The 72,089-nt window shown below is 37.1% G+C and overlaps 1 non-coding gene across 1 annotated transcript; it reads left to right on the top strand.

Annotated features, from left to right (window-relative positions):
- Window positions 1-34,802: 34,802 nt before the first annotated feature.
- Window positions 34,803-34,943, top strand: LOC115835030. Its single transcript, XR_004029984.1, has one exon. It is a non-coding gene; the product is annotated as a U4 spliceosomal RNA (small nuclear RNA).
- The last annotated feature ends 37,146 nt before the right edge of the window (window positions 34,944-72,089 follow it).

Raw genomic sequence — 72,089 nt, 5'->3', positions numbered from 1 at the left:
CCTGTTAAGATATTTTAAATCAAATCTGAGAGCCCTGGTAAGAAATTTGGATTTGCGTTCTTCATATTTCTGAATCCTTCCTTTGTTGGTTGGTTTGTTTATATTGTACAAATGTCAAGATTGGAAGAGTCGGAGACTTATTACTGAATATGAGACCTCTTCTGAATTCCGGTTTACAAATTAAGCAAATAAAACTAACATATATAAAATAGAACAAAATTCACTCCTGGAGACCAATGATCCTTTGTTTGTTGTTTTAAAACACAGCTCCTTGGGTCAAATTCATCTTATGCCTGCATTAGTATAAAGTTTATACTGTAGACTATTCTAAAGACACGAGCAGGATTTGAATCACAGATAATTCTAGCCTATTGACATGAGAAACATAAACAAAGAATTATTCAGGGCTTACCTTGAAGCCCAACTGAATCAGGTCCTCCAGATCTCAAGAAGATTGTCTACATACTTCTATTATTGTGATACAACATTCTAAAGAGTCTGAATACTAGAAAAGACAGCCTCCAATGACTTAATTCTGACTTACTGAGACTTAGCAAGGAGAGAAAGTATTACTTTTTCTTTAATGCATGTATAGTGACAAGAATTCCTAAAAATTCTTAGAACTTTTATCCTGGCAAGTTCTTCAGAGAAAACGAAGGATAGCAAGTAGGTGGCCTCTCAACATATATTCTTTTAAAAATATATATATATAAAAATTATGTTAAGAAATAATTCACAATACTATAAAATTTACCATTTTAAAGTATATCATGCAGTTATTTTTAATACATTCACAGAGTTATGCTACCTTCAACACTATATAATTTTTTGGAACTTTTTCACTGTCTCAGAAAAGAAAACTTGTACACATTGTCAGTCACTCCTCATTCTCTTTTCCCCCCAGCCCTGGCAACCATTAATCTACTTTCTGTCTCTGTGAACTTGCTATTCTGGACATTTTATATACATTGAATTATATATATAATATATATACTTTATATAATATATATATAACATACGGTCTTTTGCAATTAGTTTCTTTCATTTAAAATAAAATTTTCAAGGTTTGTCCATGTCATGGCGTGAATCGGTACTTAATTATTTTTATGGCTGTATGAGAATTTATTGTACAGACATGACATAGTTTTCATTATCTTTTTTTCATTATGTTTTTGTCACTTGAGTGACATTATCTTTTTGACATTTGAGTTGTTTTTATTCTTGGCTATCATGAATAATATGGATATGAAAATATTTGTACACGTTATTGCCTAACATATATTTTTATTTTCTTGGATATATTCCTAGGAGTGGAACTGCTGGGTCATATGAAAACTCTATGTTTAATTTTTTGAGAAACTGCCAAAATGTTTTTCCAAGTAGCTACACAATTTTACTTCCCCATTAATAATGCATGAATGTTTTTATTTCTCTATAGCTTATTAAACTCTTTACATCCGTGTTTCAAAAAATTAGCCATCATTTTCTAAAAAATATATTTCTCAATCTGTGCCTGATATTTCATCTTTCATCACCCTGCTTTCCAATATACCAACTCTTGCTTAATTCCAGTCTGTCCTGCATTTACCCTTCCTTCCTATTACCCTACAAATGTGCTAAGGAGGTAAAAATGAAAAGAAAACAGGAAATTCTAACCCCTTTCCCAAACTCTCTGGCCTGAAGGATAAAGAAGTGCTTATTCAATTTAGTTAATGGAATCACATCCATGTTATCTCATAATATATACCTTTCCAAATAATTATCAAAATCTTCATCTTTTCCATAGCCACTATTTTAGAAATTGAATTCTAAAAGTCTACCTTTGAAACGTCTCCATCTCTTTCTTTCTAACTTCATTCTTCTTTCTTAGTTGAAGCTGTAATCTTTTTCTCCCTTGATTATTGTAACATACTTGTAATTTTCTCTACCATCAGACTTTGATTTTCTCCAATTGTTTTTCTAAATTTCTTATAGAGTTAACTTCCTGAAGCACTTTCAATAGTTTGTAGTGATTAACAGGAAAATATCATAGCTCCTTACTTTAGCATGCAAGGTCTTATATAATCCAACACAAAGTGACTTTTCTACAACCCCAGCACCCTAGGAATCAACTTCATGAAACTTATGGATCACAAATGATGTCTCTTCTGTCACTCTTTCATTGTGTTTCCATAGGAATTAAGAGCATCATTTTCTGGATTTCCATGGCGCTGTGGTCATTTCTCCATCACAGCTGTAAAACAACTTATATTGCAATTCATTTCAGCTTACCATCTTGTGTTGGATTTTTTTTTCAGTTTGTATAATTGTCTTTCCCACTGGCCTGTTCATGAAGGGGAGAAACCATGTTTCATCAATGTTGTATTCCCCAACCCATAACTCCATGCCAACTCCATGCTAGCACATACTCTATTAGTTGGGGTTCAGCCATACAAAGTATCAGAGGAAGCCTAAAGTAACCAGCCTTCACAAAGTGTCAGAGGAAGCCTGTGGGTAACCAGCCTTCACAAGGTTGTTCTAGTGTCTAATGCTAGATTCTGAAGATTATGAGCAGCCTGGAACCCTATGAAGATAGCTAGAATCCACCAAAAGGCCTGAAAATTGTGTCTACTCTTGCTTCCTACGACCTTGGTGATGGTTATCCTGCAGAAACCAGGACTTTTAGCTATGTAGCTGAACACAAATATAACCGGCCTATGAGTCAGAGAAAATAAAGGAAGATCCAGAAACAATGGAGAGCAATTCTCTGTTAGTGTCTATTACTACAGAACTATATTTCCACAAACTAAGCAGCTTAATATACACATACTTAACCAAACACATAATTTCTGTGGTTCAGGAGTCTTGACAGTTTACCTAGTTTCTCTGCTTCAGGATTTCACATGCTGCATGCCAGGTATTTTCTAGTTCTGCAGTTTCATCTGGGGCTTGACTGTGGAAGGATGTACATCCTCACTCATGAGATTGTTGGGAGAATTTGCTTTCTTAATGTAGGACAGAGGGCTTCACTTTCTTGCTCACTGCCAACAGACAGTGGTTGGCAATGTTCTCTAACCCCAGACAGTACCTTTCATACCTTGTCAATGGGCCACCAACATAGTTGCTTGCTTTATCAAGCCAGCAAGGGAGAGAGGGAGAGAGACTCTAGCAAGATGGGCACTATAATTTTATGTAACATAATCTAGTAATCACATACATGTAATTACGTCCATCCTATCACTCTGCCATGTTCTATTTTTTAGAAGCAAATCACAGATCCTGTCCACTCTCATGGGGATTACACAAGCTCTTGAACCCCAGGAGGCAGGAATCACTTGAGAGTGTGTTTGCTACAGTGTACCTTCTGGCTCTTAGTGATTCATGTCTCCCCATATTCAAAATGCATTGACACCCTCGCAAAGTCCCCAAGAGTCTTATCTTATGACAGCATCTGCTTAAATTTCATAATTATATTATTTAAATCAGGTCCAGGTGAGGAGGATGTAGTGCCTCCCATGTAGAAAGGCTTAATCCTGGCTATTAGGTTGAACAGATTTTATGGATCACATGCAGAATTTTCTAAATATCTTTGATGAGCCTTAAAGGTGATTATGAGTATTTCATCTACTTAACTTTGAGCTCCTGGAGGTGAGACCCTTTGTACTACATGTTGGTATCTTCAGTAATTTACCCAATGACTTGCAGATAGTAGTGGTTCATAGAGAATGTTGATCGACAGACCGTACTTAAATAGCTATTTGCTGATCATAGTCAAAAGACACAGTTGACTTGGAAATTATAGCTATATTTCATCAGTCCATTTTTTTTCTTTAATATTCTGATATATTTTCCTTGCTTGGTTGATGTCTGCTATTTACTAAATCTCTTCTATGAAATTCAAATCCCAACCAAGGTTTAAATGATGAGAAAACATCATGCTCAGTTGATTTCTCAGAAGTGCTATTAAATTCTATATTTTGAAATGCATTTTTCTGTAAAGGCTTCTGTGCCTCTTGCTAAAAGAAAGTTTCAAATTAGTGTGATTTTATATGAGAAATATCCTTTTCAAGGTATGAGTTGTCTTGTCCTGATTAGTTTACAAGTGAGGCCAGTTAAGCCAGGGTCTACAGATTAAGTATATCATATAGGCATGAGCTGCATTCCTCACTTTGTTAATCATTTGTTAATCAAAATTATATTTATTGAATGCCAATTCTGTGCCAAGGTTTATATTGGGCACTAGGTATATGGCTGTAAATGATCAGACAAACCCCCTCCCTATGGAGCTTACATTGTAATAGAGCAGAGAGACAATACGCAAATAAATAAAAGAAGTCATTTCAAATTGTGATGAAGTCTATGAAGGACAAATGAAAATGGGCTAAAAGAGAGAGAGCAGGAATAAGAATAAGGAATCCTTTAGAGATGATGATGATGATGGATGATGGCCACCTGAGGAAGGAATGGCATTTATTCTGAATGGAGCCTCAAGGATGATAGTCATTTACTAAGCGTGAATGTGCTGGGCATAGGGTAGAAGCCCATCAAACAGAAAGAAAAGCATGGGCAAAGAACTTAGGAGAAGGAAAGGAGCTCAGCGTATTCATGGGACCAGAAGAAGACTAGTGTAGAGTGATAGAAGATGTGTGGAAAAGGTAGGCAGGTGCCAGATATGGGTGCCTTATAGGTCATTGGGAGGGTTCTATTTTTCTCTTAAGGTCAAAAGTAGTTAATTTAAGATATTTAGCAATGGACATGCCAAACTGAATTGACCATTTAAAATCAGCTTTGCTGCTCTATGGAGGAAGGTCAGAAGAGTATGAGCAGAAGAATGGAGCCCATTGAGGAAGCTGCTCTAAGAGCCCTAGCTAGAGCTGTGGTGACCAAATGAAAATAGAAGGATGAAAAGTTCTCATTTTCTATGGACAAAGCCTGCTGATAGGTTAGTGAGGGAAGGTATAAAAGAAAGGGAGGAATGAGATCTTGGTTCCATATTTCTGGCTTTAGCAAATGGCTGCTGGTGGTGACTTTGGCTCTTGTGAAAAAGACTAGTAGGCTAGGCAGTTGGTGGGGTGTCAAGTCCTGGGAAGAGAATCAAAAGTTCCAGTTTGAACATATCAAATCTGGAAAGCATATGAGAAATATACAGGGAGATGTCAAAAAAATTAAATATGCAAATCTAGACTGGAAATCATAGGAAAAACTTGAGCTACATCTAGTAATTTAGACTTCAGCAGAATATAGATAGTACTAAAACATCGTAGGAATGAATAAGATTTCTTTGGCTCTCCTTTGTTTAGAATGACATTTCCTGCGCATCTTCTTGCCATACAGTCCCCAGAGCATTGGAATTATCTAATAGCTGATGTGTGAAACACATAGTAAATGCTCTTTAAAGTGCTTTGCTATAGAGACAGCTGCTGACCTGAGAACTAACAGGTGCTGCCTAGACCCTGCACCTTAGGGTTTTTGTCCCCATCACCAAGCCTTAACAAATGCCCCTGCCACAGATGTGGAGAGCTCTCAGAACCCCATGATCCACTCACACTGCACCTAAGCTAACTGGGAACCTCCAGAGGCTACTCTACATCCTGAACTAAAGTCCGTCACTCCAAGCACATCTCCACTGGAGCCCATTCTTAACACCTGGTGTGGGCTTGGCTTGTGTCTACTTTTCTGAAATATGTGCCCATAAGGGTATTGGTTGGTATAAAAAATAGTTCCAGGGTTAAATATTTATTGGAATGATACATTAAATTATATCAAATGCATTTTAAAAGCATAGTACCTTAGCGTATCCTCTCAAATCCTACTTGGGATATAGAGATGCCACCTGACGGGTGGCAAAAAAACCTCAGTGGAAATCCTTGGCGCCAGCTATGTGAAGAGCTCTGCCCAACTTGTGTGACTAGAAAGAAGAAGTGCCCCGGTCCTCTGGAGGTGAAGACCCAGAAGCTGACCCCTTAGACACTTACAAAGATTGTCTGGCATGTCACAACTATGAAAGCTTGTGCATGGGAACTAGTGTAAGCATACGATTTCTCATAATATAGACACCGTGACAGCATATAGCACTTTCCTCTTGGGGGGAAAAAGAGCTCTTTTTGTTTATAGAAATGGGAGTTCATAGATATTGAGCCTCCCTTTTAAAAAATATTAAAGTATTATGTCAACCTTTAAAAAATAACATTTCCTGAGTTTTTGTATAAAATGACAACCTATAAAAAAGTGATAAAGTCTGAAGGGGACACTATGGTAAGTTTGGGTGAATTTGGGCTGCATGGGGCTTAGGAAAACTAAGTTCACTGTTGTAGTTAAAGTTCCCTGGAAAACAGATTTTGAGGCAAAGATTTGCATGTGGGAGGGTTATTGGGGCATGCTCTCCGGATTACTACCTGTTAGGAAGTTAGAAATGTAGAATGAGGCAGAGTTGAACCGGGATGTGGTGTCACAGAGGCCTTGGCAATTGGGGTGGCTCTTAAGAGTTTTTCCAAATTGTGGCATGAGGGCCAAGCCTTTGTAACTCCCACATCAACTAGTCATTGGCTATAAAGTGCTCTCCGGGAAGTGGATGTAAGCTTGGCCAAGGCATCTCCCTTTGGAAGAAGACAGTTTTTAAGGACAGACTCAGCTGTGAGCCATCAGCAGGCAACATGTCAGAAAGGAAGGGACTAGCCGCCTCAGCAGTGGACAGTGGGCGAGTGGGAAGGGGGGTATCTAAGAAGAGAAAGAGCACAGCCACTAAAATGAAAAACAATAAATACAAAGTATCAAGAAAGATATTAAATATTTAATTTGTGTATAAAACTTGCATGTAAAATGTTTTTACCTTTTTACCGAAAAGTTTGAGCTTCTGTGAATGTAACTTTTTATACGAGGTTGTAATTGTTCCATGTAATTGCTTTTCAGTGATGATGTCTTCAAATTATTCATAGTCACCTTTGATGAGGAACTTTGTTCAATTGGAGATAAAAATGTCAAATCATTTTTTACAACTATAGATAGAAACAATTTTAAGATTTGAAATTATAGTTAAATGTTGTGAACTATTTTTCTCATTGGCAAATCGTAGTGTTGATTTTTTTAAATAAAAATATGAATAAATTTTAGATACAATTGAAATTTTGCCATAAAAAGAATTTCAAAAGAATGGTGAAGCTCCAGTTTGCAGAATTAGTATTCACCTGGCACCTGATGTGGTCATCGCTGAAAGAGCAGGAGTGAGCTCTGTAGCTGCTGCTGAAGCAGGGCTCCATACCGTAGGAGACATCTTTAGTGATGCTCAATGCACAACGCAGGCACAAAGACCAGTGCCTGAGAGATGGCTGGACACACATTCTGAGCTCTACTCCATTGAAATCACCTTCCTACGAGCCAAAAATAGAGTTACTCGTTGCAAGAAATGACCAAACGAAAGGCCATGCCAAGCCATACACTGCATAGCACTTACAGGCAAAGGGAATTAATGGCATGGCTTAAAAGTAACTGAAAACTGGAAGCAGCAGCTTTTACTGTCCCTGTGTTAAATACTGGGACAAGGCATTAAGAAAACTTAGCAAAAAATAAATTAATTATCATTATTTGTAGTGGTTATGTTACATAAAGTCACTGTAAACACTGAATTGGTGAATATTGAATCATTGCTGCTAGAAGAAAGGCAGGGTTAGGTTCCTGAAAGCCTGTACACACACACACACACACACACACACACACACACATTGGTGATTCGTTAACAATGAGTTCATAGCCAACAGCACTATAACTCATGCTTAAAGGAAGTTTACATAACACATATTTTTCCTCCCTAAGGCACATCATAGCCTTCTTGGGCTTAGGAACACTAGAAAGCATTTTATCATTATGCCTTGAGCCCATTTTAAACAGGGAAATCACTAACAAAAAAAACACAAAAGTGCAAAATAACATGGCATTAAATAGACCACAGAGGACAGGTATTTACATTATAAGAACTGAAACAAGAGGCAGAGTGTTGCTTTGTTCAATCTTATTTGGGAACATGTGCATTAAGTAGATCAATTTTTTCCCACTCTGATACATCTAGAATGTGATCCCCAATGTCCATGAAAGTGCCACAAACATTGATTTGGGACTTACAAATAAATTTTAGTGAGTAGGCAGATCCACACATAATGAATCTGTGAATAATGAGGATTGACTGTACTTACTCCTGGAAAATAAGGTCATGAACCAACTAAAACAGCTTCTCTTGCAGGCTCACTTGAAGATCCTCACCTCACTGGGCCCACCAATCTGAAACTATTATGTCATAATCTCTGCCTACTTCTAGCCAATTCATCTTGCAAGATTACTCCCAAAATCACTCAGTCAAGGTCCTATAATGACCACTCCCTAATTTTTTCCATTTTGAGATACTACTAAATAGTGTTTTCTCTTAGACTGCAGTAAGTCTAATAAACTTAGCTGTACATGATAAACTGTTTCTTTCTATTGATATTTTGGTGAGTTTATAGTTAGTACCATTTTCAGGACAACTGTATTCTAGGAATGTGTGTTTGGAGAGAGAAAGGACACAGAGAAGACAACTGAGAAACAGCATTGTCAGTGAGTTAGGAGGCAAGTTAAGAGATCACCGTTACAGAAGCTGATAGAAACAAGCATATTAAAAGGGGACACACTTCCTATAACAATTTCCACATGAAAAAAATTATTTTATGGCTGGGCGCGGTGGCTCATGTCTGTGATCCCAGCACTTTGGAAGGCTGAGGTGAGTGGATCACAAGGTCAGAAGATCGAGACCATCCTGGCTAACATTGTGAAACCCCGTCTCCACTAAAAATACAAAAAATTAGCCAGGCATGGTGGCGGGCACCTGTAGTCCAAGCTACTCAGGAGGCTGAGGCAGGAGAATGCCATGAGTCACCTGGGAGAAAGAGCTTGCAGTGAGCCGAGATCGCACCAATGCACTCCAGGCTGGGCGACAGAGCGAGACTCGTCTCAAAAAAAAAAAAAAAAAGAAAAATTATTTTAGGGTTCTCTTGATAAGAAGTTATCACCCAGTGTTAGTCCGTTTTGCATTGCTATTATACATCAGTTAAGGTTGGGTAATTTATAAAGAAAAGAGGCTTATTTTAGCTTATGGTTCTGCAGGCTGTACATGAAGCATATTTCTGGCACCCGCTTTTGGTGGGGGGGCCCAGGAAGCTTACAATAATGGCAGAAGGTGAAGGGGACCCAGCGTGTCACATGGTGAGAGAAGGAGTAGGAGAGGGAAGTGGGAGGTCCCAGACTCTTTTCAACAGCTAGATCTTGCAGAAATGCATTGTCGCTAGGAGGGTACCAAGCCACTCATGAGGGATCTGTCCCCGTGACCCAAACACCTCCCACTAGGCCTGCCTCCAATGTGGAGGATCACATTTCAACTCTAGATTTGGAGGGGATGTACATCCAAACCATGTCACACCCCAAGTAATTTGTTGCTTTGTCCTTTCTGAAAATGTGAGCAAGATAATCAAATGTTTCTTACTGCTTTTGCTGCCAAAAATCTGAGTCAGACTGAATACCCAAGCGAAGCCTGATAATAACATTAACTTGAGTGGTGGACAGCTTGACTCTATGTCTTTTTTCCTTAGTCATACTTTTGTATATATTTCTATTTTATTTGCCTGTTTTTGTTTAGTGTAGTTTCAAGGAGCCCCAGGACCACCCACATGTTTGGTGACTCACAAGACTCCAAGGAAATTGCAGTCATCACTGTGTTTTATTACAACAAAAGGGTACACAGAAGGATCAGCAGAGGAAAAGACGCATCAGGCAGAATTCAGGCACAGGCTTCCAAAGTTCTCTCTCACAGAGTTGGGGAGAAGGGAGAAGGGTGGTTACACCATGTACTCTTCCTCTAGCAATGAAATACAGCAGCACATGTGCAGTGCTTTTTCCCAGTGTTCTTTAGAGTACAGAGGTTTTATTAGGAGCTGATCCCATAGGTCCTCTTTTCCTGTGTCACCAGTCATGATTACCAAATTTACACTCCCAGAAGGAAAGCAGGTGTTCACTATAAATCACATTGTTTGCACAAAGAGTTTAGACGAGGTGATATGGCAGGACTTGGTACCTCATGCATACAAGACAGACATCAGTTAGTAATGTAAAAAAAAATTCTAAAAGTTAAGTTATCAGATCCCAGACAGGTGCTAGCCACATAAGTAGGTCTTTTTAAAGAGCAAGACAAGCCTGTAAATACTATTTACTGCACGGTTTGTGTCTACATTCTTTATGTAAACCATGGAAAATTGTTTCTGAAAAAAGAACATTTAAAATATCATTAATTGGAACTCTTATCTATATGCTGCCTAATCATTGGTTGGAAAGTAATCTCCAGCCTGTTTCTGCTGTACTTACCCGAGGTAATAACCTCAATTGTTCTTTCTTATAAAGCCTGTATGTGGCTTAAACTTTTATATTTCTGATTCCTGCTGCATGAAGTCCCTTCTTAGAATACTCTGCAATTGAATACACACTGTAATTCTATCCAAATGTTCTTGTTTATTAAATTTCTTTTGTCAGGCAGGTCCATGAAGACAGGGAAGAATTCTGCTTAGTTATCTGCCATATAGCCAACACCCAAGGCATTGGTACATAGTAGGCACTCAATAAACATTTGATGAATGTTTATTAATAAATGAACAGATGTGAGATTCCTTCTGTGTCTTTGCAAATAGTATGCTGCTTAACAGAAAATACTTTCCAGCTTTGAAACATTTTTTTAAATGTTGAAAATCAGAGGTAAAAAGCTTCTTTTGTTTGTTTCCTCATTTGTTCAGCGATTTATAACCTTATGAGATTATCAGATTATTTTGTGGAATCACATACTTAGAAGAGAGATATTCCGTGGAAAAGTTTTTTCTGTTCTTTAGAGCAAATGCAGAAAAGCAAGTTTTATTTAACTCTATTATTATTTCATGTTGGAAAATTTATTTGATGAGTATTTTTAGTTACATTAGTTGTGACCAACTGATTAGTCAATACCCTTTTTTTTAAAAAAAAAAAAGAGGATCTTGCTGTCTTACCAGGCTGGAGTGCAGGGGCATGATCACAGCTCACTTCAGCCTCGACCTTCCAAGCTCAATTGATCCTCCCACCTCAGCCTCCTGAGTAACTGGGACTACAGGTGTATACCACTGCACCTGGATAATTTTTGTGGGTATTTTTTGTTGGAGAGATGAGGTTTTGCCATGTTGCCCAGGCTTGTCTCCAGCTCCTGGACTTAAGCAATCCTCCTAACTCACCACGCCCAGTCCATTACTCTGTATTTGAAGGAAGCCTCGAGTAGCCTAGAGGCAAGAAATGTAAAGAAAAATCCTGAATATATAGTTGACCATTACTTTAATATAGGTTAAAGTGTAACACAGATAAACCCTAAGGTAGCATTAATAAATGTGCATACAATGGCTAATCCTGAGAAATAACAATTCTGCTTTGTGCAGGGATCAGGCCAATCTGGAATCTAGTCTGTTGCCTTCTTAGGGATTTGTGATAGCCCCCAGATTAACCACACATACAGAGCTCAGAATGCCTTTGTACAGGAAATAATGTAATACCTTTCACTGTTAGTAACGATTCAGTCCCTAGATCAACCAACAAAAGCCAATTTAGCCAATGATGTACCTTAATTATAAGAACAAAATAGCATCAAAAGATGAAGCCAGCATTTATAGCAAGGTTTCCATGGGAGTATACATACAGTGCCACAAAGTCCCAGCCTAGGTAATCTGGACTGTCATATGTGTTTTGGATATAGAAATAGAAATTACCCTTCTCCATGTCCTTACATGTGAAATGACAAAATAAAAATTATTTTAATTTTAACGTGTTCAGAGGGTTCCCCAAGGCCCAGGCTCCAACACAGCCACTCTAGAAGGTAAAACTAGGAACCAACACTTGAAACATGAAAGTGAGTTATAATCAGACAATTTTTATCTACAGGAGTTGCTAAAAATGAGAGGGAAAACACCTTCCTAATGAAAGAATGAGATTCGTACATTAGATATATCCAAACCAAGTCTAAAATACCATTTGGAGAAAGGTTATAGGAAGGTTTTTGTACTAGATGGGATTGGGAATCTCTCAGAAGAGTTTTAAAATTATTTAAATCTGCCTGGCACAGTGGTTCACGTTTGTTATCTTAGCAGTTTTGGAGGGTGAGGCAGACAGATTGCTGGAGCCTAGGAGTTCAAGATCAGCCTGGGCAACATGGCAAAACCCCATTTCTACAAAAAATATATAACTTAGTTGGGTGTCGTGGCATGCACCTGTAGTACCAGCTGCTCGGGAGGCTGAGGTGTGAGGAGTGCTCCAGCCCAGGCTGTTGAAGCTGCTGTGAGCCAATTGCGCCAATACACTCCAGCCTGGAAAACAGAACGAGATCCTGTCCAAAAAGAATGAAAGAAAATAGAAAAATACATACATACATAAATAAAATTCTCTAAATCTAATTTTAATTGAAAAGTATGGCATATAGGTGTCACTTTTCCTCTCTCTTTTTCTTTCTGAACAGTCATTCACTGGAACAAGCTCTTAGCTCTTTTATTTTCATTTTTCTCCTTTGGTTTAAGACTCAGGACAATTAAAAATACCTGTGGTGGAAAATTGAAATAGTGTTGAGCAATGGAGGCAATGTGCTTAATTACTGTGAGATGGGGGATAGGGAGTAAATGATTCTTATGTCAATTTGAAGACATCAGCACTCACATTGCTCACATGATATGGACTGTGACCTGATCGCACATTTATTCAATTAAGCCAAGAAGTAAAGTTCCACTTTTTTTCCTTCTCACATCTGCCAAATCAGCAACACTTTTTGATTTATTGCAATAGTTATTACTATCACTAGCCCAAATACTGAGGACTGAGTAAAAGTGGGTGATGCAAAAATCTTACATAAAGAAATTATTATGAGACAATGGATCAAAACTAGACAGCAAAGGCTCTAACTCTACACTAGCACTAACACTAGGCAAGTCAATTGCATTCTTGAGACCTTTGTTACCATATCCACCAAATAAAGTTATAGGATTTGATATTGTTAAAGTTTTCCTCCCCCACCCCCCAGACTTTCTATTCATATCAATAGATTCTACATCTCTCATCATATTGTTGGAGCTTAATTTTTATGAATATTTATCTTACCCAAAAACTGTTAGATTTTCTACAGTTTTATTTCTTCATATTTTAGTATATGAGAACCAGGAATTCTGTCAAAAGTAGTTGTTGGTAACCTATCATTATCAATGGGGACCATGGACATTTTTAGAACTAATTTGATAATTTTAAGTCTCATGAATTTTAGAATACAAAAGTATTCCCATATCATGAAGCTCAGTAGAATCACAGAGAATATATGGTTTCCCCTGACCTCTGCTATAGTTTAAAAGTGGGGAAACTGAGGCCAAGGAAAACCAACCTAGGACTAGTTGTCATTGTTAATATTACTATACAAAGGATTGTAGAAAGAGAAAAGAAATTTTAAGCACTAAATAATACAATAATCATCTAGTTGGTCTAATTGTCAGTTTGAGGAGAAAGATGACAAGACTTCCTTTTGGAAATAACACATATATTTTATTTTAGAGTAGAATTTTGGACCAACTGAGAGTAACAGTGTAATCTTTGTGGATGAGGGCATGTGCGTCTTCAAATCTTTCCTGCTTAAGTAGGCTGTAAATGAAGAACTACCCATTAGCCATGAAGACAAAGACCATAAACAAGTCTTACATTCTACATCTGAAACCAGTATTCATGCCTACCTCTTCTCTCAAGAGACCTGACGTATGACTCTCTGAAGCACCTTCACACTCAAATACACAAGATCTCTGTGATAAACTTGGGAGGGCAGATAACTCTTTAATACACTGATTTCATTTTCTTTGGATAGATACTCAGTGATGAGATTGTTGAATCATATGCTAGTTCTTTTTCTAATTTTTTGAGGAGCTTTCATACTGTTTCTATAAAGACTGTATTAATTTACATTTCTACCAGTCGAATATAAGAGTTTTCCTTTCTTCACCTTCTCCTCAGCATTTGTTATTTTTTGTCATCTTAATGATAGCAATTCTAACTGGGGTAAAGTGATACCTCATAGTTTTGATTTGCATTTCTCTAATGATTAGTGATGTTGAATATTTTTTTAATCTACCTGTTGGCCATTTGTACATCTCCTTTTGAAAAATGTCCATTCAGACCTTTGTCCCATTTTTATTGTACTATATGGGGGTTTTTTGCTGTTGAATTGTTTGAGTTTCTCATGTATTCTGGATATTAATCCATAGGTGATGCATAGTTTCTGAATATTTTCTGTCATGTTTATTGCAGTACTATTCACAATATCCAAGGTATGTGATATGATTTGGGTCTGTGTCCCCACCCAAGCCTCATGTTCAGTTATAATCTGCAATGTTGGAAGTGGGGCCTAGTGGGAGGTGATTAGATCATGGGGGCGGATTTCTTATGAATGATTTAGCACCATCCTCCTGGTATGTCCTTAGAATAGTGAATGAGTTCTTGAGAGATCTGGTCGTTTAAAAGTGTGTGGCACCTCCCACCTCCCTCTCTTGCTTCTGCTTTTGCCATGTGATGTGTCTGCTCCCTGTTTGCATCAGCCATGATTGTGAGCTTCCTGAGGCCTCCCTGGAAGCTGAGCAGATGTTAGCACCACACTTCCTATAAAGCCCGTGGAACTGTGAGCCAGTTAAACCTCTTTGCTTTATAAATTACCCAGTCTCAAGTATTTCTTTATAGCAATGCAAGAATGGCCTAATACAATATGGAATGAACGTAAGCGTCCATCAATGAATAAATAGATTTGAAAAATGTGTTATGTATACACAGTGAAATACAATTCAGCCATAAAAAGAACAAAATTCTGTCATTTGTGACAACACGGACAAATCTAGTGAATATTATATTAAGTGAAATAGATCAGGTCCAGAAGGACAAATACTGCATGATCTCATGTACTTGTGGAACCTCAAAAGATTGATCTCATAGAAGTAGACTGTAGAATAGTGATTACCAGAGACTGGCGAGTAAGGGGAGGGGAGTACAGGGAAACGTTTGTTGATGAGTACAAAGCTACAGTTAAATAAGAGGAATAAGTTTCTGTGTTCTATAGCATTGCAGGGTGTCTATAGTCAACAATAATGTATTGTATACTTCAAAATAGATAGAAGAAAGATTTTGAATATTCTCACCATAAAGAAATAACCAAAAAGAAAGTGTTTTTGATGATAGACATACCGATTTCCTGATTTGGTCATTACACGATGTACTGAAACATTACACTGTACCCCATAAATACATACAATTATTATGTATCAATTAAAAACAAAATAAAACTTCAAAAATAAAAAAAATGGCCAAGTGTGGTGGCTCATATCTATAATCCCAGCATTATGGGAGGCTGAGGCAGCAGGATCACTTGAAGCCAGGAGCTCAAGACCAGCCTGGGCAACATAGCAAAATCTCATCTCTACAACATTAAATATATATATATATATATTAGCCAGGCTTGGTGGCATGCATCTATAGTTTTAGCTCCTCAGGAGGCTGAGGCGGGAGGATCACTAGACCCTAGGAGTTTGGGGTTGCAGTCAGCTATGATCCTGCCACTGCACTCCAGCCTGGGCAGCAGAGAGACACCCTGTCTCAAAAAAAAAAAAATTGTATTCTGGGTGACACGATTAATATTTAGCATAAGAGGAATTTCTCTGCTCTAAATGAAACTCTGTCTTTGGGAGTAAAGTTCTCAATAAATATTCTATTAACTTGTACTTGTGCCCAATTTGCGAGTGTTTAGTGCCAGTTTAAACAAACGATTAGAAAAAATCAAAGAGGGCCAGGTGCGGTGGCTCACGCCTGTAATCCCAGCACTTTGGGAGGCCAAGGTAAGCAGATTACGAGGACAGGAGATCGAGACCATCCTGGCTAACATGGTGAAACCCCATCTCTATTAAAAATACAAAAAAATTAGCCGGGCGTGGTGTCGGGTGCCTGTAGTCCCAGCTACTCTGGAGGCTGAAGCAGGAGAATGGCGTGAACCTGGGAGGCAGAGCTTGTAGTGAGCCGAGATCGCGCCACTGCACTCCAGCCTGGGCAACAGAGCAAGCCTCCATAAAAAAAAAAAAAAAAAGAAAGAAAAAATCAAAGAAAAACACCACCCAAAAAGGAATTTATGAGCTTATAGTGCCAATAGGACATCTAAAACAGATATGAAAGGCTAAATGACAGATATTAATTGCAAATATTCAGCAGCATTTTTAAAAGGCCCCTTGAGTTCAAGTATATTATGCCCCTAAGGAAAAGGCAATCATTGCCAATGAACAGGTCTGTGTATCACCAAAGCTTAATGCTTACTTGTAAAGTTAGATGTGGAAGAAGAATCTCTACTCCCCAGCACTTACCTCTAAAATGTGACTACTTTACATGCAGCGTGGAGCCTATTTTAATCAATTTCTCAGTACATTTTCCCTCTTTTTGTCTTATATCTATGTTCTGGATTCTGAGACAGACATAACTTTACTTAGCCAAATTACTGTGGGTTCTTAATCCCTATCTGGGTGTTTATGATTGTTTTGTTTTCGTATGGTTCAGTTTGGTTTGGCTTTTCTTCCTTTCCATTTATTTTGCACAGTCATTTGCATCCCACTTCCCCATTAGACAATCACAGGGAAGCTGGAGAGATCCCATCTGTGCTTTTTCAGGGGGCAAAATCAAGCAACTCAGGGACAGGTGGAGCAGGCAGCGGGAAGGTGCCCCCAGGCACGCAGCAGGTGGATGGAGCAGTGCAGGAAACCAGCAGGCAGCAGGCAGCATGAAGGGCAGAAAGGCCCAGCCTGCCTATGTCCAGGCAGCAAATCAAGCAGAGGTTAGCAGGTAAGAAGGGTGACAGGAGGGCAGAGCCAGGCATGTGACCAGGGGGAGGGAGAACCAGAAGGCAATTAGCTGGAGGGAGAGGGCAGATGGAGGGCACCCACCAACAATTACCAGGGGAAAGGGTAGCAGGAGGGTAATAATAGGAGGCAGTTGTGAGGGGCGAGAGGACATAAGGCAGGTGACATGCAACAGCAGCAAGAAGACTCGGCTGATTTACCTGGAAGAAAGCACTGAGCGAAGAACCTTACCACCTCTGGAGTAGCACTAAGCAGTCAGTGGGCCCAGAGGCAATCAAGAAGGGTGACCTCAAGAATGTGTAACCTCTGGGGTCCGGGTGTCTGTTACAAGTCCCCAACTCTGGAAGTCTTGCAGCAGGAAATATTTGCGCTTGGCATGTTGGGTTTTTTCCTGAGGGATTTCAGAAAAGTGCTGTAGGGTGACTGTAACAGAGAAAGTGTACACCAACTGTGCTAGTTTAGGTTGCTATAACCAAGCACCCTAGATTGAGTGGTTTATGAAGAACAGAAATTTATTTCTCACAGTTGTGGAGGCTAGAAATCTCAGATTAGGGTGCCAGCATGGTCAGGCTCTGGTGAGGGACTACATCTGGATTGTAGACTGACATTTGTATCCTCATGTGGTGGAAAGAAAGGTGAGAAATCTCTCTGCAGTCTCTTTTATGAGGGCATTAATCCCCTTCATGTGGAATTCACGCTAATAACCCAATTACCTACTAAAGGCCTCACCTCCTACTACAACCATTGGGGATTAGGATTGCAACATATGAATTGGGGTAACACAAGTGACTTACCTGGAAAAAAGCATTGAGAGAAAAACCTCACCACCCCTGGAGCAGCACCAAGCAGTCAGTGGGCCCAGAGGCAACCAAGAGGGGTGACCCAAAGAATGTGTGGCCTCTGGGGTCTGGGAGCCTGTTACAAGTCCACTACACCAATGGCGGTGTATGCCATTAATGACCAGGTCCAATTTTTTAAAATGGAGAAAAATGTAATTCAGATATTTCTCATGGGCCAAGCTCTGTCAGAAACTGTACCTGCGATATCTTATTGAATCCTACAGCAATGCTTGAAGGTTACTATTATTCTTTGTTTCTAAGTTGAGAATTGAGATTAAGAGACATGATGAGAGTGGCCCAAGATCACACAGCTGATAAGTGAAAGTTGTGATTTCAACAAGAGCTTCTCTGACCCTCAGACTCTAACAACAACTTTTATAGCTCAGGGGTCTTAAATTTGGAAAGCCTTTTTTTCTTTTTTACCGAGACAGGCACTCGTTCTGTCGCCCAGGCTGGAGTGCAGTGTCGCGAACTCCGCTCACTGCAACCTCCGCCTCCTGGGCTCAAGCGATCCTCCATAGTAGCGGGATCATAGACACACCAGTATGTCTGGCTAATTTTTGTATTTTTTGTAGAGACGGGGTTTCACCATGTTGCCCAGGCTGGTCTCGAACTCCTGGGCTCAAGTGATCCATCCGCCTTGCCCTCCCAAATTGCTGAGATTACAGGTGTGAGCCACTGCACCCTTCCAGAAAGCCTTCTTTTCACAGAAAGAAAGCCTTCTTTAGCAGACAACACATAAATATAAAGGCTTTGGTGTATGAAGTCTGCTAAACACAAGTTCTTTCAAGAGGACACATATTACAAAAGTGTTTCTTCAACTTAAATGAGGTGCAGGTCCCATAGAAGATGAAAGTCAAAACAAAACAAAAGCTCCCACATTTCCTAAAGCTCCAGTGACTTCTGATTGAGTGGAGGCACTGGACACTGCAGTAAGGGTCTTGGTCTTCAGCAGCCCGTATGAAAAGCATACTCTTTGAAACATATTGTTAGTGATCTCTGCATCTCCAGTCTCTCTATTGTGTGCACTCAGTGGGCCTTTGTATCAGAATATTTTCCCTTACAATTTATAAAATGCCTGGATCCACACTGGCATGAAATCTTAGGATGTTTATTTTTCATCACGAGAAGCTCAGAGGTGATGAGGCCACAGCACCCCTCCCACAGTTCCCTTGGTCTGCTGTCTTCCATAGTGATTTCCTCTTTGGCTCAGCAGCAGGAGGACCATAGAAGCTCCAGGTGTCACATTCAGTTCTGGTCTGTGCTGCAGAGAGATCAAGGACTGTCATATCCGGTGTCCCCTTTTTTCCGATTGAAGGAAGAGATTCAGAAGCCCCTTAACCCAAGCAGATTTCCTCATACAACCCGTTGATCAAAAATAATGACATACCTTTCCTAATAAGTCACCTGGAAGGGGAATGGGATTATCATGCGAATGATCCTATCAGTATCCATCTTTCCTCTAAACATTGTCATGAAATGGGTACATACCTGAAAATAATGAGGATAGGATAACTTTAGAAATGAGGCAAAAGATGGATGCTGGATTGACAGCTAAGAGTCTCTGTTCCTGTCCTCAATTAATAATTGTTGAAAACAAATAAATGACTGAATGTGCATGATCTCTGAGCAGGTTTGATTGGGAATAAGAGTAAAAGCACTGGATGTGGAATTGTTTTCTGGCTCATTACTCATCCCACAGTAGCAGTGTGACCTTGAACAAATCACTTCATTTCCTGAGCCTTGTTTTCCTCATTTGTAAGGTGGAGACCTGCCCCATTTAACTCACAGGGTTATTATGAGAATTAAATATATGTGTGTAAATGCTTTGTGTATAACAAAAGGCAATGTAAATGTGAGGCATTACTATTATTAATATTCAGAATTTAATCAACCTGGTTATTGTGTCAGTGAGCAAATATTTATTATTTTCTATGAGCCAAGTGCAATTTAAGTGTGAGCTATGGAGACCACAGAGAAATGTAACATGCAGAAAATACATAAACTTACTGAAGAATCAAAATGTCACAAGTCTAAGATTATATAATATATCATTAAAAGAACAACACAAAACAACTTAAATGGTGTCAAGAAAATTGGATGTATATTAAAAAAACAAATTAAGTCTCTACATCATATTTAAAACAATAATTCTCAATGGAATAATGACCTAAATAAAGAAATCTCTAAAAGTATTAAAGAAAATAGTGGAAAATTTTGAGTCTTAGGGTAGGAAGTTTTCCCACTCAAGTTTCAAAATCCTGAGCCATAAAAGAAAAACAGATTGATGTATTTTAATGCATAAAATTTAAATGTCTTACAGCAAAATATATCATAAGCAAAAATAAAAGACAAGTGACAATCTATGATAAAGTATTGTAAGATTTATAACATAAAGTATTAATATTCATAAAATACTGTTGAAATAATTTTAAAAGCAATCTAATCTAAAGCCGTAGAATTCTTTTATAAAAGAGCTTTAATTTCTAATAGAATTATAAAAATATTTGTTTGTCCTTTGACATAAAAAAATTAAAATTTTTAACGTGATGTCATTTTTGGCTACTAGATTGGCAACATTATTTAAAGATTGATAACCTGTAGTGCAGTGCATTGTATAAGGAGATGGACACATAATTCTATGTGAGTGAGGTGTAAACATTTTTAACTATTTAGAAAGGCAATTTGTCAGTGACTAAAAAAAACTTAAATTCTCACAGTCTTTGAATCAGCAACTCACATTTTAAGGTTTTACTTGGCATGAAAGATTCCCAGTGTGAACAAGAATGTGTATAGTTCCAATTCATTTAGTTGTGGAAACCTCAAAATAATATAAATACTTATTGAGAGAGTATTGGTCTAAATTGGGAGAAAAGATATATCATTTAATGCCATCATTAGAAAGATTGCCAGGCGTGGTGGCTCACACCTGTAATCCCAGCACTTTGGGAGGCCAAGGTGGGCGAATCACCTGAGGTCAGGAGTTCGAGACCAGCCTGACCAACATGGTGAAACCCTGTCTTTACTAAAATACAAAAATTATCCAGGTGTGGTGGTGGGCACATGTAATCTCAGCTACTGAGGGAGGCTGAGGCAAGAGAATTGCTTGAACTCCAGGAGGCGGAGTTTGCAGTGAGTCAAGAGCATGCCATTGCACTCCAGCCTGGGCAACAAGAGCGAAACTCTGTCTCAAAAAAAATAATTAATTAATTAATTAAGATAGATTTATATGTAATAATATGAAAAGACAGTCAAGATTTATGATGAAGTGACAGAAGCAAATTGAAGATCTGTAAGTAAGTGATCCATGATTTTATTTTTTCTTTCTTTCTTTTTTTTTTTTCTTTTTTTTTGAGACAGAGTTTTGCTCTAGTTGCCCAGGCAGGAGTGCAATGGTGCAATCTCGGCTCACTGCAACCTCTGCCTCCCGGGTTCAAGCGATTCTCCTGCCTCAACCTCCTGACTAGCCAGGATTACAGGTATGTGCCACCATGCCTGGCTAATTTTGTATTTTTAGTAGAAATGGAATTTCTCCATGTTGGTCAGGCTGGTCTGGAACTCCCAACCTCAGGTGATCCACCCACCTTGACTTCCCAGTGTGAGGATTTATTTACCTATATACACACTCACACACACACAGTTGAAGAAAGGATCTAGAGTCCAGACTCAGAAGTATGTTTGTAATATTCTAAGAAAAATTGAAGGTGTCCCTAAAGAGAAGAAATATAGATTCTACATTTTGGTTTAAGTATCTTTCAGATCTTACCTGCTTTTTGGATGTGGACATGAGCTGATTCTATGTCTTCTGAAGTTGAATATGTTACTCCAAAATTACTCGTTATCTTCACATTTTCTGGTGTTCAGTTTCCAGGCTTTGCTCTCATAGACCCCTTCTTTTAGACTACAACATTTCAGGAAGGCGAGAAACTGTAGGTCTGCACTCTTCCATATGGTAGCCACTAGCCAGATTTGGCTAGTGGGCTTCTAAAATGTGACTAGTGGAAACTGAGATATTCTCTAAGTAGAAAGTACATATCAAATTTCAAAGACCTTGTCTAAAGGAAATAATTTAAAATATCTCATTAATAATTATATACTGACTAAATGTGGAAATGATATTTTTTGATATATTGGGTTAAATAAAATATATAATAAATTAATTTTACCCATTTATTTTTCTATTTTGTTTTTAATGTGGCTACTAGTAAATTTAAAAGAACATGGCTGGGCACAATGGCTCACACCTGTAGTCCCAGCACTTTGGGAGGCCAAGGTGGGAGGATCACTTGAGCCCAGAAATTTGAGGCTGCAGTGAGCTATGACTGTACTACTGCAATTCAGCTTGGGAGACAGAGTCAGAAATTGCCTCTGAAAAAAAAATAAAAATAAAAAATATAATTACACATGTGGCTAGGAGTGGCTTATATTGCATTTCTTTTAGACAGTGCTGCTTTAGGCTCTGAAAAATTTCTTTTATTTTCAAGATCTGAGAATGTACCAGTGTCTGAAGACTGTGCTCCATACTCTTCTTCAGACTACAATTTTCCCCTCTACAGTATCTACCATTTAAAGACTAAGATCCATGCAATAAAGAGTATAATCTTAGGATCTATGAGTTCAGACATTGAGAATAACCGTAAGCCCATAATAAATCAGAGGTTTTGATGCTGAATGATTGAGTTATATCATTGCCATTAACAAATAACAAAGTAGAAGCAGAAGAGAAATTGAGAATGAAGACAAGCTGTTAGCTTTTAAATAAGATGAATTTGGAAAAGTGGATATGCCCAGCAAGCATTTGGATTAAGAAAATCAAAATGCAGACGAAAGTTTCAAATTGTGATTTAGGATGGGGAGTCATTCACATTTGGCATATGTTGGAAAACCATCTAATTGAATTGATTTTAAAATATTCTATCATTAAATCTTGCAAAATTTATTTTGACTAAATTGTATTCAAAATAATGTATTTAATGCTATGATGATGTTAATATATCCATGTCTACACACATTCTTATTGAATTGTAAAATAAACAATAAACAAATAAAATATGTTTAGCTCCATTATCAACCTAAAAAAAAAACACAATATGTATACATTTAGAAAAGGAGAGGAGACTTTTTTAATTTTTACAAAGGGTTACAGCCTGCAAGGTGGCCATACCACAGGCAAGGAAGCATGCCTCCAGCAAAAACCAGGAACAGGCACTTTGAAGGAGGAGGGTTTGAGCTAGGAATTTTATGCTGAACAGGTTTGCTAAACATACATATTCAACAGATGACAGGAGGGGCTATGAATATTCATGAAGGTTGTCCCGACAACCTTCATGTATGTAACATATGACTCACGTTCACCTTAGGGTGGAAACTTAACATTTAAATGAGTTACACTTAGGTCCTATATGTCAAAAAGTCTTTTCAGAACTTGAGAGCATGCAAGTGTGCAATTTCTATAAACCAGCCAAAAGCAGTCCATGTCCGGGATTGTGGTCTTCTTCTCAGGAGAAAGTTACTGAAATCAGTCTCTTGTCCAGTGAAAGCTACAGTTATGGCTGGCGTTCAATTAGTCAGTGCCTGTGAGCTGGATAAGTTGTAATTGTTTTAATATTGCTTATCTTCACACCAATGCTTGTGTAGCTGTTAGAGAAAAAAAAAAATCTTGTGGCAATTAGAACATAGTTTATTCTTTAAGTGTAGGTGTGCATGACTTAATCCTTGCCTGGCATGGCCTTAGGTCCTGTTTATAATTTGGTCTCTTATGCCACAATGAATCTATCCTGTCAGAGTTATAACCTCTATTTTTTTTTTTTTTTTTTTTTTTTTTTTTTTGAGATGGAGTCTCAATCTGTCTCCCAGGCTGGAGTGCAGTAGCGCGATCTCGGCTCACTGCAAGCTCCGTCTCCCGGGTTCACGCCATTCTCCTGCCTCAGCCTCCCCAGTAGCCGGGACTACAGGCGCCCGCCAACACGCCCGGCTAATTTGTTGTATTTTTAGTAGAGACGGGGTTTCACGGTGTTAGCCAGGATGGTCTCGATCTCCTGACCTTGTTATCCGCCCGCCGTGGCCTCCCAAAGTGCTGGGATTACAGGCATGAGCCACCGCGCCTAACCATGATCTCTATTTTAATATTAATGTTGATCAGTTGTTGTGTCTAAATCTAAAAGAGAGGGATATAATGAAGTATGTCTGAACTCCCTTCCAGTCATGGCTGGGAACTCAGTTTTCAGGTTTTTCTGGGGTTCCCTTTGCCAAGAGAGGGATCTGTTCAGTTGGTGGGAGGCTTAGGATTTTATTTTAAGTTTACACCAGATATGCCCATGATGTATGCTATTATTTTTAAAAAGTATGACTTTACATCCTCCTGTCCAGTCACAATGTTCTTTCTTCATTTTTCAATTACTTGATCAGACTTAATTTCACATGTACTTAATTGACAGATACTGTCATTATAGATACATACATAAGAAGGTTATGATTAGAAGAGATATCCAAAGCATTTATTTGGTTGAACATTATACATATCACGTTCTTAATAATTTATTGTTAAATTAATAAATTCTTTACTGCAGAATAGGAAAGTTACAGAGTTTCAGAAACAAGAAATATGTAATCTAATCATAGCCAAATTTGCTCCAATCTCACAGCACTGCATAATCAGTTCAGTATGCACAAAAATAATCCATTATTTCTTTCATCCCAGAGCAGAATAATTTATGTTGGGATGGGTGATGGATGCTAGTGAAAAAGAAGGTAATCCACATAGTTCTTGGGAATGACCAGAAAAATCCAAATGCAGAGAATCCAGAGGTAAAAATAATAGTAACATGAAGAATAGCAAAGACTTCAAGTTTCCAGTCTTGTATGTTGTTTCAGAAAAACTCTCACACCATGTTTTTCCTCTGCTCTTCTATTAGCACAACAATCAACACAGAAGACTTCTGTGACCCCAAAACATGTGGGGACTTCTCCCCACCAGCAAACAAACAATCAATTCTGCAACAGACATCAGCTGGGTGCCCTCCAATTCAATTCTGACACTAACTTCCTAAAGATAGTATCAGATCCCACAGGCTGAGGGCTCAGTCCCCAAGACTAACCCACTTAGACATCAGTCACCAGTCCAGGCCTTTGGAACTTCTGACCAACCAGCTTCAAGTGGTGGTTCCCACAACTTCTACTTTGGGTTTGATTAGTTTACTGGAGTGGCTCACAGAACTTTAGGAAACTGGAAACATTTAGGTTTGCCAGTTTATTATAAAGGATGTTACAAAGAATACAGATAAACAGATGCATAGGGTGAGGTACTGGGGAAAGGTGCAGAGTTTCCATGCCCTTCCTGGCTATAACACTCTCCAGGAACCTCCATGTGTTCAACTATTCAGAAGTTCTCTGAACCCTGTCCTGTAGGGGTTTTATGGAAACTTCATGACATCAGCATTCCTTACTTACCGCAGGGTATGAGGCGGGACCCTTTCTGGAATGAGGGTCTTATGACCCACAGTCAGAAAGGCAGAGAAAGATTAGAGTCCTGCCTTGGGATAAGTAAAAGGAGGGCAGGAGAAAGTCACAGAGATTTTTTTCCTGAGATCTGCTTCTGAGTCCTGACATATCTAACATTATAACAAAAGACAGTAACAAGGATTATGGGAGTTCTGAGGCAGGAAGCTTGGACAAAAATCTACATATATAAATTTGTGGGATACAGCAAAAGCAGTGCTTAGAGAGAAATTTAAAACATGATTACATGTATTAAAAAATAAGAAAAATCTGGCCGGGCATGGTGGTTCATGCCTGTAATCCCAGCACTTTGGGAGGCCGAGGCAGGCAGATCACCTGAGGTCAGGAGTTCAAGACCAGCCTGATCAACATGGTGAAACCCCATCTCTACTAAAAATACAAAAATTAGCCAGGCATGGTGGCATGCGACTGTAGTCCCAGCTCCTCAGGAGGCTGAGACAGGAGAATTGCTTGAACCCGGGAGGCAGAGATTGCAGTGAGCCAAGATTGGGCCACTGCACTCCAGCCTGGGTGACAGAGCGAGACTCTGTCTCAAAAAAAAAAAAAAAGAAAGAAAGAAAAGAAAGATCTAATACTAGTAATCTGTTTCCACTTTAGAACACTATAAAAAAGAGCAAATAATATGCAAAGTAAGAAGAATCAAAGATATCATAAAAATAGAGCACAAATTAAAGGAATTTAAAATAGAAAATTGATTTTATAAAATCAGTTAAACCAAAAGCCAATTTTCTAAAAGGATCAATAAAATTGATAAGCCTCTAGCCAGAGTGGCTAAGACACAAAGAGGAGAAACACAAATTGCTAATATCAGCAGTGAAAGAGGGGACATCACTACAGATCACATGGACATTAAAAGGAAAATAAATGAAGATTATGAACAAACCTGTGCCCACACGTTTGATAACCTTGATGAAATGGACCAATTCCTTAAAAGGTCTAATCTTTTAAAACTTACACAAGAAGAAATAGAAAATATGAATAGGACTATATCTATTTTTAAGTTAATAATAACCTCATAAAAATAAAGCATCAGGCTCAGCTAAGGAATAAATTATATTAATTCTCTCCCAGAAGATAGAAACAGAGGACATACTTCCTAACTCATTCTATGAGGCCAGCATGGCTCTAAAGCCAAAGCCAGACAAAAAGATTATAAGAAAAAACAAACAAAACTACAGATCTATATATCTCAAAAACATTGGTGCAAAAATCCTCAACAAAATATTAGCAAATGAAATTCAACAATGTGTAAAGTGATTTACACACTATGACCAAGTGGGATTTATCTCAAGTGTTTAAGTCTGGTTCAATGTTTGACAATTAATTAATGTAATCACCTGGTTAAAGAAAGAAAATTACATGATCTTATCAATAGACGCAGGAAAAAGCATTTGACAAAATCTAACACCACCCATTCTTAAAACAAAATATCTCTCAGAAAACTAGCAATACAGGGAAATATCCTCAACTTGGTAAAGAACATTTTAAAAAATCATAGTTAATAATGAGAAGTTTGAAGCTTTCTCACTACCATCGAGAGAACAGCAAGTATAATACCTCTCACCAGTGCTTTTCGACTTGATATCAAAAATACTAGCTAATGCAATAAGACAGAAAAAAAGAAGAAAGAAAGAAAGAAAGAAAGAAAGAAAGAAAGAGAAAGAAAGGAGAGAGAGAAAAGAGAGAAAGAAAGAAAAGAAAGGAAGAAAGAAGAAAAGAAAGAAAGAAAGAAAAAGAAAGAAAGAAAGAAAGAAAGAAAAAAAGAAAGAAAGAAAGAAAGAAAGAAAGAAAGAAAGAAAGAAAGAAAGAAAAGAAAGAAAGAAGGAAGGAAGGAAGGAAGGAAGGAAGGAAGGAAGGAAGGAAGGAAGGAAGGAAATACAGATTGGGAAGGAAGAAATAAAATTGTGTTTGTTCACACATGGCATGATTGTGTAGAAAATCCAAAAGAATCAACAAAAAAGCCTCCTGAGATTAACAAATAATTACAGCAAGTTTGCTGGAAATGAAGTTCGTATACAAAATTGAATTACTTTTCCATATATCCACAATCAACAAATGAAATTTGAAATTAAAAACACATTATCATTTATATTAGCATCCTCAAAATGTAATATTTCTGAATAAATTTAACAAATATGTATATAATTTATATGAGGAGAACTACAAAATTCTGAAGAAATATGTCAAAGACTAAATAAATGGAAAGATATCTCAGGTTCATGGGTAGAAAGACTCAATATTGTTGAAATGTTAATTCTTCACAACTTAATCTATAGATTCAATGTAATTACAATCAAAAATGAAAGTAAGTTTTGTGTGTGTTTGTGTGAATCTTGACAAACTGATTTTAAAGTTCATGTGCAGAGGAAAATGACCCAGAATAGCCACCACAATGTTGAGGGAGAACAAAGTGAGAAGACAGCACTACCCAACTTCAAGACTCGCTGAAAAGCTACAGTAATCAAGACAGTGAGGTATTGGTAAGAGATAAAAAAACAGGTCAATGAAACAGCATAGTGTACTCAGACATAACCCACATAATATACTCAACTGATCTTTGACAAAGGTGCAAGTTCAAGACAATGGAGCAAAGATAGTCTTTTCAATAAATGGTGGTAAGAAAACTAGGTATAACACGCAAAAATAAAATGTAAATCTAGATATGGACGTTATGATCTTCACAAAAATTAATTCAAAATGAACTTTAGAGCTCAATTTAAAATGTAAAATTATAAAACTCCTAGGAGGTAACATCAGAGAAAAACTAGGTGACCTTGGTTTGGTGTTAACTGTTTAGAAACAACACCAAAAGTATGACCCATGAAAGAAAGAATTGATAAGCTGGGCTTCACTAAAATTAAATACTTCTGTTTTGAGAAAGGCACTATCAAGATCATTGGATGACAAGCAATAGATTGAAAGAAAATATCTGCAAAAGATAGATCTGATAAAGGCGAGTCATTTAAAATATGCAAATATCTTTGAAAATTCAACCGTAAGAACCCAAAAAACCTAGTTAAAAATTGGGCAAAATGTCTGAACAGGCACCCTACCAAGAAGATATAGATAAGGTAAATGATCATATGAAAAGATATTCAACATCTTATGTCATTAGGGAATTGCAAACTCAAACAACAGTGAGATGCTGCCACACACCAATTAGAATGGCCAAAATTCAAAACACAGCACAAAATACTGGCCAGGGTGTGATGAAACAGAAACTTACTCATCTTTGGTAGAAATGCAAAATGGCATAGCCACTTTGGAAGACAGTTTGATAGTTTCTTTAAAAAGTAAACATGTTCTTACCATACATATGATCTTGCAATCATGCCACTTGGCATTTACCCAAAGGAGCTGAAAACTATATCCACACAAAATCCTGTATATGGATGTTTATGGCAACTTTATTTACAATTGCCAAAAGTTTGAAGCAACCAAGATGTCCTTTAGTAGATTGATACATAAACTGTGGTACATCCAGACAATGAAATATTGTATTTTTCCATTTTCACACTGCTGATAAAGACATACCCAAGACTGCATAATTTATACAGGAAAAGGGTTTAATGGACTTACACTTCCATGTGGCTGGGGAGGCCTCACAATCATGGAAGAAGTCAAGGAGGAGCAAGTCATATCTTACATAGATGGCAGCAGGCAAAGAGAGCTTGTGCAGGGAAAATTCCATTTTTAAAACCATAAAATCTCATGAGACTTATTCCCTGTCACAAGAACAGCACAGGAAAGACCTGCCCCCATGATTCAATTACCTCCTACCAAGTTCCTCCTATGACATGTGGGAACTGTGGGAGTTACAATTCAAGATGAGATTCGGGTGGGGACACAGACAAACCTTATCAAATATTATTTAGCACTAAAAAAAACTGTAAAGCTATAAAAATATATGGACAAAACTTAAATGTATATTATTAACTGAAAGAAGACAATCTTAAAAAAAGACATACTGTATAATTCCAAATATATGGTATTCTGGAAAAGTCAAAATGTGGAGATAATACAATTAAAGTGGCTGAGAATGGTGGCTCACGTCTGTCATAGTAGTACTTGTCAGGCTTAGATGGCATCATCACTTAAGGCCAAGAGTTTGAGGCTAGCCTGGGCATCACAGCAAGATCCCATCCTTACAAGAAAAATTTTTAAAAGTTACCTAGACATGGTGGCACATGATTGTAGTCATAGCTACTTGGGAGGCTGGGGCAAGAAGATTGCTTGAGCCCAGGAATTTCAGGCTGCAGTGACCTATGCTAATGCCACTGTTCTGCCTGAGTGACAGAGTGAGATTCTGTCTCTTGAAAACAAACAAAAAGATTGAAGGGATGAATAGGTAGAGCACAGACAAGTCTTAGGTCAGTCTGTATTCTATATGATACTATAATAATGGATGTATGTCATCACACATTTATTTATATCCACAGAATGTAAAACACCAGGAGTAAATTCTATTTTAAACTCTGGGCGTTTTGTGATAATGATGCGTTAATGAAAGTTCATCAGTGATGTAACAAATACACTACTGTCATGTGGAATGTTGATACTGGGGGAGTTTGTCATGTGTGAGGACAGCAGGTGTATGAAAACTCCCTGCACTTTCTGCTTAATTTTCCTGTGAACCTAAAACTTCTCTATATAATACAGCTTATTAATTAAAAAAGAAAACTCTGTTACAGCAAAATTGAGTAACAGCACCATATTTATCCTCCTGCCCCCCTTCCCCCCAAAATTAACAAAATATAGAAAACAATGACTCTGAGAACAGTGAACATTAGGCAATGTGGACATTGTTTCCTGAGAGATGAAAAAATAATAATATGTAACAAATGATTTCCCCAGCTTACTGCTCACATAGTTTCTAAGCCATGATGCAAAAGCAGGGTAAGTTCATGGCAATTTTGACAGGATTTGCTTATGTCACCCCAAATCTCTCAAGTTTTGTCAGTATTCCAGTTCAGCCAGGGAAAGAATGGCTGAGTAAACAAGAAGCTTTGTTACTTCTTTCAGTGTGGGTTTCTATACCTCAAAATACCTCAGTAAATCTCAAGTAGAATAAATTGAAATAGGATAAACACAAATAATTTTAACACATTATAGTTAAGTTGAATGCCACAGACAAAGGAAATATTTTGAAAGCAACAAGATGAAAACAACATATATGCAGAGGTACAATATCATTAATGACTGTTTTTATGCCAGAAATAATATAGGCCAGAAACCAATGCAATGACAAATTAAGGGTTTGAATGAAATGTCAGCCAAGTATTCTATATTCAGCAAAGCTACTTAAAAGTAAGATGAAATGGACCACCACGGTGCTCACGCCTGTAATCCCAGTGCTTTGGGAGGCCGAGGAGGGCAGATCATGAGGTCAAGAGATAGAGACCATCCTGGACAACATGGTGACATCCTGTCTCTACTAAAAATACAAAAATTAGCTGGGCGTGGTGGCGCGTGCCTGTAGTCCCAGCTATTCAGGAGGCTGAGGGAGGAGAACCTCTTGAACCCAGGAGGTGGAGGTTGCAGTGAGCAGAGATTGCACCACTACACTCCAGCCTGGTGACAGACCGAGACACCGTCTCAAAAAAAAATATATATATATATATATAATAAAAATAAGATGAAATACAGACATCCTCAGATGAACAAAGACTCGAGTAATTCATGGCTAGCAGGCATGACTTAAAGGAAAAACTAACGGAAACCCTATAGGCCGAAGGAACGTAACACTAGACAGTAACTCTAACTCTAATTCAAGAGGGAATGTGCAGGAAGCCATAAACAGTAAACATAATCATCTATATTATGTAATTTAATAAAAAATACATTGCTTTAAAATCCTTTTATTAAAAATATTATTGTGTAAACATAATTATTATAGTGTTGGATTTATAACATTTGGTGAAATAATAGCACGAAGTAAAGAGAAGAAGAAAAGGGTATGTACGTAAATAAAGATACTATATTTTACTGGAATTAAGTTGGTACTATTCTTAAATAGATTATGATTAGATGAGATGCATACTGTAATTATTGTAGCAATCACTAAGAAATACTATTAACACAAACAACAGAGGAATTAAAATGATAGATTAGAAAAAGCATTTATATATCACACAATATAATAGTAAATGAGAAACAGAGGAATATATATAAAATGAGCCTGGTTGCAGTGGCTCACACCTGTAATCTCAGCACTTTGGAAGGCCAAGGTAGGAGGAAGGCTTGAGCTCAGGAGTTCAAGACCAGCCTGAGCAACATAGCGAGACTCCCATCTCTACAAAAAGTAGAAATTTGGCAAGGCATCATGATAGGCACCTGTAGTCCCAGCTACTCATGAAGCTAAGGCAAGAGGATTTCTTGAGCCTCTGAGGCCAAGGCTACAGTTAGCTGTGATCACACCACTGCACTCCAGCTTTAGAAACACAGCAAGACTCTATAGCAATAAATAAATAAATAGAAAGCAAATAGAAAAATGACAGGCATAAATCCAACTGTAGGAATACTTAATTCATGAAAAGCAAATAAACCAAGCACAACACATAAAAGGAAAGGATTGTCAGATTTGATAGAAACAAGACCCAACTATACACTGTCTATAATAGACACACATTATATTCAAATACATAAATAAATAAAAAGCAAAATGATGTAAAAAAGGTAAAGCATGAAATCAGTAACTCTATGGCAGCTGAAGTAGCTGTATTAACATTATATAAAATAGACTTTAATACAAGAAACGCTATCAGAGAAGAAAAGCCATATTTCATAATGATAAAACATGCCAATTCATCATAAAGATGTAAGAGTTAAAAACATGTATACATTTAATCATAATGCCCCAAAATACCTGAAGCAAAAATGGACAGAACTGAAAAAAGAAATAGACAATTCAAAAATAATAGTTTGAAATTCAAACAACTGACTATCCATAATGACTAGACAGAAGATTAATAAGTATATAAAAGACTTGAGTAACACTATACACCAACAATACTTAGCAAATATCTGGAGAACAGTCCTCCTGACAGCAGAAGAATGCATATTCTTCTCAAGTACGAAGGAACAGTCTTCAGGATAGACTATTTTATGCCATAAAACAACCTCAATAAATATAAAATGATTGAAATCTTACAAAGTATATCTATCAACCATGATGGAATCAAATTAGAAATCAATAATGGAGAAATTTGGGGATATGAACAAAATGTAGAAATTAATCAACACCCTCTATATAGCCAATGAGTCAAAGAAGAAATCACAAGGAAAATTAGACTGAAATGAAAAATCAATAGATCCCAACATTTTGGAAGGCCAAGATGGGAGGATCACTTGAGTCTCAGAGTTTGAGACCAGCCTGGGTAACATAGTGAGAGCCAACAAAAAAATTAGCCAGGGATGGTGGTGAGTGTCAGTAGTTCCAGCTACTTGGGAGGCTGAGGTGGGAGGATCACTTGAGCCCAGAAGGTCAACATTGCAGTGAGCCTTGTTTGTACCACTGCACTCCAGCCTAGGTGAGAGTGAGACCCTGTTTCAAAAATAAATAACTAAATAAATAGTGAAAATAAAAATAAATGAAACCAAAGTTCACTCTAAAAAAAAAGTCAACAAAGTTGATAAATATGTAGCTAAATTAAACAAGAAAGTAAGAGAGGAAATCAAAATCAGAAAAGGAAGTAGGTAACATCACTTCCAAAATCTCCAAAATTTAAAAGTGTTTTGAAGGAATATGATGAACAACTTTATGAAAACAATCAAGATAATGTACACAAAATTTTATATTTTAATTCCAATAGCAACCACTAGAAAAAAATAACTCAAAACAATAATTTAAAAATCAACAGAAGATGGCCGGGTATGGTGGCTCACGCCTATAATCCCAGCCCTTTGGGAGGCAGAGGCGGGCAGATCACGAGGTCAGGAGATCGAGACCATCCTGGCTAAAATGGAGAAACCCCGTCTCTACTAAAAATACAAAAAAAAAAAATTAGCCAGGCCCGGTGTGGGGCACCTGTAGTCCCAGCTACTCAGGAGGCTGAGGCAGGAGAATGGCGTGAACCCAGGAGGTGGAGCTTGCAGTGAGCCGAGATCGTGCCACTGCACTCCAGCCTGGGTGACAGAGCGAGACTCCGTCTCAAAAAAAAAAAAAAAAACAAGATTTAACATAATACGTTAATACGTTAAACAATATTTAACAAAAAGAAGGCAGTAAAAGGGAAATAGAACATTTCTTAAATGAGAAAAATAAAAACAAATTGTAAAATTACTAAAATTGGCTCCAGAAGAATTAGAAATTCTAAACAGAACTAAAACCAAAATAGTAATTAAGATTTTCCCACCACAGGCTGGGTGCGGTGACTCACGCCTGTAATCCCAGCACTTTGAGAGGCCGAGACAGGTGAATCACCTGAGGTCAGGAGTTGGACACCAGCCTGGCCAACATGGGGAAACCCTGCCTCTACTAAAAATATAAAAATTAGCCAGGCGTGGTGGCAGGTGCCTGTAGTCCCAGCTACTTGGGAGGCTGAGGCAGGAGAATTGGCAGGAGGCAGAGGTTGCAGTGAGCTGAAATCACACCATTTCACTCCAGCCTGGGTGACAAGAGCAAAAAACTCCATCTCAAAAAAAAAAAAGATTTTCCCACCACAAAAAGCTCAGGCTTATATGGCTTCATGAGAAAATTTAACAAACTCAGAAAATCTGTAGAGGAAGTAAGTCCTATCTCACTCTATGAAGCTAGCATTACCTGAAATGTAAGCCAGAGACATCAATCAATCAATCAATCAATAAAATGAAAGACCAATTTAGAGATGAAACACTCTCAACAAAAATTAGCAAACTAAATTCAGCAATATGCAAAAAGGATTTATACCATGAACTAGTTAGATTATTCCTGGAATGGACAGTTAGTTTAACATCCAAAAATCAATTAATGTAATACACTATATTAATAGAATAAAGAAAAAATGTGTGTCATCTTTAACAGACACACATAAATGAAAGCTGACAAAATCAAATACCCATTCATGACTTAAACTTGCAACAGACTGGGAAAATAATGGAACTTCCAGCTGATACAACAGACCTTTGGAAAACCTATTGTTGGCATTCTATTTATTGGAGGAAGACTGAATTATTTCCCACTGAGATCAGGAACAAAACCAGGATGTCTATTCTCCCTATGTTTATTCAAAATTTTTGTGGAGTTTGTTATAAGCCTAACAAAGCCAGAAAAATGGAACATACATTATCCAAACAGAAAATGAAGAAATAAAATTGTCTTTATTTGCTGTTGACATAATTGCCTGTGTGGAAAATCACACAGAATCTAATTTTTAAAAAGTACTATCACTAATATGTAATTTTGTCAACTTTTTAGAATAAAAGAATAGTAATAAAAAATCAATTATATTTCTGTATGACAGCAATGAGCAATTTGAAATAGAAAAATTTACAAAAATTGTGTTAACAATAGCATACACAATGTGTAAACATAGAAGAAAATCTGACAAAAGATGTGCTCAGCTTTGTGCAGTGGCAGTATTGTAGCCAATGAGGTTTACCTGAGGTGCGATTACTGCTAATTAAAAACTTTTCCCAGTACCCTGCTATGACAACTTGCAATGTAGTCAGCATTGGCCATGTTTGACTGTCTCCATGAAGACTAAGAAAAAAAATATGTGCAAGCATATAAACTAATAACTCTAATATAGTACTAAAGTAAATTAAAGAATACCTAAATAAATGGAGAAATATATACAATTTTCATGAATTGAAACATTCAATATTAGCTCATTGTCCTTTAATTATATTTTTGTAGATTCAATCCAATCTCAAACAAAATCCTAGCAGGCTTCATTTTTAGATACTAAAAAGTTGATTCTAAAATTGATATAAAAATGCAACAAATCTAGAATAATCAACACAACTTAGAATAACAAAATTGGAAGATTTATACATCTGACTTCAAGACTCAATATGAAGCTACAGCATTTAAGACCACGAATTGTTGGCAAGAAATAAAAAATAAATCATTAGAAAACGATAGGCTGTGAGCAGTGGCTGACACCTGTGAGCACTTTGGAGGCTGAGATGGGAGGATCACTTGGGGCCAGGAGTTTGAGATCAGCCTAGGAAACAAAGTGAGACTCCGTCTCTACAAAATATTTAAAAATTATCCAGGCATGATGGTGCATGCCTGTTGTCTCAGCTATGCAGGAGACTGAGGCAGGAGAATTGCTTGAGCCCGGGATGTCCAGGCTACAGTGAGCCATATTCATGACACAGCACTCCAGCCTGGGTGACAGAGTGAGATCCTGTCACAAAATAAAAAGAAAAGAGAAAATGATAAAGACTGTAAAAATACAATATATATGGCTACAATTGATTTGTTACAAAGATGCAAAGGCAATCCAGTGGAGAAATTATAGTGTTTTTAAAAAGTTGTTAGATCAATTTAATACCTGTACATAAAAATATAAACTTTTACCCATACCTGTCGCCACATTTTTTAAAAAAATTAACTAATAGGCCTAAACATAAGCTAAAAGTATAAAAGTTTTAGTTGAACACATAGGAGGAAAATTTTTGTGACTGTGGTTTAAGCAAAGAGTTCTTAGATAACAAAACCAAAGTCTGATTTACTTTAAAAAATTATAAATTAGACTTCACTAATATTAAGATCTTCTGTTCCTTGAAAGACAATGTTAAAAGAATAAAAAACCAAGACATTAGGGAATATTTGCACATCACATTTTTGATAAACAACTTGTATCCCGAATATATAATTTTCTAAATTCAATAATAAAAAAAAATTTAGCAACAGATTTTAACAGAAACGTATCAAATAAATACAGAGATGACAAATAAGCACATAACACATGTTCAATATCATTATTCATTAGAGAAATGTAAATGAAACCACAATTAGACACTGCCTCACACATTAAAAGGTCTTAAATTGACACTACTGATGACATCAAGTACTGCAAGGATTTAAATCAAGTGGAACCTTCATAAACTTCTGGGGGTTATGTAAACTGTTGTAACTACTTTGAAAAACAGTTCTGCAGTTTTGTAAAAACACTTAGCACATAACTCAGTTATCTGACTCCTATGTACTTACTAAACAGAAATGAAAGCCTATGTTTATAGAAAGACCTGAACATGAAATTTCATAGTAGCTTTATTTGTAATAGCCTCAAGGAAATCAACCCAAACGTCATACATAGGTAAATGGACAATAAAATTGTACTATATCTATATGCTAAAATGCTATTCAGAAACAAAAGGTATGAAGTCTTTTTTTTTCAGACAGAGTCTCGCTCTGTCGCCCAGGCTGGAGTGCAGTGGGGCGATCTCGGCTCACTGCAAACTCCGCCTCCCAGGTTCACGCCATTCTCCTGCCTCAGCCTCCCAAGGAGCTGGGACTACAGGCGCCCGCCACCACGCCTGTCTAATTTTTTGTATTTTTAGTAGAGACAGGGTTTCACTGTGTTAGCCAGGATGGTCTCGATCTCCTGACCTTGTGATCCGCCCGCCTCGGCCTCCCATGAAGTCTTAAGACATCTATAGACACTGGTGAATCTTAAACAGTGAGGCTAAGTGACAGAAACCCAAAAATAACAAAAAATACAGATTGCAAGATTCCATTTTATAAAAACATTAGAAAATGAAAACTAATTTATGTAAAGCAGACCAGTTGCTGTCTAGGGGTGGAGAGTTAGGAAGAGGTGGGAGGGAGGGACTATGAAGTGTCATAAGGAAACTTTTGGGAGTGGATATGTGCAGTGGCTCACACCTGTAATCCCAGCACTTTGGAAGGCCAAGGAGGGAGGATCACTTGAGGTCAGGAATTTGAGACCAGCCTGGCCAACAGGATAAAAACCCATCTCTACTAAAATTTCAAAAATTAGACAGGCGTGCTAGTGGGCACCTGTAGTCCTAGCTACTGGAGAGGTTGAGGCAGGAGAATCTCAAACATGAGAGGGAGAGTTGCAGTAAGCCAAAATTGTGCCACTGCACTCCAGCCTGGGCAAGAGAGTGAAGCTCCATCTCCAAAACTAAAAATAAAATAAAATAAAAATGAAACTTTCAGGCGTGATTGATATATTTGCTATCTTAATGTGTTGATAGTCTCACAGGTGTATACATACATAAGAACTTAACTTGTACATTTTAAATATGTGCAGTCCATTGTATGTCAATTATTCCTCCATATAAGTGTTTAAACACACACACACACACACAAAACAAGACAGAAGTAAATGTTTCATTCACACAATCTTCATGGACAAATCTTTGCTTCAAAGGTAGGAAAATCATGAAGTCAAAGAAAAAACACTGCGTTTCTGAGATAGTAATAGAGAAGTAATATGTGTATTCAATGTTCAATGTACAAATTATTGAAGTCTTTTTGTCCTTTTTTCATCTCTCCCAACTGTAATTGGAATAGATCTAGTTTACAATAAAATAAATTCAGTGAAGTTTTCCAAACAGCAATGAGAATGAGCACTGTGGCTCATCCAGAGCTCCAAAAAGCAACTGCTCTGTACTTAAGGAAATCTTGTTTTTCCTCAAAATTTTATTTGTCCTTGGGATTTTAATGACTTTTAAGAATGTTTTTCCTTGTACCTTTGGGCTTCAGTTTCTTCGTATGCAAAATCGAGTCATGAAGATATTTCCACACAGCCAAGATGTTATAGGATAATGAATTGCTTGATAACCCATTGTAATCTTTGGCAAAAGAACAAAGCATTATTATTGTTATTAAATATTATTAGCTGGAGTATGGTGTTGAACTGATAATTACTTCAAGTAACACTTCATAAAATGCTAACTGTAAAGTGTAGATAAATTTATGTATTCATTAATATCATACCTGCTATGAACAAATATTTTGGAAGATTGCCAACATCATTTCTTTCACAGTGTTAGTAAATTTTAATTTATATTCAAACCCATTGCCTCAGTTCCTCACATTCAACTCTCTTCAATACTAATTTAAGTTCTTTGAGTTGAATAAAACTAATTTATTTGCCTCTTTCATTATAAGGATAACAGCTTGCAATACAGCATTATGAGAAGATCCCCCACTTCCCTTGAAACACAAGTTTTATTGTTTTACATTATAATGTTTCCTAAGTAAAAAACTAGCTATAGAAATTAAGGAAGTCGGGAGTTAGAATTTGGGAAATTAAAACAATACTAATACATATTTAAATATGGTTATGTTAGCAGAACTGATCACACACACATTGTTGAATTTCTCAGAAATGCTTTTCATCAGAAATCAATTTTATTGTCATTTCAAAATACATGTCATGAACTCTGCAATCAAAACTGTAAGAGATCAACAACAGACAAGAGATGTGGTCCCTGCTATCAATCCATATAAATATTATTATACTCATATCCCTGTATATGATCCAGAGGTGAAGTGCATCATTTATCAGCTACTTAAGGAAAGCCCTGGTGCCTATTGGCCAGAGTAGGCTGTTCTGATCTCAAGGAAACTGCCCCTACTTCTTTTATTATGAAGAATTTCAATACTGCAGAAAAGTTAAAAGGCCAATATAATGAATACTTATATACTCTTCATCTGACCCCACTAATGGTTTACGTCTCACCGCATTTGTATGAAATCTCCTGCTCTGTTTCCATATTTACAAATCCATTTTAAAATAATTTGTACACATTTCTAAGGCTAATTATGTGTTCTGAACAAAAAGAGTTACTTTTGGCCATTGAGACCAAATTTTGTCACTGAGGGAAATAAGTCAAGTCCAGGCTGATGATGTATGGACATACCTAAAGAAACCAGGTAAAGAGACTGCTGTTTAGGCATGGAAAGTTTCCTTTGCTATCTGGATAAGCACCTAGTGTAGGGATGACTCCATAATTTATTCCCTGAACCAGGGCACTTCTGAGAGTAAAAGAAGGCAGTTTTAAGATGTACACCAGGACTGAAATCCCAGGTCTGCTGGGCCTTTTGGCCACCCCACCTTGAGTGCACAGTGTAGGAGCAGCTGCTGAGAAGTAATTTGGGCACTAACTTGGGTGCTTAATTTTCCTCTAACAGACACATTCCCAGATGACAACAGGGTACTCTTCCAGCTCATGAATCTGGGGCACAACTTCCAGTGTAGACTAACTTATTGGTCTTGAAAAAAAAAAGAGAATTTATTTCTTTACCTGAAAAAAATTCCATGCAATTAAAAGACAATTTATGTCAGCTGTAATCAAGGTGCTGTTCTGGGTCAGCTAGTCAATGCGTTGCACTCCCTGGCCAAACTCCACCACTGCTACCAAGTCTCCAAATAATTTGTCATGAGTTCTTTAGACAGTCACGTGAGAAATGATCAAAGGTCAGGTATCTGATCGCTGGACAGCACAGGACTCTTTATTCCTAAAGCAGACATCTCCAAGGGAAGTATTTATCCAAGTCCAGTTTTATTTTTCCATCTGAATGCAATTCTGCAAATCAAAATGACCACTTTCAACCACTGTATGATCTGTGTACACCCTGTAAGTCACCCCTCCTATAAGTAGCAAGCAAGTGTGGGCATGTAGTCTATTACCGGGAAAAACAAAATGCAACAATAATCAGAAAAGTTGGCAAACTCGAGTGGACTTTCATCAACATCAAGATATTTGTAGAAAAGACAGAGTAAAAAAGCATAAAAGATGTGGATGTTTTAAAATAATCTAAATCTCCAGAGACTCTGTCTCAAGTCAGTATGGACTCCTCTGGCTGTGCAAAGAAGTAACTGGCAAGCAAGAGTGCATGTAATCAGCAGGAAAACCATATCCTAATGACTGAATGTCCCCTCTTGGACCTCACAGAAAATCTCCTTTCCAGTTCTGGGCATTCCTTTAGCTACTACCCAGACCACATGGTCACTAGATCAAGGGGCCAGTGAATTTCATGCTCAGGTGCATGTAAGGAGAGAAAGAGCAGCTTTCCTAAGAAGGGAGGTAAAGCATTATTTAAAATAACAACAACAAAACAAACAAAATCATCTGGAATTAACTGATAAGATAACATGGTCTTTCATAAGAATCCATCTGTAACATATGACTGGGCTCTGATCTGCTCAGGGAGACATCAAGGAAGAGGTGTACATTGAGCTGTGATTTGACATGTGGATAAGATGGGAATGGGTATTGGGAATACCCATTCTTTCAAGGAAGGAATGAAACAATTGAAGATATGGAGGCTGAAAACTGATATAAGTCAATGTGTTAAGTAGATGCATAAATTTGTATATGTTATAGGTTTCAAAGCACTTTTATTTTTATCATTTTATTTAGTCATCTTAACCAATATTGGAGGCAAACTGGAAAATATTATCATTTCAAAATTATAGATGGGGAAATTTAAACAGAGAAAATTAACCTGCTTAAGTGTCTTTGGGTTTTAAATGACAGAGTTGAATCTAGTTGACACATATTTGAATGTATTATTCTTATGTGTTTTAAGAACACGTATGTTTAAGTTTACAGATAAACTGAAGTTCAGAGAATTCAGCACGTAAGTCATAGTCAATATTCAAACCAGGGGTCTCAGGTTCCATGTTCCAGATCTCTCACTATTTCATATTGACTGAAGAAGAAGAAAACGAGAATGAGTGTCGAAAACTAATCCAAAAGGACAAAGTCGGGGTTGGGGGGGGAGTTGTGATCCAAATAAAATTATTGGTTCGTATAAGAAATAGATGTAATCTCAGGGTAGAGATGAATCAGGTAAGTGCCCAGGGGCAGCAAACAGGATTCCAAAGGTTCCCAGTGAGCTTCTCCAGCTTTTAGTCAGTCCTGGAGACAAATCGTGTATTTGTTTCTATCTCAGCTTTCACACAAGTTCTCCTGTGCTTATGGAGTTCTTCTCCCTGTACTTTCACCTGCATCATCCCTTGGGGTCTAATTCCATTATTGCTGCTCGGAATTCATCCATCTTGCCGTGAGCTGAGCTTCTGCAGCACTCACCTCTGAAACTCACTTTAAAAGGGCATAGTTCTGTGTGCATTGATGAGGACCCACGTACGTCTGTTGATGCCTGGGCCAAGGAAACATAGAACATTGCTTTTGGGTTTTGCTGAGAGCAGGATGCTTTCTCAGCAAATCATGCAGCTTCATTCCTGCTGCCTTTACACAGATCAAGGAGTCACTTTACTCTCTAAATTCTAATTCCTGACTTTCATTGTAACAATTTTATATTTTGAATAATTTTGAGGGTGGATAGATGCATTTTGGACTTATCTGCTCCATATTTCAATACTCTTTTCAAAAGCAAAGGAAAGCTAAAAGTTTGCCATGTGTGGAAGCCTGAAATCTTGGCTGAATCCACTTTTCCCTCGAACCTAGTGTACAGTGGGATTTTCATCCAGTACCAGTTTTGACAGCAAGCTGGGAAAGCACGGGTGTTTGGAGGCTAAGGCTCCCATTCTTTCATATGCAGAAAATGAGCAATATCTCCTGTTTCTTGACACCCATCACCATTCCCCTCCTAGCACTGAAGGAACCCATCAGCATGATCACATTGCATTTTGGCTCCTATCTCTCATCCTTCTTGCTTAGACCAGTCACCCTCCAAGTCTCACCATTTGGCTTTGCTCTTTGAAACTGGTGGAAACTTAAGTATAAGATATTCAAGCTTTGTTTCCTCGTCACTGTAAAGGGCAATGCTGTTGTCCTGGTATCACTTGGAGCTCTAGCTATCACCTGTGTGCTCCAGAAATCTGTACTTCAAATGAGGCTTCTTGGTGTGGTGGTACAGATATTTTAGAAGTGCTAAGAATCCATTGTAATTCCTAAAGGAATCTGAAAAGGCCCTTCTGAAGTCCTTAGCTGGAGGCATCATGTAAGGGATAGGGGTGTGCAACCAATATGGATGCAATCATGACAATGGTATATGGCCTATGTGACTTACAACAAGTTTTTATTTACTCACAGAGGTTAAATTTTTTTTTCCATCATATACTTTACTTAGCACTTTAAAAGCATTTTTAATATTTAGCGTGGGTTTGATATCATTTTTATTCTCAGTATAGAGATTACGAGGCTCAGAGCTTTGAGTTACCTCTAAAAGGATTACATATACCTGATAATTGTCAACTGTAATTTGAACTCAAGTCTAAGTGATCTGAGAGTCAAAGCTCTTACTCACTACTTTGTGTTACTTTTACCCACTTATGTAGTCAGTTCTCTTTGTCGAGTAGCTATAACTGCCCTCTTTTCTCTGTATAAGTGTCCTGATAAATATTCATTGTTCATCTTTCTTTATGAAGCCACACTTCAAAAAAAATTTCTCCTTCATCCAAAGGCATTCATTTATTTGATCACTCTTTATTGAGTAGCTTCCTGTCTGAAGCACTGTGCTGAGGATAGAATGAGACATAAATTGCCATTTCTGCTTTCAAAAATATTATTGTTTATTCAGGAAGACAAATAAATAAACATTAGGGAATAGTAAGTATTTTAATGGAGGTCTTTCCATTGTACTATAAGAGTAGTACCTAGCATAGATGGGGAGAGAGATGGAAAGAAGGAAAGTCTTCTTGGAGGAAGATCAAACTAACAGTATAAAAAGAAAATATATTCTAGGCCAAGGAATGGCAGAGAGTCAAAAAAGAGCATAAAATTATCCCAACAGTTATAGCATGCAGTCAGGCATTTGCCTTTTGACATATTGATTGTAATAAGCATTTGACCTAGCTTAGTCACCTTGTTTTGTAATAGATCTTTCTTTATCTAAGTTCTGTCTCTCACCAGGGCTGAATAGTTCTTAAGGGGAGGAATAAACCAAGTCTTACGGCATCTTTTATCCCTAGGTCCCTAATCATAATCATCCTCTATAGCGGTGGTGGTGATAGCACAAAGGAGACGAAATAGGGAAAGAAGAGGAGGTGATATAGGTATACAGTTGTCCCTCAGTATCATTGCTGGATTGGGTCCAGGAACCCCGTGGATGCCAAAATCCACAGATACGGAAGTTCCTTATAAAAAATGACAAAATATTTGCATATAATCTGTGCACATTCTTCCGTATACTCTAAATTATCTCTGGATAATTGATATGGTAGTCTCCGTCAAAATCTCATGTGGAATTATAATCTCTAATGTTGAAGGTGGGGCCTGGTGGGAGGTGATTGGATCATGGGGGCAGTTTCTCATGGTTGGAGCTGTCATTGCGATAGTGAGTTCTCTCTCAGGAGATCTGGTTGTTTAAGGATATGGCACCTCCCCACTCTCTCTCTTGGTCTGCTCTTGCCATGTAAGACGTCTGTTCCCACTTTGCCTTCCACCATGAGTAAACGCTCCCTGAGGCCTCCTCAGAAGCAGATACTGCCATGCTTCCAGTACAACCTGCAGAAATGTGGGCCAATTAAACTTCTTTTCTTTATAAATTACCCAATTTCAGGTATTTCTTTATAACAATGCGAGAACAAACTAATAACATAATACTTAATACAGTGTAAATGCTTTGTAAATCATTGTTATACTTTGTGGGGTTTTATTTGCATTATTTTTATGTTATATTGTTATTTTTTCTTGTTTTTATTCCCTAATATTTCTGATTTGCAGTTGATTGAATCCATGGATATGAAACCTATAAATATGGAGGGATGACTGTATACTGAGAAGAGTAATGTTCTGAGACAAACACAGAACTATGAAAAAAAAAAGTACTGAGCCCTTCTATTTCTATGTCTAGGATGAAACGTAAAGGGCCACACTGAAGAATTTTATGTTCCTTACTGCCCTCCCATCACAGACACAGAGGCATAGTTCTAATTATAGGGACTAATACGGACTCTGAATACTTGGAACAAGAGAAAGACCTTATTTTCTTCAAGCTCTAACAAAGCACCAGGAATTAAGGGCAGTAAACCAAAAGGAAAAATGTTCCATCATTATTTCCCTGTGTCTCTAGTCCAGGCTTCTTCTGTTAGGCAGTAAGCTGCTTTTTCTCCTGGAGATAGTAAGCAAGGTGAGCAAAAAATCAACAAAAACCTATGGGGATTATGAATTGGTGATAATATAAAGCATAAAATATAAATAGATAAATTGAAAGAATGTGATTTTTGTGGTCAGGTATTTGGATGGTAAGCTCACAATAAATTCATTAAATCACTAATAATGAGGTTTAAATGCTAAATCAAATAAAATTACACTGATTTCTTCTCAGGATCTTATGTTAAACAGGATATTATAAATTGTAGAAACTTGGTGTCCAGTGTGAGCCATGACCACCAATAAACAGCAGACCTTTTGGGAACCAGAAATGAGAATCAAATGCATGGGTTTATGTTCTATAGGAGTAGCAACTATCCTGTGATACACACAACTCTAGGTGCACTGGATGGCACTCTTCCATAATTATTATATTCATGTTATTAATACTAAAACAACAAAAACACACAATTTTGTTCACTAACTTTGTGCAGGGCACTGTTTCAATATTTATACACAGCTATACCCAGAGTCCTTCTAGAATGCCTGCTATATATTTTCTTCCACTCCAGGTGTTATTTATCCTTCATGGACCAGCTCAAAGCCATGGTTCTCATTTCAGTGTTCCTTGGTCTATTCACTGTAGCTGACCTCTCCTTGCCTTGGATATTTATAAACCTTGTTATCTGCATTATCATTTGACCTTTTACTGTTCTTTAATTGAGTCATAGCTTTTCAGCCCAATTAAATAATAAGATAATGAAAGGCAAAAATAAAAAACAAATTGTAAATACGGTAATAAGATACGAGATTTTACATAATATCTCAAATAGCACAGTCAATACCTATTCACTCCATAAACATTTCTGTATTTATGACATTAGACTGGAGGTCAGAATATATGGAAACTATGTGAGATAACTTTTTATTTTCCATTGCAGTTAACAGTGCATAATGCAATAGTCTAATATCAGGGTCAGCAAACCATATATAACTATTTGGCCCATAGGCCAAATCTGGTTATGAACATTTGTTTGCTATTGTCTATAACTGCTTTCCCACTACAATGATTAGTTGAGTAGTTATGACAGAGACCATATGACCTGCAAAGATCATATTTACTGTCTGGCCTTAATTAGATTGGTCATTCAAGCAAATTGATTTAGCTGATAAACTAGGAAGAAAGCAATCAATTTGATATTGTTGTTACATTCAAACAACATCAAATCAGATATTCTGAAATACACAGCTCTAAAATTAACACACTTTTCTAAAATATAGGATGGAAAATTATATAATTTGAAACTTTGTAGACAATAGCTACTCTAGGGTCACACCAAAACATGGTAGGCAAGTAATTCTTTCTTATCTTCCAATACTTCTTCCATGCTTAATGGTTTTGGACTTAAAGCACTGCCCTAAGTAAAAGTTCCGTGGAGGAATGATGATAATTTAAAAAGACACGTGTTTCTAAACAAACTGCAGTAATTCATACCCTGGAATACTACTCAGCAATGAAAAGGAGCAAATTAAAAATATATGCAACAACTTGAATGAGCCTCAAGGAAGTTAGGTTGAGTAGGGAAAAAAAAAAGCCAGTTTCAAAGGTTTTGAATGTTTGACTCTATTCATATAACATTCATGAAATAATTATAGAGAATAAATTAAGGGCTGTCAAGGGATAGGGGAAGAAGGAAAGTGGTTGCTACATGGGTGCCGCATACACACACACACACACACACACAAAAAAAAAACATGCAACTGGTAAAATATAAATAAGCACTGTGAATTATACCAGTGCTAATTTCATGATTTAGGTATTTTGCTGTAAGATGTTAATACTGAAAGAGGCTAAGGGAAAGGGTCCACAGGACCTCCCTACCCATTTCTTTGCAAATTCCTTTCAGTGTATAACTACATTTTTACAGGTTAAAAAGCAGTGCTTCAAAGTAAATAGAGAATGTTTCAAAATAGTCTCATTAAATAAACTATCTTCTGGAAGAGGAAAAAGTGTGGCGATAAGGAAATAGGAATTACATTAAATCTGTAAATTGCTTGGGGTAGTATGGACATTTTAACAATATTGATTCTTTCTATGAATGAGCACAGAATGTTTTCTCACTTGTTTGTGTCATCTCTGATTTTTTTGAGTGGAGTTGTCTAATTCTCATTTTAGAGATCTTTCACCTCCCTGGTTAGGAAGTATTTTATTCTTTTTGTGGCTATTGTGAATGAGATTATGTTTGTGATTTGGCTCTCAGCTTGGATGTTGTTGGTTTATAGAAATGCTACTAATTATTGAACATTAATTTTGTATTCTAAAACATTGCTGAAGTTATTTATCAGATCAGGAGGCTTTGGGGCAGAGACTATGGGGTTTTCTTGCTATAGAATCACATCATCTGCAAACAGAGATGGTTTGACTTCCTCTCTTTGTATTTGGATGCCTTTCATTTCTTTCTCTTGTCTGATTGCTCTGGCTAGGACTTCCATTAGTATGTTGAATGGAAGTGGTAAGAGTGGGCATCCTTGCTTTGTTTCACTTCTCAAAAGGAATGCTTCCAGCTTTTCCCCATGCAGTATGATGTTGGTGTGGGTTTGTCACAGATGACTCTTATTATTTTGAAGTATGCTTTTTCAATGCCTAGTTTGTCGAGGGTTTTTAACATGAAAGATGTTTAATTTTATTGAAAGCCTTTTCTTTATCTATTGATATGATCATGTGATTTTTGTTTTTAGTTATGTTTATATGGTGAATAGCATTTATTGATTTGTACATGTTGAACCAAACTTACATTCCAGGAATAAAACCTGCTTGATCGTGGTAGATTAGCTTTTTGATGTGCTGCTGAATTCAGTTTGCTAGTATTTTGCTGAGGATTTTTGTATATCTGTTCATCAAGGATATTGGCCTGAGGTTTTCTTTTGTTGTTGTGTCTCTGCCAGGTTTGATATCAGGATGATGCTAGCCTCATAGAAGGAGCTGGAAGACTTCCTCCACCTGCATTTTTTTTCTGGAATAGTTTCAGTAAGAATGGTACCAGCTCTTCTTTATGCATCTGGCAGAATTCCACTGTGAATCTATCTGTTCCTGGGCTTTTTCTGGTTGGTAGACATTTTATTATTGATTCAATTTTGGAGCTTGTTATTGGTCTGTTAAAGGATTCAGTGTCTTCCTGGTTCAATCTTGGAAGGTTATATGTTTCCAGGTATTTATCCATTTCTTCTAGATTTCCTAGTTTATATAAATAAAAGTGTTCCTAGTAGTCTGTGAAGATTTTTTGTATTTCTATGAGATCTGTAGTAATGTTCCCTTTATCATTTCAGATTGTGTTTATTTGATTCTTCTCTCTTTTTTATTAGTATAGATAGTGGTCTATCAATCTTATTTCTTGTTTCAAAAAACCAACTCCTGAACTCATTGATATTTTGCATGTTATTTTGTGTCTCAATTTCCTTCAGTTCAGCCCTGATTTTGGTTATTTTTTGTCTTTCGCTAGCTTTGGGGTTGGTGTATTCTTGTTTCTCTAGTTTCTGTAGGTGTGATGTTAGGTTGTTAATTTGAGATACTTCTAACTTTTTGATGTGGGTAATTAGTGCTATAAATTTTCCTCATAATACTGCTTTAACTCTGTCCCGGATACTCTCATATGTTCTATCTTTATTCTTATTAGTTTAAAAGAGTTTCCTGATTTCTGCCTTAATTTCATTGTTTACCCAGAAGTCATTCAGGAGGAGGTTGTTTAATTTATATGCAATTATATAGTTGTGAGTTATTTTCCTAGTACTGATTTCAATTTTCTTGTGCTGTGGTCCAAGAGTGTGTTTGGTACAAATTTAGTTTTTTGAATTTGCTGAAGATTATTTTATGGCTAAATATGTGGTTGATTTTAGAGAATATGCCATGTGCAGATGAGAAAAGTGTATGTTGTTGTTTTGGAGTGGAGAGTTCTGTAAATGTCTATTTGGTCCATTTGGTCCAATCTCATTTCCAAGATTCCAATGTAATTATTTTTATACATCTGTTGACATTTTTATGTTTGCCTTTCCTACTTTATTTCTTTGAATGTTTTAAATAAAAGTATATAATTGTCCCTTTCAGATTGATCTATTGTCTCTAGTCCCACAGGAATTTATCTGTTTAATAAACTTTTAATGGCATTACATTATTCATAGACTTTTACTGTCTGTCAAATTTTATGTTTCTTTCTATAGTCTTAGTCCTATTAGAGATTATCATTGGCCACAGACCCAAGTTTGTTCTGGATTGAGGAGGTATTTCTATATTCCTATAGGACTACTACCTCTTAGTTACATCTGCCTGAACACTGTAAGTTTTACCCATTTCGGCATGTATTTATTAATGTATTAAGGTTTACAGTTTATGTTTCAGCCCTACCAGCCATCCCACCTGCAAGACAAATATAATTGTGACTTGGAATTCTAATTTTCAATTATTGATTTGGTTTTCATCTATGGCATGGTGTGTACATTTTTATTCAAACTGTGTCTCTGGGCTGATAAGCAGGAATCACAAGTTTCTAATTTACAGAGAGGAAGTACATTTTCAGCTCCTTTATTAATTTGCAAAGAGTTTTTCCATGTATTATCTCTGTGTCATTGACTATCATCCCCACAAAAATATACAATCCCTAGTCCGAAAGGCTGACATTTATTTTCAGTTTCTCTGTAGGCAGTTTAACTTCAATTTATACTAAACACTATGGGATTCTTCTTTGTCCTTGGGACATTGCTGTTTCTATTTTTACTTTCAAGACTTACTGTGCATATTTTATAACTATTTAAAATATTTTATCAATATCTCTATGTATTAAAAATGGATAAGGGAATATTGTGTGTTTTTATCTTAACTATACCATTGTCCAAAGATTCCATTTTTTTGTATGTTTGAAAACACAGAACAAATTATAAAATATTATTTTAAGAATAAAAATATTTTTGCCATTAACCTTTTCTTTCCATTTTTAGAATAGATCTTTTCCTTTTCTTATGCTATGCGACTACATAAAGGACTACTTTTTTTTTCTATTTACTATATTTTTTGATTTATTATGTTTCTATTTTTTCTATTTTAATTCCTGAGTTTAATATAGCTATCTGATATTCCATGTTTTCCAACTGACGATATGTTTTATTGCCCCTGTTAGAAATGATTAACTTAAACTTGGAAAAAAGCAAAAGTTGTTGTGTTATTTTTTTTATGCAGATGCAAAGGCACCCCCAAAGGACTATCAAGGGGACAGTATAGTTTATCATATTATTTAGTCTTTAATGAATATTCTAGATTTGGTAAAGTGACTTGTTAAATTGCAATTTTGTATGAAAAAGATGCATTAATTTCATTTTGGTGGAAGAGATGATCCAAATGACTAATGGTTTATTGGAAACTAACCAGGTTATATCTAACTCAGCAACATTATTCTAACATTTATTTTTTAATTTGCCTCTAAATATCATGGATTACCAGATGTTATTCTAGCAGGATATAAAGTCTTCCTTGTTCCCATATTAATTAGTGAGTAAAATAATATCTTGGACACTGTGCTCATTCTGTTTTGCCTAAAAGAACACAATTTTACCTTTTCAAACATCATAATACTCCTGGGTGGCCATCAAGTGTTATTGGATTCTTTCTCACATTTTGTACTTATAGTCAAGTCAGAGAACACAGATCATAACAGACCTTAATAACTCTTACTATCATTTTTTTAACTAGATACATTATTCTGAGGGTGTATCATCTGTAGCTACCATTGCTTTATTTTCTAACTGTGGAATAGTATATTATTTTCCTGTTACTGCTATTGAAACTGCCTTTGCAAAAATTATAACAGTGAGGGCCAAGCATGATGGCTCAAACCTGTAATCCCAGCACTTTGAGAGGCTGAAGCACACAGATCACTTGAGGTCAAGAGTTTGAGACCAGTGTGGCCAACATGGTGAAACCCCATCTGTACCAAAAAATACAAAAATTAGCCAAGCATGGTGGCATATGCCTGTAATTCCAGCTACCGAGGAGGCTGAGGCACAAGAATCACTTGAACCCAGGTGGCAGATGCTTCAGTGAGCTGAGATGCACCACTGCACTCCAGCCTGGGTGACAGAGGGAGACTCTGTCTCAAAAAAGAAAAAAAAAATTATAACAGTGAGAGAAATTTTACCTAACTGGCTCCTTCTTGCTTCTAACCTCACAAGCTAATTGCCTTTGTTAACTTTTAAACTAAGATAATAACAGTCCCTTCCCCAAACTAACATATTATTTGCTCTGGGACCAAAACTGCCTTTGTGAAGCTAATGAAAGACCACAAGTTTAGGATTATGGCAAGGACCTGAATTTGGCTAAAGTGTAGGCATAGCTAAATAATAATCAGCCACTGTTTCCTAACTTTCCTTTCTATAATCCCTTACTTATTAAGAGTCTTACAGCGAAAGGTCAATATTTGTAAACTCCCCAATTGCACCTATAGATGTCATCATTATTGTCAAAACCTAAGATTGGTCTTTGAGATATTTTTCAGACTTTTGCATTTGGGTGAACTAGCTGATATCAGCAGAACCTATGGCTCAGACCAAGAAGCTGACTACTGACCCTGAGACTTCAGCCCAGAAATTAGCTCAGTGAATGAAGACAGTTTGGAAACTTCTATGATTTCATCCCCAACCAATCAGTAGCACCCATTCCCTAGCACCTTGCCCACCAAATTATCCTTAAAATAAACCTTAGGCAGCCCAAGTGCAGCAGCTCACTCCTGTAATCCCAGCACTTTGAGAAGCCAAGGTGGGCGGATCACCTGAGGTCAGGAGTTCGAGACCAGCCTAACCAATATGGCAAAACCCCAACTCTACTAAAAATACAAAAATTAGCCAGGGGTGGTGATGGGCACCTGTAATCCCAACTACTCGGAAGGCTGAGGCAGGAGAATTGCTTGAACTCAGGAGGTGGAGGTTGCAGTGAGCCAAGATTTCACCATTGCACTCCACCCTGGGTGACAGAGCAAGACTCAATCTCAAAAAAAAAAATAAATAAATAAACAAACCAAAAAAACCCTCAGGCTCTGAGCTTTTATGTAGGTGGCTTTTAGAAATGTTTCCCATCCTTTCATTTAGCTGCCTTGCAGTAATCAATATCTTTCTCTACTGTAACACTGCTGTCTCAGTATATTGGCTTTTTTCATGCAGTGGGCAAAAAAAAAAAAAAAAAAAAAAAAAATTCCATCGGGTTGTAGCAATATAATAAATTTCCAAAATATTAGCAGCTTAGCAGCTTAAAAATTCAAATATGTTATCTTAGTTTTGATATCCTATGTGGATCACATTGGGAAAAAGTTGTCGGTAAGGCTGCATTTTATTCTAAAGTTTTAGGGAATAATTTCTTCTCTTGCCTTTTCTATAGCTGCCCATATTCCTTTGGACATGGCTTCTCCCTCCATCTTTAAATTTAGTAACACTGAATCTCTCTGGCCATTGTCTTATAGTCACATCTCAAACTGACTGACTTTTTCTGCTTCTATCTTCCACTTTTAAGAACCCATGTGATTGCATTGGATTCACATGGATAGTCCAGGATAAGCTTAGTATTTTTAAAGTCAGCTGATTAACAACCTTAATTCCATCTGTGATCATAAATCTCATTTAGCCGACATATTTCCAGTTTTGGGGGATTAAGAATGGACATCTTGGGAGCTATTATCCTGCGTGCCACAGATAGTAATTATTTTTTATTAATAATTGTGATTTTTTTATTTCTTTGGTAAGAAGTAATGCCTAAAAAATGTAAGAATCCTGAGAGTATTCTCAGAAAAATGGGCCTAAAAGAATAAGAAAATGTGCTAATGCCTTCACATAAGGTGAATAATTTACTTGATTCAACCTTGTTTTAATGTAAAGTGTTACAGTCTCTCAGATGAATTTTAAAAGTAACAAATAGGGTGAAAAAGAGAAGCATAGCCTTTGAAAGAAATAGCTACCATATGGTAGTGAGGAGGAGAGATGACTACCAAGCTTTCACTATAGCAGATATTTCAATATCCGATATAAAAGTAAAATGGGAAATAATTTGAAATACACATAACAATTCCTGGATATCCTTTCAATGAAATGAGGGGAATAGTCTAGCAAACCTTTCAGGGTTGTCAGTATCTATAGGGGTCTGCCACTTTCATCATCTTTGACTAATCTTGTATTTCTGTAAAATGTACAGAACTGATAGCAATGCAAATAATTTTTTTCCAAGGGAAACACAACTGATTTTCAATTCTGTCAAAGAAAACCTGGTCTGGATAATAAAATGATCAAAATATTTTATTCAGGAACAATCACAATAGAAGAAAGAGACTTCATCACAGAACTGGCCTCAATTGCTAACACATCATGGACAAGTGAAGATTTTTAGCCAAGAAGTAGGGTAGAGGTCAGTGGATAACAATATTACTAAGAGGAAATATCAAAGGTAAGGTGGGATTCTGGCTAAACAGATTTGGCAGGATTCTCATTGAAGGCTGGCTAGGATGATCAGATATCAAGGGTCTGAGTTTCTCTCTAAACTGACTTTGAATTCTTGTTAAAACTGGGTGATACATGTCCAACAACTAAGAGCCTAGTTGAGAAGAGAAATTAGAAGGCCCCAACTAAAGGTTAGTCAAGGAGTCTTTGTTACTTCCAACAAAAAAGATAATAAGCAGTCTTACATTTATTTAAAAATTTGTTCAATATTCCTGATTATCTATATATAATTATTCTTCAGATGTTTCTTTAACTCAGTTTTAACACTTTAGGGGCAAAGAGAATTTCCCTTTGAAAGTTTTAGTCTGCTGAAATCAACTGATATTAGACAGATTAACAGGAGAAAAGGCATACAAATTTATTAATGTGCATAGGCACAGGAGCCATACAAAATATGAGACTCAAAGAAGGACCACATGGCTGAAGCTTAAATAGCCTCCTTTTCATAGAGGCGGGGAAGATGGGGGTAGGTAGGCCAATTTTAGGGCTAGTAAATAATTTTTAGGACAGTTTCATGGGTCCAAGGATCATACAATAGTTTGTAAATGAATGTCTTTAGAAACTGAATGAGGCCAAAAATTTATGGGACTATGAAGGATAAAACTGCATTGCAAACAAAAGTTGTCTTATTATTCAGGTAAGTTCTCTTAGGTAATTTTTCTGAGCTGCCATCGGAAGAATAGATAAAAAGTCTATCTGGGTATGGCGACAACTTTAATATCCTCTTTTCTGGTAGTTAATCTTTCCTGGCAATTTATTTATTTATTTATTTATTTATTTTAATTTTTGAGATGGAGTCTTGCTCTGCTGCCAGGCGGGAGTTCAGTGGCGAGATCACGACTCACTGAAACCTCCGACTCCCAGATTCAAGCAATTCTCCTGCCTCAGCCTCCCGAGTAGCTGGTGTTACAGGCACGTGCCACCACACCCAGCTAATTTTTTTGTATTTTCAGTAGAGATGGGGTTTCACCCTGTTGGCCAGGATGGTCTTGATCTCCTGACCTCATGATCCACTGGCCTCAGCCTCCCAAAGTGCTGGGATTACAGGTGTGAGCTACTGCCCTCAGCCTCTTTCCTGGTAATTTAATAAGATTCCTAGGAAGGAGGTTTAAGACAATTCCATTTCCTTTGAAAGATGTCTCCTCAGTTAGTTAAAATTCTAGAGACAGCCCCCTTTTTCCCTTGGAGGCAGGGAGAAACATGAGAAGTTTAGAAAATTATTGGCTCTGAGGCAGCTTCTAATGACTTCCAATTTATATTAATTAAAAGTGGTCAGCTTGCTAAAGTAACATACTCCAGTGTACACACATTAGAAAATCTTTTAAATCTGTCTTAGAAACTATAACACCTTACATTGATACAAAGTTGAATGAAGTGATTTACTCACTGTGTGTTAAGACACTACACATTTTTTTTAACTTTTAAGGTACACTTTTCCCAGAATATTCTCAAGATTCTTATATTTTTCTGAACCCCAACAACACCATGACTGGTACTTTCATCAATTAATTTACTAAAAGATTTTATAGACATTTTATGTTTATATGAGAGTCATGTTGTGCTCAGGACACACCACCCTGAAATATGACTAGGAGACCAGAATATGCCACCCTAAAATATACTTGTTTGGCATATTTTGAGCTGGTTATTCTAAGAAACTGCAGACATAGGAGTAGTTCTGAAAAGCTATTTGTAAAAGAAATTTACTTCCATAAAGAACATCTACATTGGTAAAGTGTCTGTCTCAAAAAGAAGGCTGCTCCAAAACATTTATTACCTGCGAGCCTTTAACTGCATAACAAGTTAACTGTTATTCATCATACAATTTCTCCCTTCACCTTCCCATAACTTGTGTGGCCACCAACCCTCAAAAGCTCCAAGCCCCTCCTGTTTGCTGTAGCTCAGGATGCTACATAAGCTTCAATCATCTGACCCCTCCTCAACTCATATTTTGTGAGAATTTTATGTGTGCATAGGTACATAATTAAATATAAATTTTTTCCTGTTAATATGTCTTATGACGATTGAATTCATAACCCAGCCAAGGAACCAAGGAGGGTGGAAGGAAGCCATTTTTTGCTCCACTACAATTGTGATTTTACTTTTTTTGAAAATCTTTTAACACAGATAAAGGATTACAAGTAAGGTTTGTATTTGGCCTGTTTTCCCTACTGTATAATAGAGAAATGTACTTACTGTATAATAAATATGGATTTTGCTATCCATCATTTTTCAAGACTGACTAATCACTGATAAACATTTTTAGTTTTCATTGCAATTAGGTACAGAGTTTCCTGAATGATTTTCAATAAACAATTTGGTGATGATGTAACTAATAAGTTTGTTACCCAATACACACATTAAGTTAATACATAGAGATGGGGGTTGCAGCAGAGAAAGAGGTTTAATCATAGAGTCACTGAAGGAGGAGATGGGAGGAAACCTCAAATCCGTTTGGGGATAGGGATTTAATGGTTTTGGAGTTGGCCTAAGTGTGGAGGTCATTGGTTGAAGAGTGCAGGATGAAGTCATGGGACAGGGAGATGAAAAAAAACTGTATTTTCATGCTGATCCTCTTCCTCTGTGAGGGTATTCAAACTGGTTGCTGAATTTGGGGTCTGAAGAAAATCGTACGTTATCTGTGAATAAGATAACTTATTAGATTGAATTCCAGTGTCAGAGATTATTTCTACGGGAACATCAGGAATGCAAAACAATTCTTAAACAGTTTTATAATCCTAATGTCAGAAATCATACCTATAGAGACAATGGAAATACAAATGATCAGTATCTACTGCTATGTGACCATTAGGAACCAGGAAGGGGCCTGCTTAATACTTAATTATAACTATATTTCTGTCCAGAACCCAGCATGTATTTCTTGTCAACCATGTGGTTTTGTGTGTGAACTTCAAAGTGACATGATTATTTTTAGAGAGATGGACAATAAACTTAAAGCAAGAACTTTTTCTCAAAAAAAAAAATCTAGGATGGAAGATCCTAGATATTTAAACATTAGAGGAATGTCCACAGAAAGAGGGAAGTCAATCTAGAAAGAAATAGAAAATAAAAATAGAACACTAAAAAATTTTCAAAAGATTTTACACACAACTCTGCATAAGTCCACTACCTCTAACGTGGGGTATGGAAGAAAGAAAGGGAAGAAGAGAATCAAAGTTGGTGATAACAGTGAATATATTTGCGAAGCTGTCTGGTTTTGTTACAGGAAAGGATTCCTGATCCAGACCCCAAGAGAGGGTTCTTGGATCTCGCACAAGAAAGAATTTAGGGTGAGTTCGTAAAGTGAAAGCAAGTTTATTAGGAAAGTAAAAGAATGGCTACTCCATAGAGCAGTCCCAAGGGCTGCTGGTTCCCCATTTTTCATATAGGGTAACTTCCTGATGTTGCTATGGCATTTGTAAACTGTCATGGTGCTGGTGGGAGTGTAGCACTGAGGATGACCAGAGGTCACTCTTGTGGCCTTCTTGGTTTTGGTGAGTTTTAGCTGGCTTCATTACTGCAACCTGTTTTATCAGCAAGGTTTTTATGACCTGTATCTTGTGCAAACCTCCAGTCTCATCCTGTGACTTAGAATGCCTTAACCCTCTGGGAATGCAGCCCAGTAGATCTCAGCCTCATTTTACCAAGCTCCTATTTAAGATGGAGTTGTGTTGATTCAAATGCCTCTGTTTTTCTCTTTTCTTAGAACTGTATTTTAAAAGGATTGTTGAGATTTTGCTTAGTATAGTGTGTGTGTGTATGTGTGTGTGCGCGCGCGTGCGCGTGTGTTTTCAGCTCAGATAACAGTAACATTAATATTTTCTTTAGGCTGTTCCACCCCTGAGCATGGTTGAATGGAAGGCAATTGGAAGTCACACAGAGTGAGGATCCCTTAGGTTGCCTGCAAGCAACTTAACCAAGTGGGAACCAAAGCTACTGTTCCTCTTATTCTTTTTAGTTTTTCCTTTTCAAGCCTGTTTCAGATTGTAGCACCTTGAATTGAAAAGTCAGCATTAGCAATTCAAATTCTAAACTGAGCTTTTTAATGCTAAATACTTGTGGATATCATTTGAGAAGATTGTCAAGTTAAACAATGTAGATTTTTTTATATATACAGCAAAGTGACTTTGCAGATATTACTCCGTTAAGGTCCAAGCCATGATATTTCATCTTGTGTGTATGCATACAATCCAGAACCAGCAAAGAATTTTGTAAATTCAGCATTTAGTTATCTCTTACCCATTAAGAGGAAGAAAACATTTCCCCCCAACACTTTTATTCATGCCTGAAGCTAAGCAAGGAGAAAGAGAAAAGGTTTTTAGAATTACAAATAGAATCTTTAAATTGTAGAAATTTGCTAATTTCATTTATGAAAGCACTGCCTAACTTCTGCTTTCTCTCTCAGCTGTTATTCAAATCTCTGTCCCTAGCCAAAGAGAGACAATAATCCTACCAGGAATTTAGTGAGTTTTCTTTTGGAGATCAGACATAAATGCTGCATATTTGAATATGCAAATTTAATAGAACAGATTGCCAAGAAATGAAAAATGGTTACATGTTTAGCCCTAGGAAGTTAGCCCAGCTTAATAGAACTGACAATGAGTTAAGGAGTGCCCACTTGCAAAAGTCATATAGGGAAGAAAGTGCATATAATTTGCTTACCTAACAGGAAGGGACTGAAAAGTGAGTTAGATTGTGGAGACCTAGATTCTCCCCACACTTGCAGTGGCATTCTTTTAAAAGGCCTCAATTTCCTCTTGTGTAAAATAAAGAGGTTTTCTTATGTAATCTAGATTATTTACAACTTGAAAATTCAAAGACATGTTTCTAGCTTATCTAATTATTTCACATCTGTAGGGAAGGTATCTCATGCCATGGCTGAGCATGTATGAGTCTTATTGTTTTTCCATTTGTGTAAAAATGTAAAAAGCATTCACCCCCATTGCCTATGGTTATCATTCATATGTTCTATTTCAATCTTGTGTAGTTTCCCTTTTAAAGAAGACCCAATAAGTTTAACTAGCAAAGGGAAGCTCTCATTAAGTAATACATACTTTTAGTCTCCGAAGGTTTCACTATTTGGCGGTTAACTAATCAAGGCTCTTTCTATATTTTTCCTTCTTCCTTTTTTTTTTTTGTTTCTTTTTTTATTTGATAAGCCTCAGCCAGCTAGTATTTGGAGGTTTGAGGAATTGAAAATTAGTTGCTCCTTTGGATTTACAGTAATCATTTGGGCAGATTGTCAATATCAATTTCCAGCCTACATGACTCTTCCATACCACTCTGGGAATTAGGTCAAAACTGTCCTTGGATAAAAAATTGGACAAAATTACCCAAAGTGGGGGAAAAAAAAATCAGTTCAAGGTGAAGTGGGGGAAAAAAATAAATTACCAGTGCCCAGTTTGAAGATCTAGAAATATCCTTATATCTTGATAATATGTTATACATCCTGACTCCTAAGGTATAATTTCAGCCCTGTTTAAAGAGCAGATTTTTGTGTTATATGCCATTTCTCCAGTTTTATCATTTTATATTAAATATTGTTAGAGGTCACATGCAGACTTGCCATTCAGAAATGATTTTTAATTTTTATTCTTTTTTTTTGTTTTGAGAGAGGGTCTTGCTCTGTCACCTACGTTACTATACAGTGGCATGATCATAGCTCACTGTAGCCTTGAATCCTGGGCACAAGTGGTCCTCCTGCTTCAGCCTCCCGAAGTGCTGGGATTACAGGTGTGAACCGTTGCACCCAGTTACCAATTGCTTTTTAAAAAATATATATATATGTTATAAATATATATATATGTTTTATATATATATATAAAACAATAGGCTGAGAATAGTGGCTCATGCCTATAATCCCAGTACACTGAGAGACCAAGGTGGGAGGATTGCTATGCTTGAGCATAGGAGGTTGAGACTGCAGTGAACTGTGATCATGCCACTGCACTCTAGTCTGGACAACAAAGCAAGGCTCTATCTTAAAAAATGAATAAAAATAAACATAAAGCAATAGTTGTTGTAGTCAACATTTATTGAATGATTATAATAAGCCAGGCACTGTTCTAACCACTTTATGTACATGGAGGTGTTCAAAGTATGTCATCCCAAAATATGCCACTCCAGCATACAGATTATTTTGAGCTGAAGGCAATTAAGAAATAGCAGACACAGGATGAGCTTTCTGCTCACCTTTGTCTACTTGAAAACAGAACATATATTTCATTCCCCTTATGGAGGTGATTTTCCCCCTCAACTTCCCATACCCATCCAGGAAGGGGATAAATAGTCTTATCACCAGATATGAGATGGCCCTGTGATGGACCTGCACAAACAAGCCCTACTAAGATAGCCCTTATATTCCATTAATTTCCCTTATATATTTACCTTACCACAGTTTTCCACTTCTAAAAGCTTAATGTTTTTCCTTTGTCTTTTCACTTTTCTACAAATTTATTGTCCCTTTTTTAAGATGCTATACAAGCCCAAACTCTAACTATCTCTCTGAGTTACTCATCCCTGAGTTTCTCCCATGTGCATGTGGGCTGCTAATGTTAATAAACTTCTGTTGGTTTTTCTGCTGTTAATCTGTCTTTTATCAGCTTAATTTGCAGGGCCTCAGAGAAACTAGGGGAATAGAGGGCAAAGATTTTTCTTCCAACATGCATGAACATATTTAATCAAAAGAGTAATTATAGGTGAAGCATTCTTTGTCCAAAATGCCTGGAGCCAGAAAAGTTTCAGAATGTGGATATTTTTCAGGTTTTGGAATATTTGCATGTACATAATACTATCTTGGGGATGGGACCAATATCTAAGACAAAATTCATGTATGTTTTACATATACCTTATACACATAGTCTGAATTTAATTTATAGACTATTTTAAATAATTTTGTACATCAAATTTTGACTGTGTTTAGATTGCAATTGATCACATGAGGTCAGGTGTAAATTTTTCCACTTGTGGAATTATGTGAGCACTCAAAACATTTCAGGTTTTGAAGCATTTCATATTTTGGATTTTTGTATCAGGAATTTTTGACATGTGCTATTATCCCAATTTTACATATAGAACTGTCACCCAGAAACATCAAGTAAGTTGCCCAAGGTCACATAGATGGAAAGTTATGGACCTGTGATTTGAATCCAGACACTCTGAAACCACCTTTGCAGAAATTATGACAGTAAGAGAAATCCAACATAGTTGACTCCATCTCGTTTCTTACCTCACAAGCTAATTGCCTTTGTTAACTTTAAAGCAAAGATGATAACAGTCCTTCCACAAATTAACTTCTTCTTTGCTTGGGTATTGAAACAGCCTCTGTAAGACTAATAAAAAAACACCAGGTTGAGATTATGGGAGAGGCCTGGATTTTGCTAAAATGTAAGTTAAATGACCCTCAGCCATTGTTCCCTAGCTTGCTTTTCTATAATCCCTTACTGTTCAGAATTCACGTAGCCAGAAGTCACAGGATGTATAGCTTCCCCAATTGCTCCTATAGATAAACTCTCTATTGTCAAAACCTAAGATTGGACTTTGACATATTTTTCAGACTTGTGCATTCTGGCAACCAACTGATGTCACCAGAAGCCATGGCTCTTACCAAGGAGCTGACTCAGCTGGTGACCCTCAACCCAGAACCTGAATCAGTGCATGAAGATAGTTTGAACACTCCTGTGATTTCATCTCCAACCAATCAGTAGCACCCATTGCTTAGATGTCTGCCTTCCAAAATATTCTTAAAAACCCTGGCCCCTGAGCTCTCAGAGAGTTGGATTTGAGAAACGTCTCCCATCCTTCTGCTTGGCTGCCCCTGAAATTTTTAAACTCTTTCTTTCCAACAAAACCTGATGTTCTCAGTGCATTGGCTTTTCTGGACATTGGGGAAAACAAGCCCATCAGGCTGTGACACTCTAGCCACAGAGCTAAGTTTTTAAACTTCATTTTGCTCCCTCTCATGGTATTAAAAGCTGGAGGTTATCCTATGTAAAATATAAACATCTATTAAAAATAATGCCTTAAGAAAACTTAAATAGGGGGCAAAAGCATATAAATTTTAGCTATGTGGAGGAAAATATTTAGTAAGTTGGTTAATTTCTCCAAACAACACATTTTCTGAGTGAAAATTTGCTGCAAGAAATGGGTATATTGAGAATAACAAGTAAATTGATTATTAATATTTCCGATATGTAAGTATAAAATTTTGGGGGCAAAGTAGAATGTTTTATAAAGAAAAATAGTTAATTTTTATACAAATTTATCTTCTCCATATATGAAAAGTTCTTATTTTTTCTTTCCAAATACTTATGTATTTCGAATGTCACTTTTATTTTGACTTGAAAATGTTATCTTTATTGCTCTCAATAATGTTAATTTGCTGTGAATTTAATGTTATGACTGGTAACACACTAGTTGTCTTCAAGAACACAAAAGGTGCTGGGCATGGTAGTTCATGTCTGAATCCCAGCAATTTTGGATACTAAGACAGGAGATTTGCTTGACCCAGGAGTTCAAGACCAGCCTGAGCAACATAGGAGTCCTCCCCACCTCCCCAGCCACCTCTACAAATAATTTTAAAAATTAGCCAGGCATGGTAGAGCATAACTGTGGTCCCAGCTACTCAGAAGACCGAGGTGGGAGAATTGCTTGAGCCCAGGAGGTAAAGACAGTGAGTCTTGTTCACCCCACTGTACTCTATTCTGATTGATAGAGCATGACAGAAAAAAAAAGGAACACAAAAGGTGCTTTTGCAGAATAGGCAGACCAGGTACTTTCAAACTCTACTGAACAGAAGCTATCAGGAGGAAATAGAAGTTATGAGAAACTTAGAGTGGGCTATGAGATGGTGTAAGAGAGCATTGTACCTTGTATCAAAGCAATGTGAGTTTTAAAATATGGAAATTGGCTGGGCACAGTGACTCACACCTGTAATTGATAGTGACAAGAAGCAGCCAAATGCCTAGGCAGATAGGGGAGGTTCCCTGGTGAAACCCCACATTCAAGCCAAAAAGGACAGCCTGAAGGCTGAAAGACCTGACTGCTGGTCCCAGATGAAACCCATGACCCAGAGTGAGAACTTTTGTTCTTATTTGCCTGCCCTTTCCTGATTAATTCTTTCTGAATATTGCCTTTTAACCAATTGAATATTGCCTTTTCCAATACTGTCTATGGCCTGTCCCTCCCCTATTCTGATTCCATAAAAGCCCTGAACTCAGCCACATTGAGGATACTTTCCTGCCTTCGCATCCCCTCTCCACTGAAAGCTGTTTTCATCACTCAGTAAAACTCCTGACCTTGCTCACTCTTCATTTGTCAGCATATCCTCATTCTTCTTGGGCACAGGACAAGACTTCAGGAACCGGTGTGCAAGCCAGACTTGGCCTGGGTGGGCTGAGTGGGCAGGCCATCTCCTGCAGCAGATAGCATGGCTGAGTGAGGCCCAGGCAGGGCTTTGCCAGCCAGAGATCTCCAGTTTTCAAAGTGACTGAGAAACAAACCTGTGTCATAATCTCACACTTTGGGAGTCTGAGGCAGGAGAATTACTTAAGCCCAGGAGTTTGAGATCAACTTAGGCAACATGTCAAGACCTCATCTCTACAAAACATAAAAAGTTAGCTGGGCATGGCAGCATGTGCCTGTAGTCTCAGCAACTTGGGAAGTTGAGGTGGGAGGATCATTCGACTCTGGGAGGTTGAGGCTGCAGTGCGCCATATTCATGCCACTGCACTCTAGCCTGGGCGACAAGAGCAAGGCCCTGTCTCAAAAAAAAAAAATGTGTATATATATATATATATATATGGAAATATATATATATATGGAATAGATTACAGGGAAGGCTTTATATTCAGCTGGTTGCCTCTCTCAGAAACCAGACAGGTTTGAATAGAAGGGGAAACATTGTGGAGAACATTTTTCTCCTCTAATTGTTTGGTCTCTTTGAGCAAAATGATGTTTGCAACCTGCTCTCCCATCCTTGAAATGGATTACAGTTCATCTCAGTCAGTGAAACTGATCAGAGTAGAAAAAATATATATATTTACTGAGGTAACAAAATAAAAGCTAGTCTTCTCTTTCTATCCCTCCACCTGGCATTTAGACAGTGCTTTCTTTTGCTGGAACTTGTAGGAGACCAGAATATGCCACCCCAACTATGCCTTTTTGGGATACAGATTATTTTGAGCTGATTATTTTGAGAAACAGCAGACATAAGAGAAGCTCTGAAAACAGCATAAATAACACTTTGTAAAATAAGTTTACATTTATAAAATAAATCTTCATTTGTAATAGTGTCTTTCTCTCTACCAGAAAGATAAGAATGACTATAATTCGCAAGAGGTTTATCAATGGAAAAAGCAGCAACTTAAGTGTGCCTAACAAAACTTACTCTTGTGTGCCTTACTTTTCCTGGTCACCTGCCCTTAACTGGCCACCCCACACCCTTTCTCTTTGTTTTTAGTTGAAGATGGTATATATATATATGACATATATATAATATATCATATATCTGATATATATATGACATATATAAAATATATCATATATATGATATATTATATATGTCATATATCATATATCTGATATATGATATATATATGATATAATGTAAACAAGCTTCTCTTTGTTTTTCTCCTGTTAATATGTCCTTTTGTTATACCTGCCCTAGCTGAGAACCTAGAAAGGAAGGAGAAGATATTTTTTTCTTCTGTACAAATTTTAAATCACCTATAACCGAAAATAGCAACAAAAAAGTCTTAATCAGCTATTATAAAAATGAATTTCCTAAACCGAAATACTTACCCAAATATTGAAACTGGGTTTCTCATATAAAAATCTATGAATATTTAACAGAAACCCTCAGCTCTTATGTATTCACGTATATTTCCATATACAATGTTGTTGGCTAGGTTCTGGTGTACTGAAAAGAAAAATACCTAATTAGCAGTCATCTAAATTGAAGAAAAAATGTAAAAAGAAATATAAATAATTCCATGAATGTATTGCCTTTGAGGAACAAATTGAAAGAGCTTTTAAAATAGTAAATTAAGTTATAAATATGCTGCTCTAAAATACTTCCTTGTGGCTTAACTTAGCACTTCAGGAAGGCAAAGTATATTTACCTGCATTTTGAGTGTTGTATTTTACAGTGTGTTTGCTTTTTCTCATTTTGGGCAATCTTTTGGTGCTCCTATGAAATTTTGAATATCCAAGGCACTGGGAATATATCAGATTAACACTCAAACACAGGGATACAAAAGAAGCACGATCAATAAAACCTTCCTAATAGCCAACCTATCAAAGGTACTGAGATCTATTTAATGAATAATATGAATGTAAAAACAGTGTTCCTTCTTCTTGACTGATTTCATATTTGTGTTTCCTCCATAGTCCTTCTATTGACTTGTCCTTAGATTTTTCATGATGCTGAGAAATACCTTTGTGATTAGACCTCAGCTTAATTATCTCTCAACCTTCTGCCCTCCCATGGGGCTACATTCTTCTCTAGCCCTCCCTGTACCCTAAGTTACTTCTTCTCTTTTCAGAGATTTTAAAATAGTACAAAAAACTAAACAGATTGGAACACATTGACAACCAGTCAAAAAACTTGGAACCCAAACTAAGAGGAATTATTGAATGATCTGGCAGAATGGATAAAGGAAAAAAAAAATGTCTAATAGACTTTGCACTGTGTGTCTCACCAAAGCACCCATGCTGCACGGTAATCACTCTCTAGTTCAGGAGAGAGGTAAAATATTTCTGCCTGAGAGTTCTTAACATACTTGAAGATCAATTTTAAGTCACTTTCAGTTTTAAACCATCGAACACAGACAGAATTCCTATTTTGAAAGTGAGACAGATAACATTTGAGCACAACAGAGTGAATGATAATGTTGGTAGTGCTGGTGGGTTCTTCCGCCACACCTTCTCCATTACTCCTCTAGTATGCTTTCTGGACTTTTATAATATGAGAATAAGTCATGGCAGAAAGTCTTAAACTCCACAATAGTTACCAATAAGAAGCAGAAAGTTAATAAACATTGTACTTGAGTAGAATCAAGGAAAGCAGGCCATCAGGGGCAGTGCCTCACAGCTCAGACAAGGACTGCCAGGACTCATGGGAATGGATGGTTGGGAATGTGAGTCCAGTTCTTTCCATAGTCACTGCCGCTAGAAAGTGCCAACTCCAAGTGACCCAGTCTTTTCCAGTAACTCACATCACTAAAACAATATCCATTCATTAGGATTTATTTAAAGTGGATCGTGAGCTAATATAAAACTTATTGAATCTATACTTTGTTGTAGGTTTTTTTTTTTTAACCTTGTGAACCCAAAATATCTGAGATGAGTCTCAATCAATTTAGAAAGTTTATTTTGTCAAGGTTAAGGACATGCCCGTGACAAGCCTCAGGAGGTTCTGATGACAAGTGCCACAGTTTGGCGGGGTACAGCTTGCTTTTATACATTTTAGGGAGACATATCAATCAATACATGTAAGATTTACATATTTACACTGGGTTGATCTAGAAGGGTAGGACAACTCAAAGGATGAGGGAAGCCTTCCAGGATTAACAGCCTTCATAGAGAATAGATTGTAAATGTTTCTCATTAGACTTTAGGTCTATATTGATGTTAACGCTGGAGGAGTACAATGACGCATGTTCTACCCTGTCTTCTATCATGGCCCAAACCAGTTTTTCAGGTTTACTCTGGAATTCCCTTGGCTGAGAGAAGGGGTTTATTTAGATGGTAGGGGGCCCTTAGAATTTTATCTTTGGTTTACAACCTCTTTAAAATTTTATTGAGGGTGTGTATAGTATTGGGACTCAGAAACCGGTACCTCAAAATATGGTACTTTGTCTTATTGACACAAAGAAGTCTCAAAGTCTCTGCCTTTCCCACTCTTACTCACAGTCTTTCCCAATGCACAGGATAAAGATGAAGCTCCTTTATCTGCCTATTCAGACCCACCAAAAGGAACAATTGTTTCTTCTTTCCCTACCTGTAATACCAAGAATATAATCACACTTGAACAGATTCTTTCACAAGATAATGTACTAGTTCATCTTTCCTGATGCATTTATTTTCCCTAGTAATCCCCTTAATAGAATTCCCTTTCTTTCCCCTCCCATAACCTGTTTTGCCAAAATGGAGTTTAATCTTCTAAATCCCTTTGGGGGCAGGGATGGTCAGTCTGTGGTTCTCCTTCTGTACACATTAATAAATTTTTATGCTTTTTCTTGTATTAATCTGCCTTTTGTGAGTAAATTTTTAAACAAACCTTCAGAAGGCAAAAGGGAAGTTTTCCCTTAGCCCCTGTAATGGTTACATTTTGATATCTTCACATTGTCCTCTCATAATAATGAGTGTTAACTTCTAGATGTTCAATCTTCTATGACCACCTATAATCCAAATCATAGGGTTATATTTTTAAAAAGAACCAGTAATTGTGTTTTTGAGCAATGAGACAATAGGCTTTAAGAACTCAATTTTAAAAGTCGAAAACACGAAGTGTAAAGTCATATTATTGTGCAGGCATTCTTAAACACAAGAGTAGTCTTCCAATGCCAAAAGTTTCTGTTATTGAACTTTCTGAATGTTGAGATTATTCAACTAGAGAAATATTTGTCATATGGAATGAAACCCTTATAAACCAACCCAAGTTAATACAAAATTTTAAGGGCATAGGGGAAGCTTATGCACATGCAAAGGCAGCAAATGAAAGATAGCTGGACCACATAAGCAATGAAACTAGAAAAATTAAACGTAGGAGTATTTAAACAGGAAAAAGTATCTTTTACTTTGATCTTTGCTGAACAGCTTCCTCTCACCCCAAATCGTAGAAAGCTTTTGTTTAAATAAACCAGTTTTGTTGCTATTATTTCATTATAATTTGTGCTTTGTACACTAGAGGAAACTATCTGTAGAAATAATAGGAACCATTTGTCAATATTGGATACCAAAATGCTAACATGGCAGGAAAGGAGCCTTCATGAGCACAAAGATGATAGAAGTGTTGTCTAACTGTTAATGCCCCAGGACCAAACTAGGCCCCCAAAAGATGATTGAGGCAGTGATCAGACAAACCCAAGAAAGTCAGGTCTATTTGGAAATTTTACCATTTACCTCTAATAGCCTTCCTGTGATTCAAATGCTTCATGCAGCTAGAGTGGTCTGTATCCCTTCCCAACCCGTGGAGTTATGCCCACATGTCTCTTCCTTTCTCTTTTTCCTTTCTGCTTCCTTGTCCTTTATTTTTGCAGGCTTCAGGGGAAGTGGTAGAAAATGTAGAAAGAACAAACATTATATGAGTATTATGACCTCTGATCCTTAGTTTTCAATTTATTTTGCTCTAGCATTTAGATTAAACTTTCTGCTACACTAAGTGATGATCTTAAATACATATTGAATATGATAAAATTCTAAGATATCAGGAACCCAGGCTTCTCCCTAGACTTTAATTGGGTTGTTTGGAATTCTACTGCATGGCTGCGCTATTGCCTGCCTAAGTCTGAAGTCCATTTTCTCTATTTATTTATGGCTTCTCTGTCACCCTATAAGCTTCCCCTGGTTTTAGTCCAAATTGGTACCTTTTTTACTATCTGTAATTCTAGCATTATGCAAACTTTCTGTTTGAGCCTGGACTATCCTGTAATAGTCTATTACTTCACTTTCTCAAGGTAAAATCTGAATGGTACTTTCTGTGTATCTTTGCTCAGTGCTGTGACTTAAATGTGTCTTTGGATGGTAGACATGGGGATGGAGACAGTTAAGTAGTCTTCATCCACTTAGTTGGAATTATGGGCGAAAGCAAATTAGTTGAGACATTTTTAGTCATGAAAATAACTCCACTGTCTATCATAAGGGTCCTCTAAATCCATGTTCCCTTCACCCTACTACATATTTGCCAAATGGTCATCTAGCCTCTATTTGAACACTTCCATGATAGGAAGTTCATTATCTTTAAAGTAGCCTATTGCACTTGAGAATATTACAAATTATTCAAAACTTCAGTTAAGCTGAAATCTACTTACTTGTAAATTTGATCTATATATCCTACTTATGCCCTGTGGGGCAGTAAAATCTCATTATATCTTAAAATGACAGGATTTCACATATTTGAAAAAGTTATATTTCCCCTAAGCCTTTCCTCTCTAAACTAAATATTCTAATCATTGTTCTTTTAGACAAAAGAAAAAAATACAGGTGGATCTACATTTCATATACTAGAGATATTGAGGGAAAATCATGTATAATTCAATTTTTTTCATAAGTACAAAGAGTTACAGTGTGAAGCACAGAGTCTCAGTGCATTTGATGGCAGAGGACCTGAGAGCAAATCTTAGAACAGTCATGTAAAGGCATGCCATTTGAATGCTTTGATCCATTTTAGAATTGAGGAAGTAGAGACACAGCATGGTTAAATAACTTGCTCAAGGACACTAAGTACTAAGACAAAGTCCAGGCTCCTTAACATGTCCACAAGGGCTTTCTGTGTGTTTGTTTTTTGAGACAGGGTCTCACTTTTCCATCCAGGCTGTAATCTCAGCAACAATGTATTTCTCTGAGATCTTATAATACATAATGTTGTTTCCTGTTGCTGAGCCATTACACATGATGTTTCCTTTTTGTGGAATATTTCTCCTCCAAATCCTCACTTGAATAACTTCTACTCATACCTCAGGTCCCCATATCATCTCTATCAGGGTGTCTTCTTTGAGTGTCTAACCAAGGTAGTTTTCTCTTGTTTGTGCTTTCATTGCATTCCATAGTTTCCTTATTGAATCACATATCCATCTCTTACTTGTTTATGTTACCATGTTACTGGATTAATTTTATTGGATACAATTTTTCTGTTGTCTCCACTATACTTCAACTCTCAGGGCTAGTCTTTATCTTCTTTGTACACCAAGAACACAGTGTTTAACATACCTGAAAAACCATATATCATGTGCATACGTGTGTGTGTGTCTCTGTTATGCAGGACTTTGATTCCTAAAGAGAATTACATGTGCAATTAGTCCACATTGCAAGATAAATGTGACAGTTATAATATAATAAATAAGCTTAGGTATATTATGTCAACAAGTGCTTTAGATAATTGGGAAGTGTACATTGGTGAAAAGCGAAAATAGTACTTCATTTGTTCAAGATTACTTAATATTTAGCCTTACTTCTCTTTGTGAAATTTGAGCGTATTCCGACCAGTCATCTTTACAGTAATATTTTCAGAGCACAGGATGAATGGCTTATAGGTCCTACTTTAATTAAGACTGTTACCTTTATGGCCCTGAGCTGTCTGTCCTCCAGCTGAAATGTAAACGTAACTGAGTAGTGCTCTTTTCATGTGTGCCCCTGCTTTACTGTCCTCTAGTGAAGGTCTAGTCACACAGGAAGCACCTCTCTTTATTAAACTGCCAAAGGTAGTATTAAAGAGTTCATGAGGTATTTTAATTTCTCATTTCTGAACATTCTACCTAAGAGAGAGAGAATGAGTATAAGAGTTTCCCTCCAGGCACCTTCCCTAGAGGAATAAACTGCCAATACTTCTCCAAATTAAACATGACCCAATGTCTGAAGTGTTTGAATGCCATTTCCGGGAAACCACCCGGGCTTCTACTTGAAGATGATCATTCTTAGAAAGTTTTGTCACATTAGTAAGAGGAACAGATGACAAAATTACATGACTAATTTGATTTTCTTGGAATGTAAAATTATATCATAGTCTGCTAATATTTTTTTCTGAATAAGATGCAGACAAAAAGATTCATGACATACTCTAGATAGAGCAAACAATACTGCCAGGCTAACTCTAGGAAAGTAAATTTGCATATCTGGGAAAGAGTGTGTATACGGATAATAGATAAGTCCATCTTAATAACTGACCCCTCAATGACTGGACCCATATTCCTAGCCAGCAAATGCCACAGCTCAACAGCTTTATACTTTCTCAGAGCCCCAAAGGCACAGGCACAGCAGGCCAGGTAGGGTAGGCTATCTCACTGCTGTGATATTGTCCGCTCCAGCAGCTATTACTTCCTGCCTCAGCTGCCATGCCTTTGAGGTAACCTTAGCACTGATTCTCTGACTGCATCTGACACTCCAACCAGGCACATCCATTTCCTCTGCTACCGTCATCCTTACCTTCTTTCTCCTGGATAAGCCTTCTGTTTTGCCTTTTGGTCAATTTCACCTTGTTACTTGCTCCTTTGAGCTGTTAACATAGCGATACTGATCTTGTAATCACCTGATGGGTTCTTCCTGCCTGCAGCACAGACAAAATAAATTCACTGAGACCACAGCATTGCAGTATAGGAAGAGTTTAGTTGATGTGAGGCTGGCCCTTGTGAGAGAACTAGAGTTATCACTCAAATCAGCCTACCCAAGGGCTTGGAGGTTAGTTTTTATGGACAATTTGGTGGGAAGGAAGTTAGGGAACGGGTGCAGCTGATTGTTTGAGGATGATAATAGGGGTGTGGAAACAGTCCTCATGAGCCAGGTTTGCCTCTGGGTGGGGCCACAGAACCAGAGTCACGAGTCACAAGTACCAGTGGGGTTAGTCAGAAAAACATTTCAAAAACCTGTCTTAGGTTCTACAATAGTGATGTTATCTACAGGAGCAATTGTGGAAGTCACAAATCTTGTGACCTCTGGCCACATGACTCCTGAGCAGTAACAGATTATAAAACACCTAAATTTTAGTAGAGTTCAGGTCTCTCTCATAATCCTATTGTGGCCTTTCATTTGTCTTAGAAAGGCATTTTTCAGTCCCTGAGCAAGGAGGGGATTAGTTTTAGGGAGAGACTATTATCATCCTTTCTTTCAAATTAAACTATAAACTAAAGTCCTCCCAAAGTTAGGTTGACTTATACCCAGGAATGACCAAGGACAGGTTGGAGGTCAGAAACAAGATAAAGTCAACTATGTCAGGCTTATTTTCCTATCATAATTTTGCAAAGATTGTTTCAATCTCCTCTTAGCATCCACAGTGTTTTAGGATATAATTCTCTATTACTTTCCCCTAAAGAGCCAACACTACCTTTTTGCATATATGGCATTCACTTCTCATTTCCTCTGATAAGAAAACACCTCACCTTTCTTACACATTGCTTTGTTACCAGCTTCACCTTTGTTAAGTCACTTTGTCAATTTATCTCTGTTTTTTTTTTTTTCCTCAATGTATTTGGGTGACCGGCATTAGCAAATACAACTCCAAAGTTCCACTGGGAACCACTGCCTTTCCATACCTAAAACCTGTAGCTAAGTCTGTTCCATCAGGCTCTTATCACTTGCATCTTTGGGTTTTTCTCATGATCTGTTGTGTTGTTGTTGTTTGCATTTTGTTTTCCCTTTCAAGGACAGCTTGGCTTCTAGTGATTCTCTCTTATCTCCCAAATATATCCACATCATGTCTGAACAGTTACAGATGTTCATTCCTAGGGTCTCTTGGGCCCCAAGGAAATTAGCCGATAGGAATTTTTCCCATGAAATTTTTAAAACACATTCATACATACACAACAGTTTGGACTTCATCTTTCCAAATACCTATGATAGCGTATCTATCCTATCCTTGTGTCCAGGAAAATTCTCTTTGAAGGAAAAACTCAGAGGTAGAGAACAGATTCTTATTCTTTTCCAAGTCCCTTTATTCTTTGCTCTTCTTAACTATTTTCATCCTAAGGCTTCCTGGGACACTCTTAGATGTGAGAATTCCTACAGCTAGGAGTTGACCTTGTAATTCCCCTTGCCCCTGCTTTGCTCTTTATCAAATAATCACCTGCATCACACATTTATACCGACCACTGGATGAGTGGTGAAGGTTTATTGTGCATGAGAGGCTTCCAGTTCTGCAGAAACCACACACTTGGCTCACATTTCTGTGGTTTGAGAGACTGGCATCCCCTCCAATCAGCAACTTCTGAATTTCCCTTTTGTGCTGCATTCCAGGACCTGAATACTGGAATCCTTTGCGGCTTTCAGTAAATGAAAAGAAAATAATAGTACAAGTAGGGAAATAAGAGTCTGAAGCCACCACAAGCTCATCTCATTTCTCCTGGCACATATCTGTTATAAAAATTATAATTCTAATTGAGAATAATAAATAATAAATATTTTAATAAGTAAAAGTGAATGATTGTTACTTTGTTTTTGAACAAAGTCATAACAACAATTTAAGCCCACATGATTTGGAGGTGGAAAATTTGATGGAAAATAAAGGTTTGAGATTTATATTTTAGGAGTTGGGATTAATCCTGAGGAAGGAAAGAGCCTTTTTTTTTCTGGGAAGCAGAGGAACTTAAAACTAACATATTAAACCAACGTATTAGCTTACTTGAGG

Source organism: Nomascus leucogenys, chromosome 4, assembly GCF_006542625.1.
Source record: "Nomascus leucogenys isolate Asia chromosome 4, Asia_NLE_v1, whole genome shotgun sequence".
NCBI classification, from domain to species: domain Eukaryota; kingdom Metazoa; phylum Chordata; class Mammalia; order Primates; family Hylobatidae; genus Nomascus; species Nomascus leucogenys.
This window is presented reverse-complemented; position numbering and strand designations above follow the sequence as displayed.